Genomic DNA, 72,089 nt, shown 5'->3' with positions numbered 1-72,089 from the left:
TCCAGATTTCGAAGCTATTACAGGTCTTGAAAGTTGTGTAAATTAAGAAGCTGTGTGACTGACTGACCGTGAGAGAAAAATGAAAGAGAAACACAGAAAGGCCCAGCAGGAAAGAAACAACACGTAAATGTCAAATCCTTCCCCCTAGCTACTCCTGTGCTTCCTCTCAAAGCCAGCTTGTCCATCCACACATTTCAAACTTCAAACAACACAGTACTATACATATAATAAATTTGCTTATACATTAACAGTATGATTCTTATATATGTATAGAAACGGTCTCTTGTGCAGACATATTTTGTATGGATAATGCGCCAAAATATATGCTTTGCTATTAAAATACTATCTACCAACATTATCAATACTTTATTAATATCATGGAGACGCTGTGTAAAGAACAGACGTCTTGTGAAGTGAGAGAAACTACAAATGCATTTGAAATGTTTATAACAAAGGACAGGTGATATAACAAAAACGACCTGGACCTAGGGTTTTACTGTCTTCACTGCACTGCATAATCCACGTGCTTGTCACGTGGTGTCGGTATTTTTGGGTGTGACATACACTGACTGTGAGACTGTGTGACCCAGTGTATGACTGTGTGAAAGAGAAAAGGACCAAAGGTGGTGGTGGTTGAAAAGGAGGAAAAGGTTGAGAAAGCTTTTTGACAATTAAGTCAATTTGGTGTCTGGATCGATAAAATAAAAGGCTGGGAAAACATATGCACACACGTACTTTGTACTAATCATTCATATATTATTGATTAATCTATCTCTAAAGGGACTACAGATAATGTAAACTTTCATAGGGAATTACACAAGCCTTTCCTGGAGGTTATTGCAGTTGTAATATATATGCTACTGCATGCTCTTCAGCTTTTGAATTCCTTTGAATGTCAGTTCTTGAGTGTATTCACTCTCTCCTTTTTCATATATATATATTTATTTTTTTTTTGGAACTTTTAAAGGATAGCTAAAGCTCTCTGTGTGGACCATGATGGAGACTATAGAGAGTCAATACAAATTCATACTCCATTACTATAATTTAATTGTAATTTGGTGGCGAATTGAAACTCTAATTCTTGCAAAAGATGTATTTCAATCAGATACAAGCCTTTCTCAGTCAGTTGGGGTTTTGAGTGGCAAATGGTTTTTAAAACAATGTTAGGCCTGCCTTCGTGTTTCCCAATATCAAATTCAGGCCCAGCCTCAGAGTGGGCCTTTCAACCTTCAACTTGTGGATGTGAATTAGAGGCCAATTTGTTTTTTATACAACTGATATTTTAGAAGGGGCTCTACAACAAATAAACGTTTCAGCGACGAAATGAATCCTCAGTAGAAGTTCGTATTCGACACTTGAGGTGTTTGGCGAGGAAATCGCTTCGTCGCTACGATCATTACCGGATCTCAGCCAGTGAATGTATACATGAATTTCCTCGCTGAAGTTTGGCTTTAGCAAGAAAGAAACTTTGTCACTACTGTCATGGAATTTCTCGTGGTAGCTCAATTTCAGCAATGAATTTTTGAATCAAGTCACATGGGTTGGCTATAAATAATTAAAGTATCGACTTCTCTCCTTTTATGGAAACATTCAAACGATCAAAGAGGAATGAGTGTTCCTCTATTCCTACTACGCTTGATATTCTAGAACCCACTCGATGGACAACAATGGTTCAATATTTTAACAATCAGATCTCAAAATATCGAGCTATAAACCATAGTACTAGTGGTGACATGCCAACACTTTAAAAAAGGAGAAAGGATTAGTCTGAGCAATCTTCTTTAACCATTTTTTTAAGGTAATAAGAATTTATAAAGAAACCATCAAGAGGTCATGCATGTCGAACGTAACCAACAGGTCACACATGTCAAAAAAAAAAACCACACAAATTCACAGTTACAAACTCATCATGATACAATACATTTCTCCAACCACCAGGGAGACTCATATTTATCCAACAATAAAGATAACAATATTGCGAGTTGTAGAAGCACCGTAACAAACATCACGAGGAAAAGACTACACCACCTTTGATGATCTTGCAAGTATCAACAAAGAACTGTTGTGAGTCATCTCCAACAAATATTGAGCTTCCTCCTCATAGTTATCTCCAACAAATCTGAACAATAGACGATTCTTAAAGATTTGAATTTGAACCGTAAGCCATAACCATCAGTACATCCATCCTAATAAAATCAATTGATAACAAAAGGAAAAAACCTATGATTATTTAAAAAGTCATTCAAGGCTTCACCTCAAGACGTGAAATTCATATTCTCCACAATACATAACAAACTTAATTACATCTTAAAATCTCTCATCCAAATACACCTTCAGTCCGAAATCCTGCACATCTTTCTAACGACAAAAAGAAGAAATAGAGAACTCAAACTACTAGTAATCCACAATAAAAGATAGGACGAGTGCCGTTTGGACAACAAAACAAACTACAGGTTTTTCTTCTTGATACTAATTTTTCAAGTCACATCCAATATGCTTTTATCAATTTTCCCTAGTACAGATATCCGCTATCCTCTTTACGTTGGCTACGAATCAGACTTAGAGACTAATTAAAAAGGTCCTTTTCGGGACTTGAATGTAGTAGCACTTTGGAATTTAGGCAACGAAAACAATAGGTCATCCCCTTCTTAGGAGTTTGACATGCATTCACATGCAGTGGTGAAGCCAGGAATTCTTGGGAGGAGGGGCGAAATTTAAAAAATTTAGGGTCCCAAAAAAATGTGAACATTCATTTGAGGTCTAAGTCCAGAATTTGCAAGAAGATTATTTGAACTACCCGTAATATTCATAGGAGAATTTGCACTAACCGAAATATTCATAAGAGGATTTAGACTACTCAAAATAGTCGAAGGAGGGTTTGAACAATAATATTATTTGAAGGCTGATTTAGCACCATTTCCTGTTGTATTGTCCTATTACTTAACTGTATAATTATCAAAGTTTTAAAAGATGCTAAGCTCTAGTCAGATGATGGAGATGACTTTATACTTAGGCAAGGACCTAGGCAAATTTGAATAAATTTATTATATACCGTGTAAATAATTGTCTATTTATTAAATAGCTTATAATATCCAAAAAAAACATTGATTATAAAACATATAATATATAAAAATATTGACAAATTTTCTTCATTACTTTGTTGAATTTGATGGTAAGAGAAAAAAAAAACAAATAATTAAGAGTTTGTAATATTTTACAAATTATTTTTTGAAGCTCGTATAAATTTATAGTGAATTTTAATATAAATAACAATGTCAAACAAGTGGCTTAAAAAATACTGGAAGAGTGGTCAAATTAATTGGACATTAATTAAAAAATAAAACAAATTCCAATATAAATTAGTTGTGGCGCAAATTGATTGGCCAATATTTAAGAATAAAAAACAAATTGTAATTATAAAAGGTCACGTAGGGTGGGTTGGGAGAGAGAGAAATTTCTCTCTTCTTCTTTTCTCTTCTTCTTTGTTAGAACCAAACCAGAACTTCATTTCCAGTCTCCAGAAGCTGCAAAATGCAGATCTTCGCTCCTCCTTTCTTTGGCCTAGGTTTTTTTTTTCTTTTTTTTTTTTGAAAAAGAAAGAGAGCCTGTGTTGCCATAGAGCAAGGAAACCCAAAAGACTAGAAAACCAGACGGAATTTCATCACTTCCGACGAGACTGAAGGGGTGGAACTACCGCTCCTGGGCTTGACTTCTGGCAAGGGGAGGGGCGGCCGCCACTCCTTGCCCTCACGTAGCTTCGCCACGGTTCACATGCACTATTCCACCAACCTTCATGATGTATAAGTATAACCTTAATTCCTAAACGTGATAGGCACTATGACTTACTACAATTTGATCCCTTCCTGTGTTCCTAACTTTTGATATCCCAACATACACTAGTAAAATAAACCTGCTTCATCCAACAAGCTCCACCTTGTTCCGCTCGTTTTGCACCATGTTGCTAGTACTCATTGGTCGTTTGCATCCGAACGATATACATAATGCTAATCTAGCAAGAAGGAAATGTGACAAACAAATTTCGTTTCGTAAAACATGATCAGCTAATTATTAAGTCTTGGTCTGCTTTGCTACTCAAACAGTGTAGATTGATTCAATTCTTTTTTGCTGTCCAAACTTTACCCCATATGGAACGAATGAAAATGACGATGATAAGCCTGTCTATACAAATAAACTAGTGTCATCTTCAAACACTATCTTCATGGTCACTTACCATCTCTTTTTTTCGTTCTCTTTAATTTCTACATTGATGCTAATAAGGACTGCGATCAAAATACTAAAACAAACATGACTTCAGTTTAATAGTGGGTTGACCAAAGACTGGAACTAAAATAACCCTTAATTTAATTTAATTAATTCAACTTTTCATGGTCACGAGTCTATGTTTTAGCACACGCTTAAAGTTTTCATACTTTTTTTCTCTTGATACGATGTAAAGAGGAAGATCTTGTGTAGCAATTAGGTTCTAAAAGATGTTAGGTGCTAGTCGGGGGTGTGCTGGGGTCTAGCGCCTAGGAAGGGGCATAGACGAGTTAGGCAGATTTAAGTAAATTTTATTGTATATCATATAATTAAGTGCCTATTTAAACTTAAAAAAAAATACAAACTTGCATTGGGATACATAAATTATAAAATAAAACTATGTATAAATTATAAAGTATTAAAACATATTCAAAACATGGGGAACAAATATATAGTGAGTGTTTATTTGAGTATTGCACATGTTTCTTACATTTTATTGAAAAAATAAAATGTAAAGTGAAAGCTATCAATTTTGTGTATAAGTGAGAGTCGCAACTTAAGCTGGTGCCTAGGCGAGTCTAGGCAGGCTAGGTGAACACCTAAGCAGGTTTAGGTTCATTTCTTAATTTCCAAACACCTAAAGATTAATTGGCCTAAAGATTAATTGGGGCGATGGTCAGCCGTCTAGAACCCACAACCTAGGCGGTGCTGAGTGGAGATTTTAAAACAGTGCGTAGCTATGATGATATTGTAAATAAAATACCTCAGTAACCCAATCCCCATCGTCCAACTGTTGCCTACACACAGTAGTATAAGGGAAAAAAAAGGACAACAAACATTTTAAAAATTAAAAATTAAAAAATCAAAAGATAAACAACAACATAGAAGAAACGTGAGGACATTCCCTTACCCTACATTTGTGCCCCATATAGTATTTAAAGAATTTTTCCAACTCATACAATTTTGTGGGTTATTTAACAAGAAATAGTACAATAAACTTTACTAAAGTAATATACCATTATTCTAATATTCTATAAGTCCTTCAATATGATATTAGGAAACGATCGATTTGAAATGAACTTTTTAAACCGGCATCGACAGCATCCCAGATAGCTGTTAAGAAAATTAGTTTCATATCATTTTCTGAGCTAGAACTCTTTATAATTCTGCAAAAGGATTAAAAACAAACCAAGGTTCTTATACCAAGTAAAAAATGACAAAAAATCGTGGTTTTGAAGGGTTTACTATGATGTTGTGAAGATGTGAAGGCAACAGAAAAAAGGAAAAGGATTTACCATAAAGAAGGATTAAACGATCGGACTAAGATTTTATTTCCTCTTCTTTTTATTTCCTTCCATCTCCTCATCTTATACACTTTTTATTTTATCTTTCTCTTTTTATAAAAAATTAATATAAAATATTGATATGTCTTAATCGTGATCGTTCAAATAAAAAAATTAAAAAATAAGGAAAAAAAATAGAAAATAAAACAGAGAATCCTTCTCCTAAACGATCATCTCCTAAACGACCACGTCGCAAACAGACAACCTGGAAGACTTGTCCCCACATGCACGACTCAGAACAAACGTAAGGGCACGTGTCGGCTGTATTCCATAAGCTTTCTAACGTACAACCACCAGATAAATGCCACATCAACGAGCCAGCGATGGAAACCCTAAGAAAATGGGATACCAAGTTTTGACCGAGGGCAGGTGGCAAGGAGTGAATGGGTGACGTGTGACAGGTGACAGACTCTTGTCAGGATGCAACTAATTTTATTGGTTTAAAATAATATCCTTTGGTGAATTAGTTAATGTTTATCGATTTGAATAAGATTTAAAATTTAAGGTGTGGGGTTTATAAATTGATCGTTCGGAAGGAGAACCAAAGTTGGACACGTTCTGATAGGGACTTGATCAAAACCATTTTCATGGCTTCGAGTCGAAATTGGAAGTGGCTTACCTAAGTCTAAGCCCTATCCTTGAGAAGTTTTTAATCGTAAGTATGAAACTTGGTTTGTGACGGAGACCTATTACTCACCAAGTTTAGGTTCAATGTTAATAATATGTAAAATGTCCACGTGATAAACATGACAAAGTTTAGGTTCATTTTGCTTCCGAATTAAAAAATTCTTGGATTCACCACAATCACAATTTCTGTTATAGAAAATATGGTATATAGAAATTGAATCTGAATGTAAATTTAAACTACGATTATTTCAAAGATCCGGAATAAAAGACACCAAAACCTAAACATAAATTAGAAGAATATTTGTGACATCATAGATTCATATTATATATATATATATATATATATATATATATGTATATAGGTCTCACAAAATCAACAAAGGCGGAAGGTTCAATGTTGGAACGTGATTCACGTTGCCGACACTATATGGCTCACTAGGAGAAGACTTGGCTAGAGTTCTCTGTATTGTTCAGATTACGAAAATGACAAGGCATTTTAAAATCATATCCTAAACAATTTAAAAATCACTAAAAATGTGCCTGCATTAGTGCAAGATAATTAACAAAGACAGCTCGGCTGCAATGCTAGCTAGAGAGCTCTAAGTTAATGAAATGAAAAATCATATTTATTATATGGTATGGCCTATGAATAATTTATAGGAGAGATGTTTTGGTATATTTAGAATACCGTCATCTGTATTTTTTTAAAAAATTTAAAATCAAAACATGTCAACAATATTATCATTAATGTTTATAACACGTAAAATGTGATACTAGGTAACAATTGCCCTGAAAATACATAAAACTTCTCACAATTTAGAAAAGAGAATGGAAAAAAATCATCATGATGTTTATAACACGTAAATCATGTTGATTAATTCAGAGCCCATGGATTGTGGATATAAAGGAGAATCCCAAGTCACGAAGTCACAAAACCCAGTCAGACCAAAAAACCATGACATCAGACGCACATTGCTTAAGGCCTTAAAAACCACCGAATTCCATATCATGCATTTATCAGAAAAAGCACACACGCACACTCCCAAAACATTCTTTCTACAACCACCCACAAAACCCTATTAGGATTTTCTAGTTAAGCTACGAAGATCCTAACAAGATGCTCGATCCGATCGAATATTCGAGTCCCTCGGCAGAAGATCATGAGACTTTCAGCTGTATGAGCTCACCGAGAGCTGCTACTACAAGGAGGAAGAACAACAAGAACAAGAAGAGGTTTAGTGATGAGCAGATTAGGTCACTGGAGTCCATCTTTGAGTCTGAGTCGAGGCTTGAGCCGAGGAAGAAGATGCAGTTGGCCAAAGAGCTAGGGTTGCAACCGAGGCAGGTTTCTATTTGGTTTCAGAACAAGAGAGCCAGATGGAAGTCCAAGCAGCTTGAGAGAGAATACAGCATATTGAGAGCCAATTACAACAACTTGGCATCAAAGTTTGAAGCCATGAAGAAAGAAAAGCAGGCCTTGGTTGTTCAGGTAATTATTCATTCATTCTGGTTCTTTAAATATGCCTAATTGAAGAACACTGCTTGTCCTTACCTGTAAGAAGTCATTCTTTGTTAACCATAAGTTCAGACTAGCGCATGTAAAAGTAACTCATTAAAACCATAAAAAAGGAAAAGTGTAAGCACATGTCATATATAAGAAGTAATGAACCCTCACAAGTCCGGAACAAGACATTTTTCACTAATTTTAACATGTTAAGATAATCAATAACTGATAGATTATGTCTTATTTGTGACAGGTTCAGAAGCTGAATAATCTGATGATGCAAAGGGAGAATCGTGGGGAAGATGTAGCTATGAACAATGGCATTGATGGTGAGTCAGATAATGGAGATGCCATCATTTCTGAATCTGATCAGGTGAAGCTTGATTTTTCAGTGGAAAAATCAGAGCAAGGAGAACTTGGGGTGCTGTCAGATGATGATAGCAGCATAAAACCAGAGTACTTTGGACTGGAAGATGAATCGAACCTTGTTAACTTAGTGGAGTATGTAGATGGTTCCTTAACATCAGCTGAGGATTGGGGGAAATTGAATTCTAATGGTCTTTTTGATGAATCAACTGGTGATTATCAGTGGTGGGACTTCTGGTCTTGAAACCAGAAAATGTGTGTATATAATGAAGTGCTTCTTCTATTGGAGTGATCAAGAGAAAGGGGCTTATAAACTCATCAGAGTTACATTAGCTTTTGGAGATTGTTTGTTCTTCACCATGTCACTTGTTGACATTGTGTTACACTTAATCACTTTGATGTCCCGTTTAATTACGATGTTGCAATTCTGATATGTGGGTCTGTGTCTAATCTTGGAAAAGTAACATCATAAAGCCCAAAGACACACACATGTGTGCTTGACATCGGCTAGAATTTTGTAGGAGTTGGTATCTTGCTCAATACTCTGAACCTTGATGTAGCCTCTAACATATGTGAATTTGTTTTATTTTTGGTGTCAATGACCTTTTGCACGCACGCACACTCAGTTAGTTCTAACATATGTAATATGTTGCTCAACACATTCATTCTACTCGTTGACCAATCTCGGCGGCGAGTTGGCACGCTCGCATTCACTGGAAGAACATAATTAGCTATTTAGTTACTCGATATGCAGGTCACGTAGGCTAAGTAGTTTTTAAGGTCAACATGTTTGGAACGACTAGTGGGACAAAATGCTAAAAAACTACGAAGTTCATGACCATCGTGACCCGCTATGTGAAGAAGAAAACAACGATGGAAAAACCGCCAGGAAATCAGACATTTGCAAATCAGGCAATTGTGTATTCTAGCGTAGAACTGGCACATGATCCTCCTATTGCCGTCACATAAGAATATGTAACACACTGAGAGGTAGAAATTAATCTCAACTGCCAGAAACACAGTGCATTGGCAATCACAAAGACCACTAAGCTCGCTGATTTTGACCTTCTAGAAGGGATAGTTGAGGAATAACATGATGAGAACAATAAAACCTTAAATGTACTTCCTAAGATGTCCATTTGGTAAAGGCTTGAAGAGCACACTAGACATTTCGAGTTTACCCTTGAACAAGAAATTGGCCCTCTGAGTCTTAAACAAGACATAGCAAATTAATACCACAAGGGAATATAGCGAAGGCAAGAAAAGACAAATCGTTTGCTCACAACATGAGTTACTGAGGTTCGGCAGACTAGAACAAATTCTAGCGCCGAGAAACAACCACCAAATATAGCCCCATCGAAAAAGAAGATGATTCTCGACGAGATAAGCCATTGCCACCACAGTTCAAGGTATATTAAGCGGACATAGAGTTGATTTAGAGTCACTATATGGGCCATTATTGTTTTGCAATTTCGCTAGAACCGACAAAATGGGTGCCAACAATAAAGAAAGGGCTGGTGGTCTTGCAGTTTATTCATCCTTATCTTCCCTACGCCAAGAAATACAAATATCCTCGAGGGTTTAAGATTCTTGACTTTAGCATTTTTAATGGCGAATCAAGTCTCTCCTTGTTAGAACATATCGCTTGGTTTATTGCTCAGTGCGGTGATGCTAACCATGACTATCATAAGTTGTGACTGTACAACTTTTCATTAACTTTGGTTGCATTCTTGTGGTATATAAAACTGTCATCAACTCAATACAAACTCGAGATGACTTTGTTAGGAAGCTTCACAAGCAGTTTTAGTCTCAGTCTCCTCATTTGCGAGAATGGCTCAGGCACGTCAGGATATCTGGGAAGTAGATATTGGATTATCTTAGGAGTGAGATTACTTGCAATGCACGCTTATCGTTAGATTGTAAGGATTATTAGGAAACCTGTTGATTCCATACTAGATTAGGTTCCTGAATCTTGTGAAACAAGATGGTGACATCGCATATTCGTTAAGTCAGCTCTATAATGGAGGCTGTTGAGTCGATGATCGAACTTCTGAGGTAGGCGTAGTTCGATTTGTCTTTCTCCGGCCTTGAAAAATCATGGTTCCATAATTACCCTTAACTAGGCATTGAAAACGACTTGTTCTCCTTAAGGATGGGTAGTTACTTAGAGACCACGCCTTTAGGAGTCAGTCTGAATGCGTACTATTTTCTTTCTTTCAGACACGCGACGTATTAACTTTGTTGCTTGTGAATTTTTTACGTTCTAGATTCAGCTGTGTGATCTCAAATATTGAGAAAGAGGCATAATAATGATGAAAGATGCTAGGTTACTTATGCACATTAAACAAGGAATGGCTCTCTATATCACTGAGCAATTATGAAAGACGCCAGGTTACTTGTGCACATTAAACAAGGAACAACTCTCTATATCACCGAGCAATCTTCGTTCTTTGAACACACAAATCTCTTGGTGAAACTTTCTAGACTCAATGGTGAAATCTCTTGGCACTTTGCCTTTAAATAACTTTATTGCACTGGTGGTTTTTGCATAGCATAACAAATCTTGTAAAGCTTTTCACATCATGTTCCATAATATTCATTCCTTGCCCTCTTGTCTGCAATGTCCTCATTGTAGTCTTCACATACAGGTTCAACTTCAAAAGGGCTTTAAGATTCTTGAAAAAGTTCTTCTTCATTGTGGCTGTCTTCACGTCTTTTCATAGAAGTCTTCTAACGATGACTGAACTTCATCAGAGTTGATGATCTTCATCAAATCTACTTGATAATTTTCCCAGGGCATGCTAAGGATGAGGGCTTGTCTCCCCCTAAATAATTGTACCTTTTCTACCCTGTTCATGGGACTTTGATAATAAACATATACTTTATGTATTATAAACACTTCCCATTTCATCCAAGTCATTTATCCAGTTTGAATAAAATGTTGAAAATTTTTCATCCCTTGCCTCCACATCATGCAATAATTTAGTAATCCGACGAATGCCTTCAAAATAAGCTAACTTCAAAGTACAAAGTAGTAAAGTAGAGTACGAGCAAGCTTGCGGGCCCGTGACATAGCTCAAAACCTTTCTTGGTAACCTTGATTCGGAAAAACACTATGTCCCAAACTTGGCATTCATAATGATTCCCATTGCGACTATCGGAGAGTTACCTTACTCCAACACTAGGTCTAATACCCATGAAAATCCTTTACTCTATACTCATAATTTATTTGTCAAACTTAGGATAAAAAAAAATGACAAGTCTTACCCAGAATGACCTCCAAAGTTCATTTTTGAATAAGCGTTCCTACTTTGATATGATGTCTTGTTTGTTCACCTTATCCAATTTCAGGTATGAGGATTTTAGATGTTGCAACGCGTAATAGAGAAGAGGCTGGGTTCCTAATCTAGATTGCTGATCCATCCCTAGTGAGTCTTAAAACGAAAATTCGTTAGGGACTTGGCTGCCTGCATATGGGTCGGAAACACTTAATTGAATCCCATTGCTAGACCTCATACGTAGGACCTGAGCGTTTCTTGTCAGACACCACTGACCTGACTTGGCTCAGGAACTTTCGTGCACCAGAGGCTTATTGGAATAAAATTCAACTTGGGGATTTCCTAGTCTAGATACCTCTTTCAGACCTGCTTAACACATGGTGTTGCAGTATGTATTTGACTGGTCTAGGATAGAAGTGATCATACTCAGGGTCGGGATACAACGTATTTTCCCTACTCCTAGCCGCCAATCATTACAACATTTATTACTATTCGAGTCTCCCAAGTTGCTAACTGGACACTACAGAGTGGGCTAAATGAAACTCCTTTGAACACTATCACTTTGAGTTGTTTAGACTTGCAGCTAGAGCTAGGCATTTAATAAAATAAAAAATAAAAATAAAAACCTAGTGAAGCGCTCGAACCACACTTTTTGTTTTTATTTTTTAAATTTTTGGTGATTAAACTGAACCGCATCAATCTTAATCGATTTGGCAATCGGTTCCCAAAATTCTTAGGGTGCAATTAACCGAACTGACCTTCATATATTTAATTTTATTTTGTAATCATAATTAATACATGTAGTAATATAAACGGTTAGTTTTATGAGTTACCGTGTTTTCACCACATGAACACAAAACCTGATTAGCTTAAGAGTCCTTTTAGAGAAGAACATGAGGCACCATTTGGAGAAGGCAGCAGCTGCTGCTTTGGTGCTCTCATTGAGATGCTTCATTTGTGCTTTCGTTTAAGCAATCACTCATCTTGGCGCTATGTTCTTTAGTTTTAGAGAGAAATTTTCTATGTATTTTCATCTTTACACAAACCGATAACCGACCCAAACCAACCTGCCTCTATCAGCTAATCGACCTGATCGGTTCTAAGCCTGGTCGGTTTCGGTTTGCAATTTTGGCCCAACCGACTAGGTCGATTTGCTTTTGGTTTTAGTCCAAAACCAACCCAACCCAAACTAACCCATGCCCATGCCAACTTGGAGCTATGCGAAGTTTCAAAGTTTTGTATGATTTGGACTTTTAGTATTCTTATTACTGCAGAAACGAAAAAAAAAATTGAACAAGGACGTAGCATAACTCTAAGAATGTTACACCCTTGTTTGCTGGTCTCAATAAAGTACCTTGGTCTGGTGTCTTAGTAAAGTACCCTGGTCTGGTGGTCTCAACAGAGCATCCTAGTCAGATTGTCTTAGTATAGCACTATCCACTAGAGTATAGGCCATTAGATAACTGACCATTTGGAAGAGGTGGTCTATCACAGATCAAAGTGTCTCCTCCACCCAACAGTGATCTAGTCTATAATAAAAAAGTCTTCCCTCATAGTGATGACGTGGCAAGAGTGGACCGAGTCATTTAGGAGACTCGCGTTAACAATAACTAATCATGTGAAGCTTTGCTGTCCTTGATGATGCAAGTCAGCCGTCATAGTCCTGCCAACTAGTAGTTATGAAGGTCCTTGTTGGTAAGAACGCGGTCGCACCAGACACCTATGGGCAGACTCCAAAGAGTTGGTGCCCTGCCATCTTTAGATTGGGTATGGATCTATAGCATGACGTTTTATGGTCGGTCTGGAGAGCCCATGGGCCATTAGTTAAATGCCCATTAATATAGGGGATATTACATCTTATTTTCTTAAGTAATTTTTGGTCTACTCACGACGTTGAAAGTAAAACCGTTACATTAAACATATTGTTCATATGTCATTCTCCTTTTGAAAGTAGTTAATTTATATCTTCACTAGTTACACACGAATTTTATGAGAAGAACAAACCAAACTATAAGCTCGCACATTTTTGTTCAATCTGAGCACACTCACCGAACAAAAAACGAGCTAAATGCAAATTGCGTCGATCCGAATTACGGCCCCTTCAAACAACCACGCCATTCCAGCGTAGTCGTTTCACGTGAAAGTCCTAAATAGTCAAAGCACCACGCCTCAAGAAAACGGCGTGGTATGACCGCTGAGTGTCGAAATGGCATTGCGTTTTAGACACTTACCCAACAGTCTTCTCCTTCGTCCTCACTGATTCAGTAAAGGTGGGAGCTTAACCGAAGGAGCAACGGCATAACCGCCGACTCAAAAGCTCGGAGGAGTAATGAACGACCTCTCTAATGGCGTCCTGAGAGACCACGGTGGCAGAGCCTTGAAGCCCATTCCGTCTCTGGTTCTCTACATTCTCGTACCCATCTTTTTTCTGGGCCTCTCCGTCTCAATCTTCATCCTCATTGTCGTCCGCAACGCCCTCTTCTTCGTCTTCTTCCTCCTGCTCTCCGTCCTCGTCGCCGCCTTCGTCGTCTGGAATGTACGGCACTGGGCGACCAAAGCTGCCGTCTTTTGGTTCCTCGACTCGGTTCCGGAGTCCGACCTCCGCCTCGCCCAGCACGGACAGCTCGTCAAAATTACTGGGGTACTCATCCTCTCGCCCTTTTAGCTCGTTGTTATGGGTTTCTTGTAATTTTTTATTGGGTTTCTGTATTACTTTCAAAGGTAATAAAATTGTTTTGGGGGTTTTTGGAATGATTTGGTTTTGGGAAATTTAGGTTGGGAATATGTAGTTGGAGTGCAATGTAGAAGTATGTGATTGGTTGCTGAGAAATTGGAGGAAAACGAAAGGGGAAAATTGGGGTGTTTTGTTGATGTTATCTCTGTATGAATGTTTTTATTATGTGGGGCAGATTGTATGTTCCTGTGTTTGGTTTCTGACATTTTAAACCGGAATAGTTTGAAGTTCTGGAAAATTATTGTTCTTAGAAATCGAATGAAGCGCAGCTGAACTATTGGAGAATAACATTAAGTGGCGAAAAATCAGAAAATTTGTTTGGTATCATGGAACTAAATTAAGACTTTGGGAGCTTGGATGGTTCAATATTTGTTGCAATAATAGGTTTATGCAGCATTTTCACGTTCTAGTTTTATATGCATATGATACTATACGAACTCATTAGAAATATAGCATCATCTTGAAAGACTTTTCGCAGAAGTTTTTTTAATCATTTTTTTTAATGCATACTAGATTACTTATGAAGTAAGGATCTTTATATAACAAGTGGATTGTGCACCTCATATGTGCTGATCTGTAAACTTGTAAATATATGCATCACGGTTAACCTACCCTTTTTCTTGGTTATTTCCACCGGTTTCTCATCTGTCACTCAGTATGTGGTTTATTCAACATATGAGAGGACGAATGATAACATGTTGTTCCAATGATTTCAGATTGCATCATGTGGGAGTCTATCCCTTGAATCTTCATATGAAAAAGCTACCGGCTGTATCTATGCCTCTACTCTTTTATATGAATACAGGGGATTAACTCTACAGCCAGGGAATGTCAAGAGATCATGCTTCCAGTGGCATTTAGCATATTGTGAGGTATGAATACTCTTCTGTTGCCATGTGGATCAGCAAGCTGTTGCTTGTCCTAATTAGATCAAATAGGTTGATTGCGTTCATGAGATGGATCAATCATTTGTACTTGTTTCCATGTCCTTTCGTGCTTTGCGTCAATTTATGCGTTTAGTTAACTATCACGATTGGAATGCTTACTTGGCATTTGCAACGCAGAATGTTAAGTTTAGTCCCCACATCCTTCTGATCATCTTGCACCACGACTTTGGACTTCATTTGGCCGATGGAGTAAAAAACATGGTCCAAATAATTTATTGCTGCCCATTTAGCTCCTTATTTGCTCGTGGCTAAAAATTTTGGTGTATGTTTCTCATTGTTCTCAATTAGAACTTCATGTCTTCTATCCGGGAGCTTTGTCTGATTATGTCTTTTGCTATCTTTTGTCTCCTTTACATTGGCAAGCTTACATCAATTTCGCTCATTGTTTTTGTGATGCTCGGTCTTTTGTGCGATGAAGCTTTAGAGGTTTGAAGGCCTCAGGCCTTTCCCTTTTGTTGCCTTGGATGGCTTATCCTGCATTTTTTAAGCATCTACTGTTTCCTGTAATGGTCAAGGACCCAAGGTAATTGGAGGAAAGATGATGACGGTAAAAAAAGTTTGAAGATAATATGTGTGACTTGTAGTCTATATTTGGCTAGTGATTAGTTCCAATAGTTAATTTGTAATTAGTACAAATAATACACATTTGAAGTCTCTCGTTTGTTTCTATGCTTGGTATTCTTTAACATTTCAAGTTATTTGTGACTTTGCCAAATCGAAACTTCTCAAACGTACTGGTGTAATTAAACCAACCAAATGAATCTATTATTTTCTTTTTGTAGATAATAAGAAAATTTCTGCAGATCTTTTTGTCTAAAATTTTTATTTGCATTTCTATACTAGTATCTGAATCATGAAGAAAATATCTGTGTACATAGAATTATAATTGTTTTTTCTTCTTCTTCGGCTTTCCACCTGACAGAGATTCTCCACAGACTTTTACTTAACCGATCAAAAGTCTGGTCTTACAGCTATTGTCAAAGCTGGTTCTGGTTGCAAAATTATCCCACTAATTGTCGAGAGCAAACTTGTCAACACTAAAAGATGCAGAATCCTCTCTCCTCACTTGAGGAAATGGTTAACTGAGAGAAATCTCTCATCTGAATCCCGTCTACTACGTCTGGAGGAAGGGTAACCTAATTATACATTACAATCTCACTTGAATACCCTGCTGCATAAATGGTTTTGTTTACATTTTAACCTGAGCTTCCTAGGAGCTTATGTACTTCAGATTTGCACGAATTTTTGCAGGTATGTTCAAGAAGGCAGCTCAGTGACAGTATTCGGAATGTTGCATAGAAACAATGACATGACTACAATTGTTCAACCGCCAGAAGTAATCTCAACCGGGTGTCTCTGGCGAAAACTGCTTCTCCCAGTTGACGTAGATGGGATGATCCTAAGGGTCTATCAAACGGCCGCTGGGCATTCAGTCAACCAAGATTCAATACAACAGGCAGAAAGATGGTAGTAGGTAGGACAAGATTTTTGGATGATAACCCAATTCCCTTTCAATATGTACACCTTCAACTAATCACTAATCACCATGCAGACCTTCTACGACTGTACTAAGCTTGTAACATTATTTTGCTTTTGAAAATGAAAACGGCTCTTTTTCCGATTTTTTTCAATGCACTAAAGTATTTTTACTATGTGCAAATGTCTCTCTTCTTTCTTGGTGCAAGAAACCATTTGGCAATTGTTATCCATTCTCGTAATGGGCCAGAAAAACAAATGAAAAGCTCATTGTGTATTTAAACCCATTTACATTTCGATTAAAAAAAATAAAAATAAAAATTCTCATTGGCATAAAGGAAACATTATTGCTAAAACGTAAACGAGAAAACATTTTTGCTAAATACTTTAGCACTTGACTTTTTAAAAAGTTCGTTGTATTTGTAATAAAACCACTCTTAACAAAAGTGTTGTTGTTGTTTTTTTTTTTTTTTTTTTTAAAATTACAAAGCATCATTTTTTTTCATGGCAAAATAAATATGTTAAATCAAAAAGCCTCTAATACAACCAGTTCCAATACAGTCAAGGTTAAAAGCTTCTAAAGCTGAAGTGGGGAGGCAATGGTCCCAAAAATGAGGATTTGATACCACCACACCCACATCAGCCATCTTTGTCAGCCACAAAATTGGCTTCCCTAAAAATGTCTCTAGCAAATAGAATTAAAGCTAGCAGCCATCCATTTAATATCTTCGATGGGAGAGAGGAGATGCCAGGAGAGTTTCCATATTCTAGACACTAATTTAATGATCAACGGAGAGTCACCTTCTACCTCTAGTTGTTGAATATTCTTCATTATTGCAAAAATGAACCCCTCATTTAGGGCCAACACCTTCACCACTGAAATAGTAGCCCCATCCAAATTGCAAGCCCCAACACCCGCTGTCAAACCCTGGTAATTTCTTGACACAAAGCCCGCACCAGCCTTTCCTTGAGTCATCGATCCGTTAAAGTTTAATTTAACCCAACCCTGATCAGGGGGCCGCTAATGGATAAGCCCCTGATGTATCCGATTCTTAGACTCCACATTGTTGACATTTGAATGTGTTTGGGCCAAAAATAATATTATTGGGCCGAGCGTAGGTCTATGTTCGGCCCAAAGCTTTTTCAAATGTACTATGGGTTGTCTGGTGGTCCTAAGCCGCTCAGTTAAGGCGGTCGAGTTTTATTGCAAGAAGGAGTGATTTGGATAAGAGCAGATGGGCTGAAATCCTAGTACGATAAGGGGTCCTAATGCAATGAGGATTCTTAGCCGGAAATGAATACGGCCTGAAAAGGGGGGGGGGTGAGTTCAAAGTCCTAATAGGAGTAGGATTGGTCGAGATAAGGTCGGATCAGAATAAGAAGTCCTAATCCGAATATGGTTTCAACTTGATCTTAAGAAGGATTTGTTGTTATAAATAGAGAGCAGAGTGCATCATTCAAGGGCCTCTCCAATTCAACACACAACTGCCCTACACAAACCTTTCAAACATCTTAAGATTTTTTTTTTATTTTCTTTTTCTGCCAACACATCTTCAGTTTGGATAAACAGTACTGTGAAGGCAACCGGCGAACACCTTCAGTTTGGATAAACATCACTGTTGTTGTAGAATCAGTAGACCGAGGAGCACCTTCAGTTTGGATAAACAGCACTGTGTTCAGGCCGACTGGTTACCTATCCAAGTCTCGATCGAGAAGGGTTTCTGAATCTTTATCAGTGGAGATTATCTTATTAGCCTTCTCAGCGAAGTAAGGTGTTACAAGTTACTACATTCGGCACATCGAAAGCCGAGTGGTTTTATGATTGGATACTCACAAGTGAGTTTCAGAGTTCGACATTCTGACAGTCGAACCACATTTACCATCAAGACATACATCTCTTTTGAGTACTTATGTCCGTATAATTTGAAACCAGTTCGATGTGCTTATATTTTACGAATATAATCACCATGACCAAACTCGGCCCCAATGATTCGTGAACATCGTAGAACTAGCAGCCTTGTCTTCAGGCTCTAAGATCCGAAGGCCGAGACATGTTTCTTCCTCGACCGTAGTCGCAAGATCAAGAAGTCAGCAACGCGCTCAACACAACATCAACAAATTTTATTCCTCGGTCGAGCTCGACCGATGAGTTGGCAAGCCCCGTATCAACCGAAGGACATAGTTAGCTCATTAGTTACTCAGCCTGCGCGCCATGTAGGCTTTGTAATTTTTAGGGTCAACATTTTGGCATGCCCAGTGGGACCTAATGCTAAACCTTCGAAATTCATGACCATTGAGACACGGTCAGTAAAAAAGAAAATAGTCATGGGAAAGTCAACGACCAAGGCCTTGGACAAGATTTGTCACAGGTACAAAATCCCCTCATTACTGTGACACTTGAGGCTGTAAGTGGGACACACCGAGAAAAGGAAGTTTGTCTCAGTAGCCAGCCTTGCAACGTAGAAATTCCTAACAAAACCACATGCATTTTAATCGAAGGAATAATGGAAGACTACGACGAAGATAGTGGGGAAGGTTCTGATCCCCCGACTAGGTCGTTTCTTCGAAGACGACTTGATGAGCAATCTCGGCAGGTCGAACGGTCGGTCGACCAAAAAATGAACAATTTGCTCGAAGTAATACGAAGTAATGGTGATACACACACTAGATTGCTTGAACTATTGGTCAGTAAAGCTTTTGAAGATGGACACGTCAGTCAACCTCGACAACTTCCATTTATGAGTATTCTATTGCAAGCCGAGATAGGATCCGCTTGGCTCCAACCTATTGACTTGGAAAAAAGAAGAGGATCAAGTAATAGATCAGACGGACCTGACCAGGGAGTGGAAATAGCATCCGTCAATATGACCGAGGTCCAAAGGATGATCGACTTGGCCTTAAAAAAAAGGGCCGAACTTCCCAACATTTATCCATCTATACCCGGCTTATGTGGAGAAGTTTGAATATCCTAAAGGCTTCAAGATCCCAGATTTCAGCCTTTTCGCTGGAGAATCGTCCTTGTCTTCGTTAGAACATGTAGCTCGGTTCACTGCGCAATGTGGAGACGTTCATAGTGACTTCCATAACCCACGACTATTTAACTTCTCACTAACAGGTTCGGCATTTGCCTGGTACATCAACCTCCCACCTAACTCCGTCTAGAGTTAGAAGGAACTGGTTGAAAGTTTTCATGAACAATTCTAGCGACCGAGGATGGAAATGTCAGTTTCATCATTAGCTAAAATGGCTCAAGCATCAGACGAGTCACCAATAGAATACTTAACAAGGTTCAAGTCGGCCAGAAATTGGTGCTGAGTACCTTTCCCTGAAGTTGAATTCGTTAGAATCGCTCTAAACGGCCTGGATGTGGAATACAAAAAGAAATTCCTGGGGGCAAATATTCGAGATATGTACAAACTGGCCCAGCATGTTGAGCAATATGATTATTTGCTCCGAAAGGAAAAGATCTCAAAATCCTCATCCCAGGGAACGATATACAAGAATCCTATGGTTAGTTACGTATTGGTCGAAAACGAGGATTCCCAATATGCCAGTGTAGATGCAGCTGAGATAATAATTGATAAACCATACATTTGCAAGGAATTAGCTCAAATTAATTCCAAGGATGCCAAAATCCGCTCGGCCTCTGAAGAGACGATTAAAACATCGAAAGTATACACTTTCGATATCACAAAGGCCGATGCAATTTTCAACCAGTTTTTGTTAGCAAAGATCATAAAACTTCGGCTAGGACATAACATTCCTAAGGCCGAAGAGTTGAAAGGCAAAACATATTGCAAGTACCATAACTCGAACAAGTATACCACCAACAATTGCGTCGTGTTTCGTGATGCCATTCAAAGTTGGATTGATAAAGGCAAGCTAAAATTTCCTGAGAAACAAATAGCTGTCGACGTTAATCCCTTTCCCTCGACGACAATTGGCATGGTGGATGCTTATCTGCCTAAAAACAAAGGGAAAGGGAAGGCCGAGTTCATCCTAGTACAACATGTCCTTAAGCAAAACTCTCAGCCATGACTCAAGATTGATTTATTTTCAAATGAACCACCCATGAAGTTTTCGGGACCGGTCATAGTTGAATCTATGTCAGGCTCCAGTACCGAAGAAGCTGATGGACCGATGGTTTTGTGCGGCTGTTGTAAAACGCGCGTCGTCCTAACCGAACCTAAAGAGAAAACACCTCAGGTTCCAACTTTATAGCAACCGTCCATGGCTGCAGCGACACCTCTAAAAGAACTCGGTGTCGGCCAATGCTAAAAAGTGTTCGAGAGACTCGGCCCTCAGGAATGAACAAATGGTCCAACCTCAGCCAGACTGCGTCTTGACTTTGGCGTTCTGTTTTATAATGAGGATTATTACTCGCGTAACTCCAGCAGTTCGAGTTCATCGGTGAGTCAAAAAACCTTCAAGCCACCTAAGCCACTCAGCCAACATTGGTATAGTTACAATTCTCATGTTGGCATGTATACGACATTATCCGAATCTCAAAAATGTCCCCGCCAACGGATAGATTGCATGGCCCAATGGCAAGAAGCACAAGCTAATTCAACTACCAGGTGGTAGCGAAAAGAGGCAACAGGAAATGAAGATGACCGACTAACCCCGACCATTATGGCCGAATTACTTCAAGAGAAAAAGGCAGTTGATCGTGACTTTGAAACGATCATTGAAGAGTCCGAAAAACACAGCAAACTCCTTCTTTAGCCTAGGGAGATGAAAGTTCGTCTCTAGCATTTCAGACAAGAAGTCAAAAGCAAGCTTCCCCCATTACCCCCGCAAGAGCCATTAATAAAAGTTCTGCGGAATCTACACCCTTCATTCCTAGGTGAATCCTTGGAGTACATGTGAGAATTTCATAAGAAGCATTCCTCCAATGACTTATGTGGCCTGCCTAAGGCATGTTAAGAAGCTCTCGACTTGGCACTAACTTGTCCCGATGCTGAACAAATTATCCAGAAAACCACTGATCCAGCATTAAAAGCTAGGTTCCAGCATATATGTGAGGCTCGAGTCCTCGGTTTAGAGGTTAACCCATACACAGACATAGACATCGTCGAACTTCCTTTCTCCCTTGAAGATCTCAAGCATTTGCGTATCATTTTAAAGTCTTCTTGGTCGTATGCCTCTTCGGCCTTACGGCTGATAAGAAAGATGTGGCTCGTTTAGATGCATATCTAGACACAAAGAACGAACATTGCAGGGACAAAATCAAACCTCAGCATCGATAATGCTCGAAAACGACAACCATAATGAACCAGGTCCAGGTGTCATTCCACAAGTGCAAGCATCCGATGAGGCAGAAGATGACCATAACAAGAATGCTAAAAAACATGATACTGCTATCGATCACCCAGAGGAAGACGACTAGGATCCGATGGGTCCCTCAGTCCTTGAAAACATGGAAATCAGCATGGTCTATGTTTTACTCACTGAATTTCGACCAACCACACACAACCAAATTTATTGGATGGGGAGGTGGTTGCCGAGAAAGCAACATAAGTCGATTTCATTGCCACCGAAGAAGATGGGCAAGCGAGTAAGGATGACGAACTTAAAGTAGCCCTGGCCAAATTGTTTCCCCACTCATTTTTTGTTAATTTCCAACATCTAAAGCCGTTGTATGTTACGGCTCATATTGAAGGATACCTAATTTCTAAGGTGTTTGTCGATTGTGCAGCCACAGTCAACATCATGCATATATCTATCAAGAAGGCATTACGCCGCTCCAATGACAAATTCATACCATCAGGAGTAACAATAAACAGCTTCGTCAGAAATTCGGCTTAATGCTTATAACTTATTAGTGGCATAGAAAAAGATTGCCGAGCGAGCTTATAATCGGTGTGTCAGACAAAAAACGTTTGGCGAAGGAAAGTTGGTATGGCAAACCGTGCTACCAGTTGGAATTAAAAACCCTAGGTTCGGAAAATGGTCACCGAATTGGGAAGGATTGTTCATCATTCACAAAATTCTCGGCAATGGGGCATACCACCTCAAGGATTAGACTGGTTTAGTTCACAAGTTGCCAATCAACGGGAAATTTTTAAAGAAATACTACCCAGTCACTTGGGAGGTACGAGAATAAAAGATCATTTCATTAAATTTATAAAAGGACATACAAGTAAATTTATAAAAGATTCCTAAAATTCTAGAGGGTTGAAGGAGGAAAGGTTTCAAGAGCGACTATCAACTCTAGCCACCTTACTTCGCTCAGTATGATTTCGGCCTGCCTTGTCTTCTTGTTAAGTTGAAGTTGCTGGATCTACTTTATGTCAGCCGCCAAAATCAGTCAATCGAGCCTTATTCATCTCGAAATCCCTTTCGAGTTTTGAAGCAACAGCTGACCTTTGTTGTTGAAGCTTGGTAATTTGACATTGAAGCTCAGAAATTTGGCGATCAAAACTTACGCTTTCTTTGCTTTTATAGCCTCAACCTCCGACCGGCTAGCCTCATGAGCAATCTTTTCCGTCTTTAGGTCGTCCTTGGCCCGGAGAGCTTGTTCAAAAATGATAAAGTGCTGTCAAGTCCGCTCTAGAAGGTCAGACAAATAGACGACATTTTTGGTGCTCAATAAGCCGCCATCTGCAAGGTTGTTCAGGCACTCTCCTATAGAGTCAAGGCCTTTACATTAGAAGACCTAAGAGGCAGAGAGGGATATGATTTCTTTTAGCTTAGCAAAAGCATGGGATTCGGCCACGGTCTTCGAAAGCTTGGCCGATACAGCAGAAGAACCAGCTGCTCCAAAAATGCTCAAGAGTCTAGCGTCAGCTGCACAGGAAAAGATTTTAAGCAGAAGGAAAAATTATAAGGAACATAGCAAAGGGAATTTGTTTTAAACCTGCTGAGAGGAGACTTCAGCCATGTCCCCTGGTTCATTGCTCGAACCTAGAGAGCTTAATGGCCGCGCCCAGTGTTTAAGATTGCTTCTCAATTCACGCAGCTGATTGAGCTTATCCAAGTTCGACGACCACTGAAGTGGCCAAGAAATATAGATAACACTCTTTGGCGCATAGAATTATTGGTGAAATGAATAGTTAGGCACTTGACATTTAATATTTTCTCAGTTCAGATTTGTTATAGGAAAACTAACAAGAGAAAGGGATCGAGCATTACAAAAGCCGAAGTGACTTCTTAAGGAGGAACGCCAAGGTCTTGATCTTGCGGATGGACCAGCGTCTTCGCCCTCGCTTCAGGCTCGACGAAAGTCCTCTTCCCACGATCTGCTGCAAGAGGGTCGACTTGGTCGGTCGCCTCAACCACAGGAAAGGGATTAGTGGTAGGGGTTTTGGTTGGTCGAGGACGACTCGCCAACGGAATCTCGTCGCTTTCGTCATCCTAAAAGAAAAAGCTGTTAATACTTGTGAATTTGATGAGGTGAAAGGAGTTATCAACAACATAATTATACCTCTTCTAAGATGATCGTTGATTGTTTTTTGGGGAGATTTGTCCCGACAGATGGGGCCACCTCTTCCAAGACATGCGCAATGATCAGCCCTGGAGCTGCAGGTTCTTCAACCAGCGGAGCGGCAACTGGTTCAGCCACGACCCTAGGGACTGGTTGAATTTGGGCCGCTTGGCTAGTTGGTGTTGGCCGTTTCTCTGTCGAGGCTTGAATGATAGGGGCGAGAGGAGAGACACTGGGAACGGTTGCTCCCGTAGTTTGGTTGGAGATAACGTGAATCTTCCGTTCTCCTTTCTTTGCCAAATTTTTAATGCGTTTTGTGGGGTGAGGGGCTTCATCTACCTTCTCGGCTCCTTGACGAGGCTGTTTGCTAAGCAGGGCTTACGCGGCGGCTTTGGTTTTCTTGTAGGGGACCAATTTTTTCCTGACCGCAGCTACATCGATGACTTCCATTTTTTTCAACAGTCGACCGTCTGAGAAAGCGAGATCAAATTAGTAAAGTTTAGTAATAATAATAAAAAAGGGGAAATAAAGGTAGAGACAGCCGTATACCTCAGGTTGTCTCTTTGGATTAAGGAGTAGAAGTTTTTTCGGGTTGGTCAACAAAAATTTTGTTGACGACGTCTTTGACCGAAGCCTAAAAAAAGTCCTGAGTATACTCTTCTCACCAGTCGTTGAAGGTGTCAGTACCGAGAGATTCGGGAACAGTTGGTCGGAGGTAGAATGTTTTACACCGCTCCTGAACTTTTTCTCGGTATCTCTGCACTTCATTTCTGAAGAACCAGAAAGGCGTTTTCGGCTTAGGAGGGTGTGAGAAGTAACTAGAGGCCCTGGACAACCTTGGAGGTAGCTGAGTTATTGGGCAGTAAAGTGGGGGTGGTAGACCTCCCAGTTCACTCGGTGAGAGTCGCAACTGAGGGGAAGGTCGCGTGTTAACACGAATGTCCCCCAGTTTTGACGAAGATCAGCATCTTCACTTTCACTCCATGATGATGTCGGAAGCCCGATGAAAGAAAGGTACTTTTAGCAACGACATATTAAAAATTCATCGTCAGAAAGGACATCTAGGCCAAAGAAATTTTTGAAGACTTCTTCGGCCTGGTGAGTAGGCGCCGGTCAGGATGCCAATTGAAGGCCGAGCGATTTAGTGGACTAGAAATTAGGGATCTTTGGCCGAAGTGTGGCAAAATAGACCTGTAGCCAGAATTGGAAGACCCAGAAATGACTGTTCTGGTTTGGGTTGATTTTGTTAATGGTCGCATCGGCCAGGCAGCGAAGGAGATTTGCGAGAACGACCGAGCTGAGCGCCAAGGTGTGACCACCAGCCAAGGTTTCAGCCACCGACATATTTTTGACTAGGCATTTGTTTGACTTGGTATAAGAGATAAACTTGTTGTACCAGTAAAATTGGAAGGCTTTGTGTTCCCCTTTTCGTAAACTCGCTTCCTCTCAGCCAACAAAATGGAGGATGAGGGTGTTGTAGTTAAAAAAGTTCTAGTGCAACTTCTGAACTTCTTCTTTTGAAGGCTTTTGACCATCTTGATTTAGCTTCTCGACGGCTCGTTCGTCGAAAAGAGCCTTGAGGTCGAGATTTGACGCGCACCCAAAAAGTGCAACATCTATTGGGATGCCAAAGGGAGAAGATCTAAGACTAGCTGAGATGAAGAGGATGGTGGGGCTGATAGGGCCAAAAGGAAGGATCATGGTGTTGGTGGCTGAGCACCAGAGGCTTAGTGCTGCCATAAGAAGTTCTTTGTCTATGGCTAGCTCCATGGTCGAGAGTCTAATGGCATCATAGATGCCAAGAGCTTTCCATTCTTGACTGAAGAATTTTTCCATCTGGATGACCCAAGTTGCCCAGTTGGCGTTGGTCGTAGGCCAGACTCCTTGGGGCTTTGTTAGGTCCCATTTTGACCAATCAAATCTTTGCAGCAGAGATGTCAGGTATTGAGTCTTGAAGAGCGTGGTGATGGACGATGGTACTGCGTCCTTGAAGAGTGGCCCCAAGATTTGATGAGTGGTGCTCAGATCACTTTCGAAGCACAGAGTTTTGATGGCACTCCAGTCAATGAAGCCTTTGTATTTGGTACACTCATCAGAGAGCTGTGAGATGAAGGAAGCCATTGATGAAGATTGGAATTGTTTGGGTTTGAAGAAAGAATTGCTGGTTTAAGAGCATAAGATTTCTGGGATTTTGAAAGCAAAAATGGCAAAGGGATTTTCTGGAAGCGTAAAATGCAAATGGAAGAAGTTTATGTATTTATAGGCGTTCTGGGACAAGAGTTTAAACGTTTGGTTTTCAAAATTGAGGGCAGAATCGATTGGGAAATCGCTAATCATTATGGACATTTAGAGAGTCCGGGCGAAAAGATCGAGGTTTTCGCGATTTGAGGACGCACGATTATGTATGGCGATGGATTTAATGCAGAAGAGACGTTTTGACCGGCGCATGTTTTCGAGGGTCATGATTAAGGGTTGCTAGGTTAACTAAAGGATTGACACGCGGCAAGACGTGCAGGGGAATTCGGATCATGCGATCGTGCCTCATAAGTGCGCTCGATGGATGTGATGTTTGAGGCTTTTCATTATCCTATTGTTATCTTGTAGGGTTTAATTTCACTTCTTCCAGGTTGAAAATTAGCTAAGGAATTCTTGGCCAAAGACCTCAGAAGCGAGGGGGCAATGTTTGGGCCCAAAATAATATTATTGGGCCGAGCGTAGGTTTATGTTCGGCCCAAAGCTTTTTCAAATGTACTATGGGCTGTTTGGTGGTCTTAAGTCGCTCAGTTAGTGATGCGGGAATTTATGCGCACACAAATTAAACCCTATTTGTGACAATTGTAGTAATGATGTAAGTAGGGATCATTCTAACCGGGGATTAACTAGGGGTGCTAATCTATTTTGAATTGACTTGAAAACACAAAAACTAAATGTAAAGACTCTTAACAAGACTACTATGACTCAGAATAGCTTTGAAAAACTCACACTGCCTAAAACAATCAAATTGACTCAAACAGAGACTAGAACTTGATTTAGACGAATTTGAAAGTGTTTATGACTCCAAAAGCTTAAAGACACAAAAATAAAACAAATACGAATGATTAAGACTCAACGAAATATGGGGGAAATGTGTTTGGACGATATTAAATTAAATGGACAGAATATAATTAAAGGCAAAATGTAAATATGAATGTGATGAAAATATGGATGATGGAATAGCCAAGGGGTTCTTCTCCACACATGTTACACTTGCATACAAGATTGATGTTCAGTTGGTCTTTCGATAAGTTATGAAACTCAACACCCCGGGTTAATTAGGTCCGCTTAAATTAACCGTCAAGTTCTCCTTAAGTTAATGAATTGGATGGGTTAGCGCAACGCAATTCACCACATTCTCCAAAAGTCCTTTACGTGAAAAGCACAATAAAGATACAATCAAAGATCATTAAGCATTATGAAAACTATAAGTGTTGACGAGGCATTCGTTACTATGATGAGCATGAAACTCGTGCCAAGAAGTCATTTAACGCGATTGTTTATAAGCAACCTCCACTATTTGTGAATATAAGTTCATAACGATTAGGTGAAACTCACTTATATTCTAGCGTCATATTCATGCATGAAAATTAAGCGCGCATTCTCAATAAACATACATAAATAAGTTATCAATCAAACGGTTAAACAAATTGAATCAACAACTTATGAATTCCAACGAAAGTTAATCAATTCATATTGCAAACATAAACATAGTTTCGAATCACCCCCTAGCTAAAGGGGGGTTTAGTTCCTCATAACTTTGAAATCAAAGAAACACCTAAACATTCCAACAACTCAAACTTGAATTGTATGAACGTTTAGGCACTCTTCTCTTCCATCCTCATACGTACAAAACAAAGAGAATTGAATTTAAACATTGAAATCAAAGAAACACCTAAACATTCTAACAACTCAAACTTGAATTGTATGAACGTTTAGGCACTCTTCTCTTCCTCGTTGTTGTAGCACAAGGTCTAAGGAGATGTTTAGGGCTTTAGGTGTATGTGGAATGGAGTGGGGAGTGGTTGGAGATGGAAGCAATGGAGGAGAAAAACTGCAGAAAATGGAACTGGATGCACGGCATAGAATGGGCAGTTTTGTGTTGGTGTGTTGTGTATGAATTTATGTGGTGAATGGAATCAATGAATTGTGGCTGCAATGGGTGCTTATTTATAGGTAAATAAGAGGGAACATGACAGCTAGGAAGTGGGTGGAAATGTGGCTGCATGTTTGGTGAATGATTATGAGTGAATGCATGTGGATGTGGCTAGGTTGGAAAGCTGGAATTGTGATGGAGAGTGCACGACAAAGGGAGGAATATGTGGCTGCATGTTTGGGTTTGTTTAAAGGGTGCATGTGGGTGAATGTTAGGTTGAAATAATGATGGAAAAACATATAGGAAAAGAGGGAATGCATGTGGAAGTGTGGCTGCAAAGAGAAGGAGAAAAGCTGGAAAATGGAATGGGATGCTGGAATTGATGTGTGATGCACGACAATGAAGTTCTTTTGGGTGCATGTGGCTGAATTACATCATGGGCAAGCATGTGAGTGAATGATTAAAGATGCATGTGGATTAAAGAGGGAATATGTGGTGCAATGATGAAGTGGGAAGTGGAAGAATGTGGCTGAAATGGTTGAGGAAGGCACGGCAATGGATTGTTGTTTGTGTGAAGTGTGTGTGAAAGTTGGTTTTGCATGGCTTTGATGGATTGTTTGATTGGGCTAGAGGTTTTGCATGGCTCAAAGGATTGTTTGATTGAGCTAGGCCCTTTGTTTTATGTCCAAAGTGCATACAAGGCCTTCAAATTCGTCCAACACCTTGGCTCCAAGCATATGCTATCCATTCCAAGCCCAATTTTGCTCCAAAATGCTCCAAAATGCATCTTTTTGCTTCCTTAGCCATATGAACCTAAAAACACACGAAAATGGCTTAAACTACTAAAACAACTAGGAATTAACAATATAAATGCACAAAAACAAGCTAAGTAAGTCGCCTAAATATGCTCCTATCAGTTAGGGCGGTCAAGTCCTATTGCAAGAAAGAGTGATTTGGATAAGAGCGGATGGGCCGAAGTTCTAATATGGTAAGGGGTCATAATGCAATGAGGATTCTTGGTCAGAAATGAATACAGCGTGAAAAGGGGGTGAGTTCAAAGTCCTAATAGGAGTAAGATTGGTCGAGATAAGGTTGGATTAGAATAAGAAGTCCTAATCCGAATATGGTTTCAACTTGATCTTAAGGAGGATTTGTTGCTATAAATAGATAGCAGAGTGCATCATTTAAGGGCCCCTCCAATTCAACACACAACTGCCCTGCTCAAACCTCTTAAACATCTTGAGATTTTTTTTTATTTTCTTTTTCCGCCAACACATCTCCAGTTTGGATAAACAGCAATGTGAAGGCAACCGGCGAACACCTTCAGTTTGGATAAATAGCACTGTTGCCGTAGAATCAGGCGATCGAGGAGCACCTTTAGTTTGGATAAATAGCACTGCGTCGAGGCTGATTGGTTACCTATCCCAGTCTCGGTCGAGAAGGGTTTTCGAATCCTTATCAGTAAAAGTCATCTTATTAGCCTTCTCGGCGAAGTAAGGTGTTATAAGTTATTACATTCGGCGCATCGAACGTCGAGTGGTTTTATGATTGGATACTCACAAGTGAGTTTCAGAGTTTGGCATTCTGACAGCTGAACCACATTTACCATCACAACATACATCTTTTTTGAGTACTTGTGTATGTATAATTTGGAGCCGGTTCGACATGTTTATACTTTTACGAATATAATCACCGTGACCAAACCCGGTGCTGACAATTCGTGAACTTCACAGAACTAGCAACATTGTCTTCAGGCTCTAGGACCCGAAGGCTGAGACGTGTTCCTTCCTTAACCACAGTCGCAAGATCAAGAAGTCATCAACGCGCTCAACGCAACATCAACTAATTTTATTCCTCAGCCGAGCTCGGTCGACCAGTTGGCACGCCTCGCATCAACCGAAAGACATAGTTAGCTCATTAGTTACTCGGCTTGCGCGCCACGTAGGCTTTGTAATTTTTAGGGTCAATAGAATGATAATAATCCATCCCAGTTTCACAACAATTAAAACACATCTTGGCTGGAACGGCACCACACTTCCAAACACCTTATTATTCCTTTCGTTCCAAATTTGTCAGCAATTCAAAAGGGCTTTCCTAAGATCACTTAACCTATTTCTCTTCGAAGTGCGCAGAGTGATAAGCCATTCAATAATATTAATCCAATGGTTAGAATTATTTGACCAAGGACTTAACGAGGACAAAGTGCACACTTTTTTATTTTTATTTTTTTTTGGCAAAATCACACTTGAGGAATAAGTGTGTTTGATTTTCCTTCTCCTTACCACAAATAAGGCAAGACATATCTATAGTATGAATCAATCTGCCAAGTTTGTCCTTTGTATTTAGTTTTCCATTAGTAAGAAGCCAAGCAAAAATTTTAACTTTCGATGGAATCGTGAACTTCCAAATTTGCTTAAGCAAAATTTTCCAATTAACCTCTTGATTAGTATTACCTTGAACCCATGTAGCAAATTCAATTGAGAATTCACCCGTAGAAGAATAATTCCAAATAAAGTAATCCTAGGTGTCCCTTAATGGGATGATTAGAAGACAATTTTTTTTTTTTTAAACAATATCAACATCCAGTAAACAAAATAATTTATTGGTATCCCAACATTTATCTTGAATGAAGTCATTTACCTAGAAGAGAATCTCCTTGTCATTACCCACCACCCATCTCAATTACGTGTTGACTATAAAGAATGCCCTTCCAAGCCAAAGAGTGATTGTGCTTAATTTTGCAATTGAGGAAGTCACTTATTTTCAAGTATTTTCTTCTTAGTATTTGAGCCCACTAGTTATTATCATTTGTAAGCACTTTCCAACCCAATTTGGCCAAGCGAGCATTATTAAAATGATCCACTCGACAAATCCCAAGACCAACCTAATCTTTAAGCCTACAAATCTTATTCCAAGCTAACGGAACAAAATTTCCTCACTACCCCAGAAGAAATTTCTACATTCTTTATTTAAGCGTTTAGTCACCCTAGAAGAGCAGTTAAAGTAGGACATGAGATGATTTGGCATATCTGATAAGTTTGATTTGATAAGAATGAGCCTGCCAGCTTTAGATAAAGTCTTCGCTTTCCAACCTGTTCATTTACCGGATCCTTCCAAAACACAATATTATGTATTCCCAAATACTTGCCAATTGTAATTTTATGTTGAATTTGCAGGATATTAACAATTGAATTTCTCAACTGAGACGAAGTATTATTCGAGAAGTACAAAGAAGATTTATGAAAATTAGTTAGTTGTCCAGAAGCTTTTGCGAATAAATTTAACGCTTGGTCTAGCACCCTTTATGGTCGATTTAGCAAACAAAAGACAGTCATCAGCAAATACTAAATTAGAAACACAAAATCCTCCTGGGAGGATATGATTCCCAATGGTTTTTTGAGTTTATAGCTAACAAGTTAAGATGTCTGATAGAAGGCTCCATGCAAAGAATGAAGTATAGGGTGATAAAGGATCACCTAGTCTAATACCCCTAAAGGGGTAGAAATAACCATGAGAAGAACTATTGATTAGGATTGAAAATGAAGTGGACGTTAAGCATTCCATGACTAACCTAACCCACCTCTCATCAAAACCAAATTTTAGAAGCACATACCTGATATAGTCCCAGTTTAGCAGGTCATAAACCTTTTCAAGGTCAATCTTTATGCCCATGGAACTCATCCATCCTTTCTTACATTTAAACCTAGAGAACATTTCATGGGCAATTAGAATGTTATCATGGATTGAGCGACTCGAAAAAAAAGCCCATCGAGACTTAGAAACACAACGATCCAATAGCGGTCTAGCCTCTTGATAATAATTTTCATAATAATTTTGTAACTTACATTACATAGACTATTGGGTCTATAATTACCAACTGTTTCAGGGTTTTCCATTTTAGGAATAAGAGCAATATTTGTATGATTAATTAGCCTTAAACTTGAATTATCAAGAAAGAAATCTTTTATCATTGGACTTATTGAGTCTTTAACAATGTCCTAGCATTCATGGTAAAGACCTGCTCCAATCCCATCAGGTCTGGGTGCTTTGAGCGCTCCAATACTTTTGACTACTTCCTAGATTTCATTGTTCTCCACCGCTGAAGCAAAGCAGCATTGTCACAACCATTAATGTAGGGGAGGATTAGGTCCAAGTAATTGTTTAAATCCGAGGAAGAGGGAGAGGGTCTCGTAGAGAAACGTAGCATAAAATCCTGCACAAAAACCTGCTCTAAACCCTCCCCAGCATTCCACCAAAACCCATTGTGATCATTGACCTTCTTTGTTTCATTTCTTTTCCTCCTAATAGTGGCAACAGTTTGAAAAAATTTGGTATTTCTATCCCCAAGCTTCAACCAGTTAGCTTTAGCTTTTTGAGCTCATATGATTTCCTCATCTTAAAACTAGATTAAGATCATCACTAATTTTCTCTTCCAGTTTTATATAACTCGTTAGTTACTTTGAAGATTATTCATTATTTTCATTTAAACTTCAAAGAGGTCTTGCAGTAACTTGTCCTTACGAGCTTTAACATTACCAAAAGTACTCAAATTCCAATCTCTAACTAAGTACTTGAATGTGTTAGCACAAACACAAAAATTATGGCCAGGCCCAAGATCATCACCACATCTCCAAGCATCTTTCACAAAAGTCTTGAAATTAGGATTGAGTATCCACATAGCCTCAAATCTAAATGGATATGTTTTCCTTCTGCTAATATTATGATTTAAGGTTAGTAGGATAGGTCCATGGTCCGAGCCAAAGATAGGGTAGTTATGAAGATTAAAGTTAGGATTTTTAGTTAACCAGCTCTCATTTACAATGGCTCAGTGAAGTTTTTCATAGACCTTTATGTTGCGATCCTAATTATTACGCCAAGTGTAAGGAACCCCTGAGGCCTTAAGAGAAATAAGATTCACTTTATTAAGGAAGTCCACAAATCTATTTATGAACATAGTGGTTACTTGACAACCCCCCTTCTTCTTAGAAAGATCCAAAATATTATTGAAATCCCCTATTAAGTACCAAGGTTTATCCCCCGGATCTAGTTGAAGTAAATCTTCCCAAAGCTTAGGTTGAAGTTGTTTATGAGGGAAAACTGTGAACACGAAAAATTCCTGAAACAAGAGACAAGAATAACGCGTACAAAATATATTTTTTGTTTGTATTGATTTTGGGGTTACAATCTCTTTGTAATTTGATCCTCTGATTCTATCTTCGTAGGGTGTAGGTTTGTGGATGAGCTGTTGATCCAAAGGGTCGTCGGGGCTTGATCTAGGGATGAACAGTTGATGAACGGATCTTCGAGGGCTTTTGAGCTTGATCTTGAAGACTGGGTGTATGGATTTCTTCAAGGGGGCCGTCGGGGCTTGACCTTGAGGGTTGATGGATGAGCGGATCTTCAAGGGCTTTTGGGCCTAATCTTGAAGACTGGGTGTATGGATTTCTTCAAGAGGCCGTCGGGGCTTGATCTTGAGGGTTGATGGATGAGCGGGTCTTCAAGGGCTTTTGGGCCTAATCTTGAAGACTGATTGGATGTGTGGATTTGTTGAGGTTGTTGATCCAAAGGGCCGTTGGGGCTTGATCTTAGGATGAACGGATGATGAACGATGAACACTTTCCTCAAGGGCCGTCGGGGCTTGATCTTGAGTTGGTGGAAGTTCTTCAAGGGCCGTTGGGGCTTGATCTTGAAGGAGGATTTGACGAAGAACGAAGAATGTTTTCTTGATCCTTCGGGATTTGCTTGAGAGCTTTAGAGTTTCAAGGCTTCAAGGTTTTGGTGTGATGTAAATTCCCTTCTTTCTTTCTTCTTCCCTCCTTTCTTTCTTCCTCTCTTTCTTCCTTTCTTTCTTCCTTTCTTTCTTTCTCTTCTTCTTCCTTTCTCTCCCTCTTTTTTTTTTTGAAATGAATGCCTTGGCCTCCTATTTATAGAATTCCAAAACTTGATTTTTTGGATTTAAATAATCAGATGAAATAAATCATTTCTGCCAGATATTGACACGTGTCCTATTTGATGACCTTTCCAATTTATTTCGATTTTTCGTTGAGTCACACGCTACATGTAAAATTTATGTGACACGTGAGCGTTGAAATTTTAATTATTGGTTAACATTCATTTCACCGAAATTTCGATGTCTACAAATGCCCCCACTTCAAGGCGCGTCGTTGACATGTGCTTGTCACGTGTAGAAGATGCGTTTTGAAGTCCCTTAATGTAGATGTCAACCCAAGGGCCGTCGAGGCTTGATCTTGAATTGAGCTGGAAATTTCTTCAAGGGCCATCGAGGCTTGATCTTGAGTTCGACTGGAAGATTTTCTGGTTTCCTCCTATCGTTGATTTTCCACAAGCTTAATCTTGAACTGGGCTGGAAGATTCTTTTGGTCTCCTCCGAAGGTTTGAACGTACTCCTTTTATCAGGAGTTGAATTTGATTCAAGGGTGGTGAACACTTGATTTTGAATCGGACTTGTGATTTCTTCAAGGGCCATTGAGGCTTGATCTTGAGTTCGACTGGAAGATTTTCTGGTTTCCTCCCATCGTTGATTTTCCTTTGTGCTACTCTTGAACTGGGCAGCAGGATTTTTCTGGTCTCCTCCGCTCGTTGATTTTCCTTTGTGCTACTCTTGAACTGGGCAGCAGGATTCTTTTGGTCTCCCCCCGAAGATCTACGAGCGGTTTCAGGATATGGCAGGCAAGTACGAGGTGGAGGTGCTGACCTGTTTCTTTGTTCAATCTTTCCAATTTGTATTGAAGAGGGTTGGAAAGATTGAAGTTTCCTTGTCCCTTCTCTGGCAGTGTATCAACCGTTGAAGATGACTACTCGAGAGCAATACTAGGTAAGCAATCAGGAATAGATTCCAGGTAGTCGGTTCCAGATCGGAAGACTGACTCCAAGTGCCGCTGACTGCTCTCTTTCACTTTGCCATGCGAGTAATAACAGGGACTAAGGAAAAGACAGGGAAAAAGCATGATATGAGATACCTTTGCTTTCGAAGAAGCAGCGAATGAATCAGCACATATATTTGTTGTGCTTGTCTCCACATGCTTCGATGTATCATTTTCGCTTGCCTTACTTGCTCCCCTTTGCAGAAGTGGTATTTCCTTATGCAGGTTTAGCATCTTCTCTTGTAGTATTTGTCCTCCGATGCAGGAGTTGAATGCAACCTTTGCATTTAAATGGTGCTTCACTCCTTGGTGGCAACTGGTTTGAGTGGAGGTTCCGACATATTGCTTCCTCTGTCCTTGTCTTGGCAGGTGAGTACAAGGGCAAAGGAAAAGATAGGGAAAAAGCATGATATGAGATACCTATGCTTTCGCCCTTGATGATATGAGATACCTTTGCTTTTGAAGAAGCGGTGAATGAATCAGCACATGCTTCAATCTATCGTTTCCTCCTGGGTCATCTGTACTCCAGGCATCTGGTATCTTCAAAGGTTGAATAGGTTTTCTCAAAGGAAGAAGAAGAATTGTGTATTTCGAGAGGCTTTGCTGGGAGTGCGTCCTCAGAGGTGAGGAAGAGTTGGGCATTTTCTTCAGGTCTGCCTTGCCATAAGAGACGAAGGTCGACACATATAGGGATTTCTTAATAGCAAGTGGTGGTACCGTTCTTTTACCCTTGTCGACAAACGTCTCTTCGATATCTGAACGACGCCTCTTCGATTTCTGAACGACGCCTCTTCGATTTCTGAACGAGCGCCACTTTTGACAAAGTTGCACGCGTTTTCTAAAAAGCAGAGAAAGCGTCGCCGAACTTTGCGCTTGTCGGCTAAAGACGTGTAGTTACGATGATGGCCTCCACGTGTTCTCGACTTTGTCAGATATCTTTTGACAAAGTTGAACGCGTTTTCTGAAAAGCCGCGAACGCGTCGCCGAACTTCACGCAGGAAAATCCGGATTTTTGAATCGGTGGTCGCGTCGCTTGGCTTTTTACAGAGGTATCGATCACTCCAACATACACACTCTGAAAATTGCCCATTCTTGAAAATTGTCTCCGGCCTTTTGAGAATTATCTCCATCCACCCCTTCTCTCTGAACACCTTTGAAAAATGACTAACTCATCGAACCTTTGCTTAGATTTGAGTCTCAGCAGCGATCCGGTTGTGCCCCGTCAAGGTAATGTATGGCGCCCTTCTTTTTTATCTTCTAACGGTCCTCTTACAGGTGAAGACTCTGTGATGAAGGACGCAACAACAGCTACGATAGTAGCTAGGAACCTCCTCACTCCTGAAGATAGTCGGCTGCTTTCAGGACGGTCCGATGAGTTGGCCGTTCAAGAGTCCCTCGCTCTCAGTGTTCAGTGCACAGGCTCTGTGTCCAACATGGGCCAACGCCTACTTGCTCGCTCCCGCCAAGTTGAATCCTTGATGGCGGAGGTGGAAAGTCTCAAGCAAGAGATCAAGCAGCTGAAGTATGAGAATAGAAGTTTGCACGTGCTTGCAAACAACTATTCGACGGGCATGAAGAGGAAGCTTGATGAGCTGCAAGAGTCTGAAGGTCGGATTCAAAGTGACCGTCAAAGGTTTTCGTCTTTCCTCCAGAGACATCTTTTTCCTGGGTCTTCCAGCGTTTGGCCAAGTATTGAGGCCTGGAATGCTCTAGCTTCAATGTCTTCCGCTCCGATGACTTCTGCTCCAATGCCTCCCGCTCCGAGAGTTTTGCCAAGCAATGGGGCTTCACGTGAACATCCTTTGTGAAAGCTCCATTTTTTTTTTTTTTTTTTTTTTTTTTTTTTTGTACACTCTTGTAATTTCTTGAAGATTAATGGATATGCTTTATTTTATTCAGTGTATTGTGCTAAATACAGATAAAACATATACATCACCAAGATTTTTTTTTTTATTTTTTATGTTGGATAATGGCCAACTTGACTATGCTTTCAGCTAGACAACAACTTGCAAATGCTTTTGGCTATAAAAATTATAAAGGAAGAAAAGGAGAAACATCTTTCCTTGTTTTGGGAGGAAAAACAGGAAAATGTTTTTTTTTTTTTTTTTTTTTTTTTTTTTCAACACCCGTTGGTTCAAGTAAGTTAAATAGCCTTTTTTTTTTATTATATTTTTTTCTTTGCTTTCGGTGGTACTGATCCACCAAGATAGATCCCCCTTTTTTTTTTTTTAATAATATTTTTTTTATATAAATATTCCCTGCAGGGAGGAAATGCAGAGGAGCTTGGAGTAGTAGGAGGTAAGAGACGGAGAAAGTCTTTGGGTGTGAGTTGCCAAACTTTGATTTTGTCAATCATATTCAAAGGCAGCAGCAGAGGCAAGCAGATGTGAGTTGACAAACTTTGTTTTTGTTAATCACATTCACAGGCAGCAGCAGAGGCAAGCAGATGTGAGTTGACAAACTTTGTTTTTGTTATTCACAGGCAGCAGCAGAGGCAAGCAGATGTGAGTTGACAAACTTTGTTTTTGTTAATCACATTCACAGGCAGCAGCAGAGGCAAGCAGATGTGAGTTGACAAACTTTGTTTTTGTTAATCACATTCACAGGCAGCAGCCATGGCGGAAGTGCAGAAGCAGCCAGAGCTTGAAGCAGAGCGTAAGGCGTCGAGTTTGAAGACCGGCTAGTCGTTTGACAGCGGTCAATGAAGCTCTTCGTTGATTTTGATCATGGTGGCCAGAGTGAGGAGCTCGAGGTTTGTTGGCAGCGTGAGGAGACAGAGGGAAAAGCTCCACCATCACCATTGAGCACAGGCAAGGAGTACAGCCACTGAGCATGAGTACCGAGCACAACCACCAAGCACAGCCACTACACACCCATTGCACTGCCTGAGAAATTTCAAGAAGAAACTGTATAGTTCTTGGATCACGTATACAACCCTTCCTTATCCCCATATCAAGGATATGGATATTGACGATGCTTCGCGAATTTCCATACATCAGATCCAAGATTTTGAGAAAATGATTCATGGAAAATATGTCTTCTATGTCCTTGCAATATGAAAGAAGCTTCACCAAAATGGACTGCAAGGTTGCCAGGTCATCATCAGCAATACCTTTAGTGCATGCTCGTTTTGAAATGCCTTCTAAAATGGAGCTTAGATGTTCATCCATATGATTTTGTAGAACAATATCCACAAAAGCATCCACAACCTTCAAGTAGTCATCAAGTCCATCATATTCAATAATAACCTCAATGATTTTGTCCACTATAGCATTGACAGTGTCCATTTGAGATTTTTCACAGAGCCTAAATCCAAGTAACCTGTAATTCAAGTAACCTGTAATTCAAGCACTGATCAAGGGAATCATCCCTGCTGCACTCAATAAGATGAAGGATCTCTACTGCCCTTGAGCTAACTACTTCAGATGGAAGTTGCTTGAGTAGATGATGAAGAACGGTCGAGACACATGGGAACCTTCCAAGCAACTCCTTTTGATTCAACCCAACTCCAAGCTCAACGAGTACATCACCTACTTGTTTCTCAGACGCATTCCTAAATATGCATTTCATGATATACTCAATGGTTGGTTCCATCAGACTAACAACCAATCTTCTGTTTTCAGCTCCATGAGAGGTTTCCTGTGCTGACATGACCCTCATCGACACAATTTTCAAGTCATTTACACAGGTGAGCAGACATCCTGTATCATGTGAAGGCAACTTCCTCATGCAATGAGCCATATGCAGACGGCAATAGCGGTGGTTTTCGTTGGCGGCAAAGACGTCCTCTTCCGTGACAGAGTTGAAGCTGTGAATGGAGGATCGAATCGTCGGCGACGACCGCAGCAGCAACGACTGGATCCTCGTGAGCTTCGCGTGCTTCATCATCATTTGGGATCATTTCGCGGTTGGTTTGCAACCGCAAGTGCAATGCTCAAGATCATTATGAAGATCCTGGATTTGATGTTGAAGGCCTTTGATATGTTGCACGGCCACGCTTAGCACGGATTTTGCAAGGAACAGAATCTTCAGGAATGTGTAGTAGCTTTTCTACTGTTGCCATTTCTAAAGACGTCTGGGGAAGGCTAAACTGAGATTCTAAAGTATTGAGGCAGTCAAATATGTCAACATCCATATTTTTAGCTCGTTTACTTGGCGGAGTTGAGAGATTTGAGAAAGAGAATCTTGCCCAGTGAAGCTCAACTGAGACTTTATTCTTGTTACTCCGGGACCACCATTATTGCCCCCTTGTGATCTATAGCTTCCAGTTCCTCTTGTAACTGAGAATCCTCCATTGCTCTCAGGGGCGGTGAGATGGCTTAAGAAGCCAGCTGGAGAGCTTCGCTGGCGAACCAGAGCCGCCGACGATGTCGAAGAACAAGAAGAAGAGTTGGAAGATCCAATCTCATTTAGACCGTGCGATCGGAGCAGTGGCTTGGTGGTGCTGGTGTCCCTGTGGCTGCTGTTGGTGATGTATCCCAATATTCATTCTTTTCAATCTCCCACAACCGAGCAAACCAATCGAGAACATCAACCTCAAACTGCCTTGAATGGACACCGTAGTTGTTCTCGATAAACGGATCGCCCAAATTGTTGATGGAGAAATGCTGAAGCTGTATTAGAGGACCATAGTCGAAGTCCAAATTGTACAAATAACCCAGATGTCGTTCTGAGCTCCAAACGGCGTCGTCGGTGGTGAAGGCACCTGGGAAGACGGGCCCGTCGGGCTTCCGTTGCTGGACCAGCTCCCGATTCCGCTCAGAGTCGACTGGGGAGACCCGGACATGACCCACTCGGGCTTCTCTTTGGGAAAGGCGGCGGGGACGGATAGCTTCTGCGTCTGGTGAGCAGGCTGTGGCGATCTTTGCCGTCGGAGGCTCTGGAAACGCGGATGGTGGAACTCGACGGAGCAGAACTCGCACTGGCCGTCGCCGTCGCAGGCGTCGCAGTCACGTGAGAAGCGCATGCTCATGGCGCGGTCGGAGGTGAGGGGGATGAGACCAAGTCGGTGGAGGCCACCTTGCTCCGGGTGTGCGCACCCTGTGTAGCAGGTGGGGTTTGGCGGAGTGAGGTAGCAAAGCTGATGCTTCACTTCCATGGTAGTGGAGAGGTTGCTGGGCATGGGTGCGAGGAAAAAGAAGGACGCCATTGGGCTGATGCCAATAGGCTCACGGTTTTGGACTTTTATCCTCAACAATCCAGCCCACTCACGGTTTTGGGCTTTATCTTTAACAATCCAGCCCACGGTTTGGGCTTTTATTCTCAACAATCCAGCCCAATCATGGTTTTGGGCTTTATCCTCAACAATCCAGCCCACCGCCATTATTATTATTTGTAATACATTATAACATATGTATATATATATATTTTTTCTAATACATAGTAACATATGTATTATTTTTTTTCTTTTCTTTTGTAATAAAATTGACTTTCTTTAATGAAACATTTATTTATTTATTTTGATGTGACTGTACTTGAAGTTTTGAAGTTTCAAGTTGCCTACGTACTCTTCCAAAGAAGAGATCAAGTCATAACGTAGTTCAAATGAGTGATGATTTTGGTGATGATTTTGGTGATGATTTTGCCGTACACAGTTTATGCTCTTGCGGGCCAGGAGCATTTGGTGCCGTTTGCAGTTTCAGCTCATGCAAACAAGGAGCTTTTGGCGTCGTTTGCAGTTTCAACTCGTGCAGACAAGGAGCTTTTGGTGTCACCTTTTAGGCTCGTGCGAACGAGGAGCTTTTGGTGCCGTTTGCAGTTTCAGCTCATGCAGACAAGGAGCTTTTGATGTCGCCTTTTATGCTCGTGCAGACCAGGAGCATTTGGAATTTGTCAAACGATCTTAGAAAGGCATTCCTTGCAATCTTCATAGCAAAGAGTCTTAACTGAGTGATTGAAGAAGTCTTTGGGGAAGAAATCGCGCATCGTGATGGCAACAGACGATCTTTGTGTCATAACTTCATCATCCTCAACACTTTCATGTAGCTTTGAAGGTTGACGGTAGCTGCTTTGCCCCCTTTCCGATTGGTGAACTTGTGGAGGAGACCTATGTTTCTTGTGCATTTTCTTTGGAGTGACATAAGTCCATCCTTCAACTTCACTTGACTTGACTGACATGGTTTTGGAGCATGCCCCCAGCGGTTGAGGTGAAGACTTTGAGTTCAAAGAGCCAGAAGTGACGGAGGTATAGTTTGATTTCACCACATCATTAAGATCTAGCTCGATGATCCCTTTCTGAGCCAACTTCATGATGAGATCTTTTAGCACAAAGCACTTTTCCGTCGGATGACCAATGAAGCGGTGGAATTTACAGTACCTTGGACTGTCAGTACGGTTCATCTCTTCCGGCCGTTTACACTCAGGTAGGTTGATCACCTTTTTTTCCAGCAAGTCATCTAACATGGCAACCACGTCAGAGTCGGGGAATGGATAAGTCTTCTCCTCAAGCTCCTTCAAAGTGCGTCTACGTATCTCTTGATCACGAAAAGCTTCGGTTTGAATCGCCTTGCCTCGTGTATGGGTTTTGACTGGAGTTGTGTTGACTGTCATTGCTTCCTTGGTGGGTTTCCACGCAGCCTTATCCACCTTGGGCCCCAAAACTTTGTCATTCTTGTAGTCGGCGATCTGTTCTTTCTTCCCGTGACGGGTGATGCTTAACTCCATATCATGGGCGCGGGTGGCTAACTCCTCAAATGTTCGTGGTTTGATGCCTTGAAGGATGTAGTGTAGTCCCCACTGCATGCCTTGAACGCACATCTCGATGGCGGAGGTTTCAGAAAGCCGATCTTTGCAATCCAGGCTTAATGAACGCCATCTATTTATGTAGTTGATGACAGGTTCATCTCTCCACTGTTTCGTACTGGTCAGCTCTAGCATGCTTACAGTACGACGAGTGCTGTAGAAACGGTTGAGGAATTCCCTTTCTAGCTGGTCCCAACTGTTGATAGACTCGGGTTCGAGGTCGGTGTACCAGTCAAAAGCGTTACTTTTCAGCGAACGCACGAACTGTTTGACGAGGTAGTCCCCCTCTGTCCCAGCATTGTTGCAAGTTTCAATGAAATGGGCGACATGTTGCCTTTTCCATCGAACTGCATGAATTTTGGGGGCTGATAACCCCTTGGCATCTTCAAAGCATCAATCCTCTTGGAGTAAGGCTTTGAGTACAGTACGGAGTCGTGCGAGCTTCCTTCGTACTGTGTCTTGATAGTGCTTGCAATCATCTCCTGTAGCTGCTGGATAGAGAGAGATCCCATGGATGTCATTGCTTGGTCTGGCTTCGGCTTCTCTTCAGCTTTCTCCACTGGTGGCTCCTCTTCTTCGTCACCTTCTTTCTTTAATAGGCCAATATTTGGGTCGACTTTTACGTCGGGCAGTGCATCTAGTTGGTTGACAAGTGCGGCAATCTGCAAGTCCTTCTCTTCCACAGTCTGTGTGAGCTTTGCGATTGCTTCATTCATCTGAGCTAGCTGTTCTTCAACAGAGGTGACGCCGATGGTCATGACTTGTGCAACCAATAGGCATGACTTTCCTTCAGACATCCAGGGTGCTGATGAAGAAACCCATTGGCCATTTTGGGATGTCATCTTATGCGCCTTAGCAGCATGCTTTGGTGCCCCCAGCAAGGTTAGGTTGATGATAGACTCGCGCCTTTGATGTTCCCTTTGCTCGCTTAGCGGTACCAATTTTGAAGCGGCATGTTGATGAGTGGTTGTGGTGCCAATGGATGCTCCATTCGTGGCGGAAGTGCTTATGCTTCTTCCCTTGGTGGTTGCAAGAACGGCTTGTCCCTTGCTTGATGCCATTGATTTTGGAGGTGTGCTTTGGTTGTTGTCAACTCCGTAACCATGCTCCTTCAACTTCTTTTGAGTTTTGGTGAGGTCGCGATCTTTGTCGTTGACGGTGTTTGAAACCTTCTTTCCAAGATTTGAAGAGGAAGCAAAGTCATGCCTAGCCTTTGACATGAGTTCGTAGGCATTTGGGTTGAAGCCTTCTTCGGTCCTCTTAGTTGGAAGAGAGCTTGGTTTCACTATGACACCATGTTGCGCCTCCAGACGGTTGATGAGTCCGGCGGTTTGCAAGTTTTTTTCCTCTGCAGTCTTTATCAGCCTTGCAATTGTTTCCTTCATCTGAACCAGCTGTTTTTCAATGGAGGTAGTGCCGATAGTCGTGACTTGTTCTTTGTTTGAAGCCATGGACTGTGCTTGAATATCTTTAACGGAGACAGAGATGAGAGGTAGAGATAGTCCCACTGGGCGTGCCAAATTTGTGAACACGAAAAATTCCTGAAACAAGAGACAAGAATAACGCGTACAAAATATATTTTTTGTTTGTATTGATTTTGGGGTTACAATCTCTTTGTAATTTGATCCTCTGATTCTATCTTCGTAGGGTGTAGGTTTGTGGATGAGCTGTTGATCCAAAGGGTCGTCGGGGCTTGATCTAGGGATGAACAGTTGATGAACGGATCTTCGAGGGCTTTTGAGCTTGATCTTGAAGACTGGGTGTATGGATTTCTTCAAGGGGGCCGTCGGGGCTTGACCTTGAGGGTTGATGGATGAGCGGATCTTCAAGGGCTTTTGGGCCTAATCTTGAAGACTGGGTGTATGGATTTCTTCAAGAGGCCGTCGGGGCTTGATCTTGAGGGTTGATGGATGAGCGGGTCTTCAAGGGCTTTTGGGCCTAATCTTGAAGACTGATTGGATGTGTGGATTTGTTGAGGTTGTTGATCCAAAGGGCCGTTGGGGCTTGATCTTAGGATGAACGGATGATGAACGATGAACACTTTCCTCAAGGGCCGTCGGGGCTTGATCTTGAGTTGGTGGAAGTTCTTCAAGGGCCGTTGGGGCTTGATCTTGAAGGAGGATTTGACGAAGAACGAAGAATGTTTTCTTGATCCTTCGGGATTTGCTTGAGAGCTTTAGAGTTTCAAGGCTTCAAGGTTTTGGTGTGATGTAAATTCCCTTCTTTCTTTCTTCTTCCCTCCTTTCTTTCTTCCTCTCTTTCTTCCTTTCTTTCTTCCTTTCTTTCTTTCTCTTCTTCTTCCTTTCTCTCCCTCTTTTTTTGTTTTGAAATGAATGCCTTGGCCTCCTATTTATAGAATTCCAAAACTTGATTTTTTGGATTTAAATAATCAGATGAAATAAATCATTTCTGCCAGATATTGACACGTGTCCTATTTGATGACCTTTCCAATTTATTTCGATTTTTCGTTGAGTCACACGCTACATGTAAAATTTATGTGACACGTGAGCGTTGAAATTTTAATTATTGGTTAACATTCATTTCACCGAAATTTCGATGTCTACAAAAACATAAACAAAGGTAACAAGAGATTCAAAGTTTGAGGCCCTATCAGTCACAAGACAATGAATAAAATGAGAAGATCTTGAAATCACATTAATAACAACTTTGGAAGAATTCCAAAACATAATTAAACTCCAACCTTGCCAGTGGGTTCACAGCTAACAAGCTGATTAAAATAACTATCATAGAAGTTCTCTTAGACCTTATCCACATTCATTTTAGTCTCCATTAAACAAAAAAGGTCCATTCTAAAACTAGTACACAACAAATTAAAATTACTTTTAAAATCCGGCTTCCCTGGGCTCCTACATTTCTAAGTCATACACTTCATCAGTTGATTTCTTCAAGCTGGCTCTTGTAACTTGCCTCTATTTTTGCAAACTCCTTGCGGATTCTCTTCCTTGGACTTATCCGACCTACAGTTAGTCTAGTTAGAGCCTAAGTGGCCTCCACAGCCATGCTAACCACCATAGCATCTCTGACACTTCTACTACTTTCCCCCAAAACCTTACTATCCCCTTGCACAATAACATCCTAAACACAAACACAACAATCAACCACTAGCAAACTAGAAACATCATTAAGGTAAAACACATGCCTATAAGTTTAACATAAGACAAGAACTTCCATAAATGAATTTCAATCAAATTAAACCAAAGGTTTTTAACATAAGTTTAACAGATACTTTTAATAATTATCCTACTAGTTAAACAATCAGCTTTAATTACCTTACCTCAAAGTAGATATTTAATTCTTATAATTACCTCATTTAGCTAGTCCATGCTCTTGTCAGTTTTCCTCCAATCCTGCATAAGATCCGCATGAACCACCCATTTGTACTTAGGACCCTTGCTACTTTCTTTGGGAGCAGTGTCTTCCTAAATCTTCTTAGAAGCCCGTTGCTTATTAGCCATTCAGCGTCATTTTAGGATCACCATTGTCCACCCCTCTTCATCAGGACCTTCACCTTTATTTTTTTGAACTCGATCATCTGTTGCATCCAAATTCACCTTTTTCTGTGCCACAGCCATAGGGAAACAAAGTAGCACATCGCTTTATAGAGTGTCCTTAATGTCCTTTTTCACTTTAATATCCTCCGGGATTGGGCTCATCATCGAACACCCTCTCAATCATAAAACATCCATCATCAATCTCCTCATCAAGACAAGAGTGATTGCCACCCTTCCGCCTACCTCAATAGAAACATACTTAAAAGATTTTTTCATAACTCACCAAAATTGGGTTTTCATCATCCTCATTTACAACGAGGACCTTTTTAGCGGAAACCGTAAGTCCACTTCAACTAAAACCTTGACAAATAAACCATTAAGATTAAGAGTTACCTTATCCACCCTTCAAATGTCCCCTAAGGTTTGTGCAATGATCTTGATAATCTTGTCCTCTTTGTACTGCACATGGAGTCTTGGCAGCCTAGCCTAGATAACAAGCTTGCTAATAGCACCCATGTCACTAAAATGAGTCGGCCATCTCTCCAAATGGAACACTTGTCCTCAAATATACCAAGGTCTATTATTGAATACGAAGTCAAAGTTATCCGCATATAAGAATTCCAGTGTGAACCATCCATTCTCATAGTGATCAAGATAAAAATTATTCTTTACACTATTCTTCCAAAGAAACCCCAGCTTCCAAGATTTTATGAGCTCTACATTGAGGTCAGGTCAAAGAGTTGTGCTAACCCTGGTAACCCCACGCTCCATGGTAAAAGTTCCAAAGGATTTCTCCACCACCACATGTTCTTCCCTAAGTTAGGGAAGGGAAAAATGGTTCGCCCACCTTGGCACGTAATGGTCAGAACAAATCCTAGGTCTCTTAGGGTTAGAAGAAGAAGATGCAAAGAACTTAGAGTTGGCCATAGAAGCGGGATTAAGCAACCAAAGTGAGAGAATAGGAAGAGCAGAAAATGTGCTCATCCTCCATGCCCAACCCTCACTTAAATACCAAACACTTGGGGGAATCCAACCATTAAAGAAAATGATGCACTCCCAACGCAACGTAAGGCACTCCCCTTCATGACATAAGAGTAGCCTTATGAAGAAAAAACTCAGTAGATAATTGGTTGTAATAGTTGGCACAAACCAAGTTAACAAGTAAGAATGGCATAATCCAGACCTCATTAAACAAGTAGCATAAACCAAAGCCATACAAAAGCTCAAACGACGCAAAGACAAAACCAAAAACAAGATTAAAGGTGCAAAGACCAAGCAACAAGCATGGCAAAAGCAATAATTATCACAACATAAAACCCTACTCACACAATGCAAAGTAGAGAACCAGCTAATCATAAAAGGTCAGAATACCAAGCGTCTAAAAACTCAAATGAAGATCCTCTAAGCCTACAAGACCTACACTCGCAGACTCTAATTACCCAAAACCCTAGCCCTAATAATTTAAGACCCTTCCACATCAATCCAGTCTAATCCTAGCCAAGGAAGAGCCACGCAAGAAACCAAGGCTTAATGCAGCAAAGGCACAAACTCCCAACCATAACCCTAGAACTCCAATTAACAACCAAAATTTTCCTCAGTAGGCAATTTACCCAATTATCAATTCGAATTATCTTCTCCAAAATACCTTTAACACCTTTTCCAATTAGCACAACTGATAAGATTAACATTAGCACGATTAATTTTAATACGAATTTACAACAAAATACCTCCCATGGCTACGAGATCTCATCATAGCCCCACAGAGGAAGCTGGCGGCCCCCTTTTCCCCAACTAAACCCTAGAGAACCCTTTTTTTTTTTTTTTTTTTTTAATTTTTTAATTTTTTACAAAGCATCATATTTAGATGGGCCCTTAGCCAACTTTGGTTTAAAGTTCGTTGACAAAAAAAGAAAAAGAAACATAAAATCTTGGTTTAAAATTCAAACCAAAAAAGAAAATCTTTTGTGTAAGTATTAGTTTTATTTTATTATTATTTTTAATTAAAAATCTTTGTATAAGTTGAGTTGCCTAGATTTGTGTCCCTCTCAGAAGTTGAAAATGAAAAGAAAAATCAATTTGGATCAAATTCATGATATTCAATTTGAAATTCTTAAAGGATTTGCCTATTTTTAATATATATATATATATGTACTTTTTTTTTTTTTCAAAAACTACTACAAAGCCAAAATGATCATGAAATTGTCATAACTCCTCATTTTGATCCCTAAGATTGTCCACCATCAATAATTTTTTGTCATTTTGTGAAAAATCTTTGTTAAATTAAAGAAACCACCATTTCAAGTGGAGGAGTTGACAAAAATTGCTCTCTTTTAACGGAGATTTCTCACAGAAAGACAAAAATGATTGATGGTAGATGATTTCAGGGACCATTTTTTTCGATTTCAAATCTCAACAACCAAAGTAAAAAGTTTAACCAATGGGAAATTTTATTTCAACCCATGTAACCTCTTTCTACACCCAACTTAAATTTAAAATTTTAATTGTCTATTTTACCCTATTGCATAATTACTATTAAGTACAAAATGAAATAATAGAACTCAAATTTATCAATAAACCCATTAAACCCTACCATCACTTATTGTTTATTCTACGTTCATTCTGGCTAAAACCATAGTAGGTCTTGTAGGGAAAAACAAGTTTTTTTAGTGATGAATGATGATTTTAAAGTTTTGAATCCTTTAGCTGAGGTATGACTCAATTTATGAATATTTTGTTCGTTTAATTTCAATTTTTTTTAAATTTTAGAAGATGAGTATTTGGGTTTCATTTTTTTCATCATTCCCAAATTGTCTGTTAAACTTTCAACAATTAGAAAATTCTAAGGAAAAACTTCTTAACAATTGTTCTTAGATTATAAACTTCCTCGCTTGTTGATAAATATAAGGGGATGAATTGTTTGATTTATTGCTTATGCACATCAGTAGAAAGAAAAAAGGCAAATGTTTGGGTATGGTAGTAGAAAGAAAAAAAAAGAAAAGAAGAAGAAAGTAGTCATGGAAATGCTAGTGGGAAGACGGGGTGGGGGTAAGGATGCCTCTTTAGATAAAATAAAATAAAAAATAAAATAAATAAATAATTCAATTATAGATGTTATTTTATAAAGGGAATGAGTGTAAAGATAACTTAACATTTTGAATTGGATTTGAGAGGGTAGTTTAAGTAATAAATTTGGGTTTAAAGAGAGATTTATTCTTTAATAAAAAAACAAAATGGGTGAAGAGAGTAAGTTGGGTGTGAAAAGAGGTTACATGGGTTCAAATAAAATTTTCCTTAACTAATTTCAAAGATTATTTTGGATAAAAAACCTTTTACAACCTTGCAGTATTTTTGAAGGGATATGGTGGACAAATGGAATACAATAAAAAATTTAAATCACTCGTACTTTATTTTATTTTATTGTTTTTGTAATTTGAAAAGGTTTTCTTTGGAAGTGATTTACCACATGCAAGGTCAAGGATTGACAAATTGAAAATTATACAGGATATGCTTTCATCATTTAATTCATTTTTTCATTTGAAAACTGTCAGTCGCTAGCCTAATTGCAGATTAGTTATAACTAATGGTGTGTCTGGCAATTCCAGGACTTTCATATGGATTTCACTTTCGCTCTTTTTCTTATATATATGGTGCGTCTGGTATAGTGTAGAAGATGTGTCTGCCCTGTTATGGTGTTAGGCATTTACCTACCATGTAGACTTGAAAATGTTTAACAAACTTCCACCACAATTAAGCTCAAATGACATTCAATGTTGACCTTCTTTGTTTGATTTGAATTTGATTTCTTAGTCAGCTTTACTTAGAATGGGATAATTATGAATATGAGAGAGATGAAATGGGTATTGGCTCAATTAGTCCTTTTCTTTGTAGTCAAAATTCATGATTTCCGGGGTGTTAGATAACATAATTTGATATTATAAAACCTACATAGTTCTTGATTTGTATGTGCTAGTAAACGCATAAAAGTAAACAATTGGAATTAGTTTGTACTTCTTGATTCATGCACACTCATGTTTATTTTTTTATCAAATAAAAAAAACAAAAGATAAAAAATAAACAAGAATGTATAAAAAAGAAAAAAAAAGTGCAGAATGTTGTAAACATTCCTAGTTTAAGTGTGATTGTGTAAATCCTAGATTAGATTTGATTCTAGTTATCCTTTCCTATTACAACTTGTATTACTTGGGGAAGAAGGAATATCTTCTCTCCTTTTACTACTATAAATAAAGGCATCATGTAGGATGGATAACAACACACATTCCTCTACAATTCTACAAACACATATCTCTCAATCTCTCTCCCTCTACCGCCGGCCCCCTTTAACCTTGTCAGATAAAATAGGCTACAACACGTTATCAACACGCTCCTACCACTGCGCTTAGGAATCTGATGTTGAAGAATTTTTCTGCATCAAACCAGTCCATCCATATCATCACACAATCAGGTTCTTTCAAAACAATGATTTTTACCTCGATATTTTTGCAGCCCTGATAGCATGAATGTCACATCCCGGCTTGGGCCCCCACCACATCTCGAGCTCAACTCCGCCGCAGCACGATATTGTCCACTTTGGGCCCCGACCACGCCCTCACGGGATGACGTAGCTAGCACGCCTTGATTTAGGTCGGGGTGTGTCAATGACCATTCACCATAATGCATGACCCAACTTTACGTTTTTCAAATTTTAGATTCTACATAAATTGTGTATGCATTATACTCATAATTATTGAATTATGTGAATTTGATATTTGCCATGAATTGCATTAAATATATGTATATGCATTAAAATTATTGAATGGCATATTCATCAAATTGAATTATATATGAATTGAATTGAATTGAATTGTTTTTTTTTTTTTTTTTTTTTTTAATTTTATTTTTGTGATTAGGAACCTAGGGTTCTTTGAACCCCTGACATCACCTAGGCCTACAACCTGAGGACTGATGTTGCGCCAAGCCAAGAACCACAGAGCCAGAAGCTTTGAGCTTCATAACCTAGAAAACCTGACACCATTGATGGTGTCTCTGTCTATGATCACCACAGGTATGGCCTGCAGCCATCACCCTGACCTTTTTGGTTATCAACATCGACGACTCGAGGTCGTCCCCAATGAAATTAGGATTAAGATTCGAATAAATCTCATAGGAATTTTTTTCAAAAATCTGATTTAAATTTTCTAGGGTTTGGTTGTTATAACGTTGAGATTACATCATCTTCGTTCACCACCACGGTCGTCAATGACTACCATGACTCAACTCGAGTCCTAACAAACCCCAAATTGCTGTTATAAGCGACAGGTCTGGCGTTCTTCTCTGGCGCACCCAACACACAATGGGGTGTTTGGTTCCATAACCTGAGCCTTTCTTAAGCTTGGCCCATTCTTAGTGATAGCTCCAGCTCGTTGGGCTTTGGAGTTTCCCTCAACCTAACTATTTTCCCTGGCCTGCTAAGAAAAAAAAGAAATTTTTTTTTTTTTAAGGCCCGCCTAATGCGGCCTATTTTGTTTTCCTCTCCCCGTGGGCTTGCAGTCCTACCCCGAGACCAAACCCAGCCCACCCTAGGGCCCAGGATCCACGGCACCATTTTTTTTAAGCCAGCCGTGGTTTTTGGCCTATATTTTTGGGCCCCAAGTTTTATTTGCCTAATTATTTTAGTCCCAATGGGTGTTATATTTTTTCACCCACACTTTAATTTGGCCTAAAGTCCAAATAATTAATTCAATTATAATTATAGACCTAAAAGTTCTATTTTTTGCATATTCTTGTTGCATATTTATGTATATGTATTTGTGTTTGCCTGCATGAATTTATGAACCTGAAGTTCATAATTATTTTGAAAGTTGAAGTTTCTTATAAACATGCCTTATTTGAAAACCTGAAGTTTTCATTTAAAAACATCACCCATGAAAACCCGAAGTTTTTTCATGCAAAATTAAACCAATACATGTCTTTTAGAACATGTATATTCTACTCTTATGTGAATAGATTGCTTTTTTCTCCATTACACTAACCACATCTTGTCCATCTATTTTGTGATAGGAACATGTCGAACTTGAACAAACTCGACTTCACCGCTTTAGAGGTCTCTAGAAGAAACTACCTCAAGTGGGTCCAAGGTATGAAGCTCCACCTCACTGCAAAGAACTTGCATCCCGCTATTAAAGAAGAGATAGACAACCCTATTGGCGAAGTTGAAAAAGCCACCGTTATGATCTTCATCCGAAGACATATCCATGATGCTCTGCAAACTGAATATCTTGCTGAGGAGGATCCACGTGCACTATGGGTTGCTTTGGCTGATTGTTTTGATCACCAAAATGACATATTCTTGCCTGATGCAAGACATGACTGGCAACATTTGCGCTTCTACGACTTTAAGTCTGTGAATGAATATAATTCTGAAGTTTGTCGAATCCGATCATTTCTTAAGTTTTGTAACAAAACTTTAACTAAAGAGGATCTCCTGGAGAAGACTTATTCGACTTTCTCTGCTTCTAATATTGTCATGCAGTAATAATATACAGCTCAGAAGTTCACTAAGTTCTTGGATTTGATCTCTATTTTACTTCTTGCTGAAAAGCAGAACTAGCTGTTGATGAAGAATCATCAAGCTTGACCTACTAGGGCTACTGTTGTGCCTGAAACATATTATGAAACAAACCAATGCCCAAAACGCCAAAAAGGCATGGTAGGGGTGGCCAGAAGCCATCCCACCAAGGCTAGCAGAGTCAATGCCCATCCAAGGGAAGAAACAAAGCCCAAAAGCGCTCAAACCTCACTCCCAAGGCCTCGAACTTCAAGAATAAAGGCAAAGCACTTGAAACCATGGATCAGACATATGCTATCGTTATGGTTCAAAGGACCATTGGTCCCATGTTTGCCGAGCTCCCAAGAAGGTTTGTAGATGAATATCGTTCTCGTCGTAAGAAGTTTGAATCAAACTTCGTGCAAGTGGATGAACCGAAGACTAGAAAGATGGAGGTTTCTGACTTTCAGGAAGATACCACAACTATGGAAGAATATAATCTTAGACATAAACAATTTTAATTAGTTAAAATTGCACATTGGGGCTGAATTTTACCTAGTGGCCGAACCAACCAACGTTTTTTTTTGTTGATTTTTGAACAATTTTCCTTTATGTTTGGATTATTTGTTGGTGATTTGTTTTATTTTATTTTTATTTTTGGATATTAAGTCTTAATTAATTACCATCCTTGAATAAATGAAATTATTTTGAATTCGTATTTTTTTTAGAAATTTTATGCATGTGACCGATTCAAATTAATTTTTCATTCTAGGTATGACTAGTGGGAAAGTTAGTTGTCTAGCAAATAGTGCAACCATGCACATAGTTTTGCATGAATGCATCTATTTCACTAACTTTATACCTAAGAATGCAAACTCTCTCAGGTCCATCCAACCTGATAGAACAATACGGTAAGGCACGTATAATGTTGTCCAATGGTACAATCTTGACCATTTTTGAGACACTCTATTCTCCACGTTTCGAAAGAACGTTGTTAAGTTTCAAGGACATTAGAGATAACAATTACCATGTTGAAACCACGTAGAAAATGGAGTTGAATTTCTGTGCATAACTTCCTACGAATATGGCCAAAAGCGTATTCTAGAGAAGATGGAGCGTATCCCGAGTGGTTTGTATACTACAACCATACGCCCCATAGAATGCCACTATGTGGCCGGCACTACCACTAGGACCGTGCACAAAATTACACTTTGGCATGATCGTTTTGGACATCCTGGATGAATAGCAATGCGCCGTATCCTAAAATCTTCACACGGGCATCCACTAACCCGAAGTTTAGGTTCGATTCAAGGAATCACATGTTAAACATGTTCAATGGGAAAACTTATTACTAAGCCTTCTTATGACAAGATTCGCTGGTCACATGTGTGCTTGTTGTCCACAAGAAATGCTGCATTCTCTAAACTGTTGGGTCATGTTATCAAGCTCAGGGCTCACCACCCTGATTATACGATCAAATCAATTCGATTGGATAATGATGGAGAATTCACATATAAAACTTTTGATGACTATTGCATGTCGGTTGGGGTTGAAGTTGAACATTATGTACCCCATGTTCACATCCAGAACGGCTTGGCAGAGGTTTTCATTAAGCGCTTACAAATGATTACTCGATCGTTGGTCATACATACCAAGTTCTCGATCGCTGCTTGGGACCATGCAATATTGCACGTAGCAAAGTTGGTCCGCCTGAGCCCTGTTGTGACACAACCACTTGGTTACCAGATACAAACCCTACATATTGTATCTGTGTGTATTTGGTTGTGCGGTATATGTGCCAATCTTGCCACCCCTACTTACAAAAATGGGGCCTCAGCGAAGGATGGGAATTTATATTGGATATGATTCTCTTTCGATTAGAACCTTTGACAGGTGATTTGTTTACCGCTCGTTTCGCGAATTATCACTTCTATGAGACAGTTTTCCCATCGTTAGAGGGAGATAAGAATGTCAACGTTCCTGAAGAACAATGCGAATTATTGTGGACAACTCCCACTTTGTCTCATTTAGATCCCCGCACCACTCAGTCTGAAACTGAAGTGCAGCGCACATTAGATTTCCAGAGCATAGTTCAGAGCATGTCAAATGCTTTCACCTATCTGGCATGTGTGACAAGATCGCATATTCTAGCTGCGAATACGCCTGCAAAGATGGATGTCCTAAATGCATAGCGGACTTCCCTCCTGGAGGCTAGGGACGCCAATATCGGTGATCCACTTACATTAGCGGTTAGCCAATCATTTGCCCCTACACAAAAGCGTGGCACACCCCTTGGTTCAAATGATTAACACCCTCGAAAGAGGAAACCCACGACACAAGGTCTTGAAGAACCTACCATGAATCTGACTATCTCTCACTCATTTTATCTAACTCATAAGGAAATTCTAGATTACGGAAACATCTTTGAAAAGACGAATCATCATTATGAGAATCATGAGATTTTGGTCTATTATGCTAGCTTAGATAATGTGTGGTGTAGAAATGAGATGATTGTCAATGATGCATTAGCATATGCAGTAGCTACTAAGATCATGTTGAGCGATGACATTGAATCGAGTTCCGTTGATGAATGTCAACGTATAACTGATTGGTTAAACTGAAAATAAGCAATCTAAGTAGAACTCGATTTACTTGTGAAACGTAAGGTGTTTGGACATGTAGCTCCTACTCCTCCATATGTGAAGTCCGTTGGCTACAAGTGGGTTTTCGTTTGGAAGCGTAATGAGAAGAATGAAATTGTTCATTACAAAGCTCGTCTTGTTGCGCAAGGCTTCTCACAACGCCCTAAGATTGACTATGATGAAACTTATTCACCCGTTATGGATGTGATTACTTTTCGCTACCTTATCAATTGTGTAATTTCCAAAAAACTGGATATGCAGCTGATGGACGTAGTAACCGCGTATCTATATGGGGATCTTGATACGAAAATCTATATGAAAGTTCTCGAAGGACTTACATTGACTGGTTTAAATATTTCCAAACAATAGAACATGTTCTTAATTCGATTGAGGCGTTCACTCTACGGTTTGAAGCAATCTAGAAGAATGTGGTATAACCGTCTGAGTGAGTATTTGACTAGTCAAGGATATGTGAACAACGAACTATGCCCTTTTATGTTCATTAAGAAGCACAATCTAGATTTGTGATTGTTGCAGCATATGTCGATGACATGAACTTTATTGAAACTCTTGAAGAGCTCGCGAGAACTGCCGCGCACCTGAAGTTTGGAATTTAAGATGAAAGATCTAGGTGAGACTCGATATTGTCTCGATCTCGAGATAGAGTATTGTTCAGATGGAATCCTAGTACATCAATCGAACTACACCTAGAAGGTGTTGCGCTGCTTTAATAAGGATAAAGCGAAGCCTTCAAGTACTCCTATGGTCATTAGTTTGCTAGATGCAAAATGAGATCCCTTCCATCCAAAGAAGGATGATGAAAAGATTTTGGAGCCTGAAATTCCTTATCTAAGTGTGATAGGCACTTTATTGTACTTAACTCAATGCATTAGACTCGACATCTTCTTCGCTGTTAATCTTTTGGCATGATACAGTAATGCACCAACACGCAGACATTGGATTGGCATGAAAGACATATTTCGTTATCTAAAAGGTACTATGGATTTGGGCTTGTTTTATCCCTAAGGATCCTTCAGTGATGCAGCACCCTTTGCTATCGAGTCGATTCTTGTCATGTTGGTTATGTCGACGCAAGATACTTATCTGATCCACACAAGGCGCATTCCCAAACGGGTTATGTCTTTACCATTGGAGGCACCGCAATCTCTTGAAGGTCAACTAAACAGACCTTAGTTGCCACTTCGTCTAACCATGCTGAAATTCTTGCCTTACATGAAACAACTCAGGAATACTTTTGGTTGAAAGCAGTAGTAGGCCATATTCAAAGCTTTTGCGATCTTTATCTCGCCGTTGATGTCCTGATGACGATCTTTGAAGACAACACAGCATGCATCGAACAGCTCAAGAATGGTTACATCAAATGAGACAACACCAAGCATATTACGCCGAAGTTCTTCTTTTCACATCAACAACAAGAGCATTAGAAGATTGAAGTCACGTAAATCCGTTCACAAGACAATCTGGCCGACCTCTTCACAAAATCACTTCCAAAGACGACGTTTCAAAAGCTTGTTTATGGAATTGGTATGCGTAAAGTTTATGAGTTGTAACTTTGTTATTTCTCTTTGGAACTATGTTAAACTCAAGGGGAATATCCTAAAGATACTTGCTTGATCTTAATGTACTCTTTTTCCCTACGATTAGGAGCATTTTTCCCATTGGGTTTTTGCTACCTAACTAGGTTTTAATGAGGCACCCACCCTGGGCTAGTCATATCCTTAATGACGTCTCGTAGATGTTTCTTTTGACTTTGCATTTCTCACGCATTTTTTCTTAGACTATGGATTTTGTCCTTCCTCAGGTTTTTGCCATAGCCTTAGGGTTTTTTAGTGAGACTCATTTACTTATGCAAGTTCCTACCTTATTGAGAATAAGTGTTGTTCCTTAGAATTAGTGCTGACGAGTCGCCTTCCTCAACTTCTGCATGATACTGAATTTACCTTGAGTATTTACACACTCAAGGGTGAGTATTGTAAACATTCCTAGTTTAAGTGTGATTGTGTAAATCCTAGATTAGATTTGATTTTAGCTATCCTTTCCTATTACAACTTGTATTACTTGGGGAAGAAGGAATATCTTCTCTCATTTTACTACTATAAATAAAGGTACCATGTAGGAAGGATACCAACACATATTCCCCTACAATTCTACAAACACATTTCTCTCAATCTCTCTCCCTCTACTGCTGGCACCCTTTAACCTTGTCAGATAAAATAGGCTACAACACATAATTCTTTTTTCGTTATATTCATTCTACTAAAATAAGCATGTCATTGGATGTGTCTAGTTAATAACATTCAAATTTAGTCAATTAGAGTATTTTTAACAGCCCCCACAAATGTAACTCTTGAAATACAAATTTATAGACCTACGTGGCAATTTGAACACAAAAATTTGTTACTTTGCAATTTTACATTGAATAATGCTAGGTAGAACAACTTTTTAACCAAATTTGTAAACTATGTGATGTGTCACCTATAAGAAATAAACACGTTGATTAACACTTAAGTAATGTGAGATAAGTTGGTCCCAGGTTTTTATATATTTGATTATTTTTTATTTAATGTGGGATAAGTTGGTCCAGAGTTTTATTTTGCTGATGAAGGTGAGAGATGGACAAAACACATTATTATCGATAGCGAATTCCAAATACAAGGAGTGAAGCAAACATCCTAAATTTGATGAGTGAGTTTATCCACTATGTTGGACTTAATAATCCTACGTAACACTTCAACTTTAGAGAAACACAACGTCTACACTCTTGGAGATGTCTAATTCAATAGTTATACACTTTTTGTTGTGTTTGGGATGAAGTGACTTGTGTGGTGACTTCAAACAAACTGAAAACAACTGTTTAATCTTCAACCCTTAGTGTTAACATTCATGCTTCAACATCAATAAGAGTCTGGGATGTTGCCATGAAAGGGTGGCCCAAAATGATGGGTGTTGTCAAATCTTCATCCATGTCCAACACCATAAAATATGCTGGTAAATAGAAATTGTCAACCTTAACAATAACATCTTCAACGACCCCTCTAGGATAGGTAATTGGACGGTCAGCCAATTGAATAATGTTGAAGGTTGGTTTCAGCTTGCCTTCTCCTAAATGTTTAAAAACAGAATAAGGCATTAAATTCATACTAGCACCTAAATCAATTAAAGCACTTTTAAAATCAGAATTGCCAATAATGCAAGAGATAGTAAAACTCCCTAGATCTTTCTTCTTTGGAGGCAATTTGTGCAGTAGAACTGCATTGCATTGTTCTGTGAAAGGAATTTTCTCTGTTTCCATGAGCTTTTTCTTCTTGGTGCAAACATCTTTCAAAAATTTGGCATAGGAAGGAATCTATTTAATGGCTTCCAACAATGGTAAATTAATTTGAACTTTAGCCAATGTCTGTATGAAGTCTTTTAACTGCTGATCCTTAGCCTTTGGTATTAAACGTTCAGGATATGGTAATGGTGGGTCATAAACACGCTCAAAAACCTCTTTTGGGATAACTCTTGCACTGGCCAGATTTTGTTTTGCTGCAGAATGGGCAAGTTCTGTTGCTGTTTCTACATAATTTTGCACTGTTGGCAGATTCTCTTCAGTGAAATTTTCACGATTGTCAAAACTTTTACTACACCATAAAGTTCGTATTGCACAACAATCCTCTGTACCTCTTGGATTAGGCACCGTTTGACTAGGAAACCTTCCCTTTTCTCTGTCTGAAATCTGGGTAGCCAGCTATCTAAATTTTTAATTGATGCTTCAATATTCTGAAACCTTTGATTGCTGCCATCCATGAATGTTTGTGTTGTTACTGCCAGTTTAACCAATTGATCCTCCAATGATGGTTTAGGTAGCACAAAAGGTTCTTGTGCTTGTTGGAATGGTCTTGTATTATCTCGATTGTCATCCCATTTGAAATTAAGGTGATCTCTCCATCCTGGATTGTATTGATTTGCATATGCATCATTCCTTGGCCTTTGATAGCTGTTCATCATATTAACATGTTGCTCAACAAGTTCCGGGTAAGATTCCTTATGCGGGCAACCCATTATGTCATGCATGGCTATGTTGCAGATGGTGCAAACTGTTGCTGCAGCTGGTTGTTGTTGTGTAAAATTTGCTATCTGTTATAAAATAATATCAAACTTTGCATCAATTTTCTTTTCCATTTTTTCCATTTGTGTAGACATTTTAGGAGAACCCACTGATAACTCAAAAATGCCCATTTTTTGTGAATGTTCTGTTGCCCACTGTTAAGATTCTGTTGCCATCATATCAAACAGTTCAAATGCCTCTCTTACAGATTTATTGGATAACGATCCTCCAGCTAAGGTATTAACATGGATTTTAGATGCAGGATTAAGCCCATCAAAGAAAATATTCATTTGTGTATCTAAATCAATATTTGCATATGGACACTTTATGTACATCTCTGTATATCTCTCCCATGCTTCATGAAACTCTTCGTTCAGCTTTTGTGTGAATGTCATAATCTCCTGCTTGTAATTCAATGTCTTGGATGCTGGATAATATTTGTTCAGAAATTTTGTATGTAATTGTTGCTAAGTAGTAATGCTATTAACCGATAGAATGAATAACCAACTTTTTCCTTATCCTTCAAAGTAAAAGGAAAAAGACATAACTTAATAGCCTCAACTGAAAATCCCCTGATCAAAATATTTTTGTTGCCCATAATAAATTTTGCAATATGTATGTTCGCATTCTTGTTAGGCAACCCACAAAACATTGGTAAAATTTCAAGCATGTGGTGCTTGATCTCAAAGGCATCACCATCTTCCTAGTCAAGATAGACAATACAATTAGGAATATCATTGGCACAGGCTGCTAATGGCTTTCTGATTGGCCTGTCTTCTACAGGCAATTGCAACGCCAATGTAATTTTTCTATCCGCAAAACCAGCAAACAATTCCTGCAAAAAACGTGCCTTGTAGTGAACAGTCCCACGCTGAATGAATTAATTGTTGCTGCATGTGCAGTGTTCATTCCGATTCTGGACCAAACTATGCAATCTGGGCAATTCCTAATGTGGTATGGACCATGTATTGTCCAGATTCTACTGTCAAAACAAAAATAGTAAAATAAATTGAATGAAAATAATATTTTTTTATTATTTTTTAACGAAAAATAAGAAATTAGGAAAAGTCTAAACAAAAATTATCTAAAATAATCCCGGGCTGCGGCACCAATTTCTTGATAGAATTTTTACCACATACAAAAGTAGGGATAAAAACACATGAAATACTTGCAAAAATACAAGGATATTGTAGTATAGATGTTCATGTAAGGTCGTTCTCTTCAAGGACTATTTTAATAATTCATGTAGAAACAATTCCTAATTAAATACTTAGAATTAAAAATTGAGAAAAGAGATTTTGAAATTGGATAATATTAAAAACGAATTTTAATTAAAAATTAATATGACAAAAGAAAAGAGTTTTAAATACCAATTTATAAAAGCACTAGGGTTTCACCATCACCTAGCAATCCTATGTATTTTTACCAATTACTTATGATCTACACATGCCACTTTGAAGGTTAGGTTTTCCTAATTTATATTCTACTTGGAACCTCCAACATAGAACGTATATCTAACAAGCAACCCATTCGGATCAAATCTGAATATGAAAGACCCATTATGCTTTATGAAAACCCTTTGAAAAACCATGCAACCCTTAAGAAGTGGTGTTCATCTTAAGTGAAATTACAATTATTAATCACAAGAAACCAGTATCAATTTCAGGAAACCTTCCGACCAAAATTTCATCAAATTACTTTTCTAAAGATCCTAATGATGATCAGGCATTAAGACAATTAGATAGTTTTAATCACGGTGATCAATAATTCAAAGTATGCATGCAATCAATCATAAGCAATTAAATAAAAATCACATATTCATGCTAAGGCTCAAGGCTTCACCCTAGCAAAACGAATTAGTTACGCATATTCATAATTGAAATCATAGAAACTATTATTAAGAATAAAAGGAATGAAAACACCTTAGAGTAGAAAATCTCCAAGAACCCTAGCAATTACTCTCTGTCTCCAAGGTTGCATAAAAGAAAGTGTAGTCCTCAAACTAAGAACGGCAAAGCAATATATGTGCTAAGCCATCGTACAAACCCTAAAAACCAGGTCCTTTATTCCAACTAGGAATGTGACGACCCGTCCCGAATAAAAATATATTTTCTCCCCGAATGTATGTAAAATAACGATTATGCCCACGTTGGCTTAGTGACGTGGATGTACGTATATAGTTTAAATTATTTTTCTCACTGGCGTAATTAAATGTTAGGGCCGAATCGGGTTCGTGACGAAAATGTTACGAGTGATTAGGTGAGTTGGGTTGGTTTATTTTTAGTTGGATCCAATTGCATGGACCTTAGACATTATCCCCCAATCAGGGCTTGATTTTTTAAGTGGCTAATCCCGTAAGCCACACACACATATACACACACGTGCAACTCTCCCTTATCTTCTCTGTCTTTCTCGAAAATTCATTTCATCCGTACAACCGAGAACACTTACCTTCAAACTAACCAAAATTCTACGAATCGAGCTCGATGTTTCCAGATTCCTACTCCTTTCGAACTCTAGACTCTGGTGATACCTTTTGTTTGGTGATTTGACTTTGAAAACCCGAGACTCCATAAACTCCGGCGAGGAGCTAAACTACTTTGACGTGGTCGTGGCATTTACCTAAGGATTTAAGACTTGTGGTAGTCCCTATACAACTTCCTTAGCATTGTGGAACAATTTTGGAGTGTTTTGGACGTCGAGACATTCAGGTTTATCAAGTTGCAGACTTAGCCGGAATATCGAAGGATTTTCCAACCATTTTCCATCAATTTTAGGACCTCAAAGAGGTATGGTTATGTTCTCCTAGTTGAGAGCTTTAATTCTATATAAAAATTTGTGAATTTTGGCGTTGAAATGAACTAGAAACTAAGGTTATAAGAATTTCCAGAAACCGGCGACATTGACGGCGGCCGGGGGTGGATTCCGACGAAGCCACCGAAGAATAAGGAGAATATTACGTCAACGGCGTCAGGTAACACCGTTAGTTTTTAGACAGAATATTCCCTAACGCCATTAGGGATTTCGTCAGTGTGTCAGGCGCATGCCTGCGTGTGGCCAATGCGTGAGGGCATGTGGAACGTCGAAAAATTATTCTAAAAATATGGGATGCTCGTAGTGTTTAGTAGGCCACGATGGTATATTCAAACATCCCGATTCAACAACGTATGAGAAGTTATTACACGGTTTTGGTTTTGTGCTTAAAATTAACGTTAAAATAGTTGTTTCACAAATAGATGAGATGTTTCCGAATGGCGAGCGCGGCCAGCGAGACTCAGGGGTTACGACCCTGCTACATACCAGTGAGTGGGCTTTTGGTTTATATATATATATAAATTATTTTTAAATGGAATTTCATTTAAAATGCCATGTCATGTTTGCTTTACATTTTGGCATATGCATTAGTATAACTTTGCATAATATTACATGATGCTGCAGAGGCCTAGGTAAGTTCAAGTGATTACATATTGATGGTATAGTTGCATGGTAGTTGGTAATGAGTTGATGCACATAAAGCTCATTCTCCTGCACCCTGGTGTTAGTGCTTCGCTCGTGGCCAGGGCATAGCCTTCACGTGATCGTTCACCTCCAGCACCGAATGCTCACCTTGGATCCAAGGTAGGTGCCAACCTATGATACATACCACATTAGATGGTTCTAACTCATAGGTGACCTGCGATTTGTCACACAACCTTCACTTGATCGTAGCACTTGAGCATACATATTTACACCCAGCCTATCGTACAAACCATATTAGGTAGTCCCAACTCGTGTGCAGGTTTAGTGTCGTGCAAGTCACATTAGGTGACTCCAGCTGGCATATCACTTTTACATTGATTTATATCACCTGGCTTACATATTTACTGCTGAGATAATGACATGGCATATACTTGGTTTTCGTTACTCTCGAGCCTGATTTCTATAAATACATATGTATTACTATTTTCTGGGAAATTATACGGGTTTTACGGTGATGGGTTATTACTTTTGGAAAAACAAATGGTTTTGAAAAGCTTTGTTTTTGCTCACTCACACTTTCTGTTTTGCGCCCCTTCAGGTTCTAGGTAGAAGTTCGTGTTGGTGGCTTACGAGCATTCTACAATGGTTTTGATAGACTTCAAATAATGTAAGGATTTCTTTCATGTCTTGTATAATTAATACTTAGCCTGCTTGACTGCACTTGGGTTACCTACGCTCTGAGCACTTGCATTACTATTTTAAACACCTTCACTCGTACTTATAGACTTACCTAGTGTAAAGTAGCTAGTTTGATTTTTATTTACCCACATATTCGTATCACTATCACTATTGCACTGCGCACATTGCTACGTCACCCTCATGTGACGACCAGCATGCCTCGATTTAGGTTGGGGTGTGTCAGTTTAGTATCAGAGCCTAGGTTTAGCAGCTCTGCATATTTTGTGAGTATTCTAAACATTTTGACATCTTATGTCAAAGCCATGCCCCCTCGTAAAGAGCCACGTACCTCTTCTGAGTCTAATTTTCCCGATATTGCCCAACTTGGTGAAGCCATTGCTAATGCCATTCAGTATTCACCTTGTCCTCCCTAGAGAACTTCCTTGGAGACTTATATAACTTAAAGTTGAATAATTTCGTGGGTAATGAAGGGCCCGAGGGAGCCGAGCAATGGCTTAACCGTGTCGAGAAAACCTATCGAGTGATGCAGCGACATGGGAATTTCCCTGAGGATAGATGGGTCAAGATGACCACTTGATTTTTGGGTAAGGAGGCTGCATCCTGGTGGAGGCAATAATCTTTTCAGTTGTCAACGAAAGAAGCTGCATATTGGGAGGTTTTTAAGCGATTATTCCAGAAGAGATTTGTACCCCTAGAGTATTTGGATCGTAGGAGGCAAGAATTCTTGCAATTAAAGCAGGGGAAAAGGTCAGCTAATGGGTATTATAGAAATTTTACTGATTTGTCCCAGTATTGTTCGGAGATTGTTGAAAATCCTGCCGAAATGCTTCAACAATTTAAATGGGGTACTAAAAAAAAGTGGTGTTCCATGGCGACTACTACTCCATGTTCGACATATCAGGAGTTTTATGAAGTCCTACATTGGGTTGACGATTCTAAAAATCCTCCAGATGATAGTGAGGAAGAAAAAGAAAAAGCTAATTATCAGAAGAAAATAGTAATAAAGATAAAGGTCAGTTATCGCAAGGTCCTCGCAAGACACTGAGTTTTAAGAGAAGTGGTACTAGTTCTGGTTCTTCTAGTGGGAGCTCAAGTTCCACTGCGTCGCGTAAGGCTGGACGTTCAAGCGGTTTCGCTTTCAAAGACAGAGAGATTTTGGTGGTTTTAGTGATCTGTTTTGTCGTAGATGTAATAGTCAACATTTTGGGGATTGTACACAAGGCAACAGAGGTGGATGTTTTGTTTGTGGTCAAATGGGACATCGGGCTATCCAGTGCCCACAAAGCCAGCAAAAACCCTAGTCGTCTGCCTTGCCACCATCAATTTCTATTCAGCAAATTCCAAGACCTAGTGGTTATACTCAGACGGGTTATGGTGGAGCATATCATTATCAGGGTGATATAGCTCTATATTCTGGAGGATAGTATTAGTACCCATATGATCCGTATTAGCAGAGTGGTTACGCTCAGTATCCAAGAGGTTATGCGCCATATCCGACATATTCAGCCGGTGGATCACAGTGGTATCCCGGAGGACAATCCCAGAATGTTAAGGTTGCTTCTAACAGTACAGGATCATTGAGGTAGCCTAATCAGCCTGGTCAGAGATGCAATACACAAAGACATGGGAATCAAGGTAACAGGGGTTGTGGAGGACGGCAATAGCCATAGGGCCATGTTCACCATATCACCTTGTAAGATGCTCAGAACAATCCTGATCTGATTATGGGTACATTAAATATTCTTGGCCATTTTGCTAGAGTATTGATTGATTCTGGAGCCACACATTTTGTTATTTCTCATACGTTTGTTCAGACGACGCAACCCTACCTCACACCTCTCGGTTATGAGTTAGAGTTTTCGATGCCTAGAGGTGAGACATGCTATGTTAGCTGGGTATATCAAGGATGTCCTGTTCTGGTGGAAAACATCGTTATGCCAGCTAATCTGGTTCCATTAGATATTGTTGACCTCGATGTTATTTTAGGCATGGATTAGTTACACTTCAATCGTGCTAAGATGGATTGTTATGAAAAGACAATCATTTTTCATCACTCGGACCTGCATGTGGTTACATCTGCAGTGAGGGCCAAACGGTTATTGAGGAAAGGTTGCCAGGGTTATTTGGCTCACGTGGTATTAAATGATGATACTCCTATCCGTGTGGAGGGTGTTCGAGTAGTTAGGCATTTCCCTGATGTTTTCCTGACGATTTACCTGGATTACCACCAGATAGAGAAGTAGAGTTTACTATTGATTTACTTCCAGTTACAAATCTTATCTCCTTAACTCCTCATCGAATGGCTTCTCCAGAGTTAAGGGAATTGAAAACTTAATTATAGGAATTGGTTGATAAGGGTTTCATTTAGCCTAGTACTTCACCTTGGGGAGCTCTAGTTTTGTTTGTATGGAAGAAAGACGGGACTTTCAGGATGTGTATTGACTATCGATAGCTGAATCGGGTAACGATTAAAAACCGTTATCCGTTACCGCCATTAGATGATTTATTTGACCAGCTTCGAGGTGCTTGCATGTTCCTCAAGATTGATTTAAGATCTGGGTATTATCAATTAAAGACCAGAAGTGAACATATACTTGAGACGACTTTTAGGACTCGATACGGTCATTACGAATTCATCGTGATGCCATTCAGGTTAACGAATGCACTTGCAACTTTTATGGACCTGATGAATTGCGTATTCAAGCCGTAACTTGACAGGTTCATTATTGTCTTTGTTGACAATATTTTGGTGTATTCTAAGTCTAAGGCAGAGCATACTCAACATCTTACTCTGGTTTTGAAGAAATTGAGGGAACACTAATTATATGCTAAGTTCAGTAAATACCAATTTTGGTTAGATCAAGTGGCATTTTTAGGGCCGTAATATCAGCTCAGGGTATTTAGGTGGACCCACAGAACGTAGCTGCAGTTAAAAATTGGGAGCAGCCACAAATCGTCACAGAGGTACGGAGTTTTCTTGGTTTAATAGGTTATTATCGACGGTTTGTTAAAGCTTTTTCCACCATAGCCTTACCACTGATGAGGTTAACTAGAAAAGATGTTAGATTTAACAACAGAAATGTTTAGTAAACAGAAATGCCACATGGCACTATTTCAGCAGTGGAGTTTATTAGTATAGTTAGAATGGTATTATTGTAATTAGGATATATGGATATATAAGGGATTGTATAACTATTATTTCATCAAGTTCAGTTGTATACATTTTATCTAATCAATCAATACAATCTCTCTTGTTTCTCTGTACCAATTTTTTCTCTTTCTCTGTACCAATTCTTCATCTTTTGCAATGTAGTTAATATGATATCAGAGCCACCAAGCTCACGCCATGGATCTTGGTGGTCGATTTCTCTTTTATCTTTCTTCATTACTTTCTTTCGTTTCCACGTATTTGATCGTTTATGCTTCCGTATTCATAGTTCTTATTTTTTGGTCTCTAGATTTTTCTTTCGAAGGTTTTGTGTTTAGTTTTGGGATTTTTTGGCTGTGAAAAGATCCAAGCATTTCCATGGAGAACAGGAATCAAGAACCTCAAATTTTCATCTGGGTTTCACCGCAAATTTTGACTGGGGCTTTGAGCTTGAGCAAATTGGGCTGCTGGAGAAAGATTTCCCTGGAAGCGACACAGAGTTGCTTGATCTCTGACTCCAAGAGCTAAACCTGTTTCCCTGACTTGGCCAGTTGGACCTCCGTGAGCCGCTTGATTATGTCGTCGAGCATGGCAGCGTCCATCGCTCCCTGCCCTTGCGATGCCATTCGATTGGGTTCTCAGATCCTCCCTCGAACGGCTCGGATTTCTCCTCAAAGGAAACCCTAGAAATCCCAATTGCGAAAAAGGGTTGGTTTAAGCTGCTATGGAGGGTCTCTTCGAATCAACCACTACTGGATCTCGAAGCATCATGTTATGGCAGCTTCACCGATTCCAATCCTATATGCAATTGTATGCTGATGACCACTTTCATTGGCAAGATTGCAGATTTTGGTATGGTTCTCTGTTTCTTCCTTTCATAATGTTTCACTGAATTTGCACTGGATTTGGGTATGGTTCTTGAAGTTCTTCGATTGGTGGTTGCTGTTCTTTGATTGGTGATGTAATATTTTCTCGCTGTTGGAATCAGGTTGTTGCACATAAGGTGTCTATATTTTTGGGTCAATGAATTTTATGTAGTGTTAGTGTGTTTCAGGGTTTTGAGTATATGATTAAGGCTAATTGCAAGAAATGTTGGAAGTTAAAGAAATTTATAAAGATAAAGTGGGAATGTTGGTGATTCTTTCTGATGTTCGTCTGGAAATTTATGGAGCTGCGAATTTCTGCGATTCTGTATCTATGATCTGGGGGGGTTTGGTGATTGAAGAATGAGTTGTTTTTAGGTGTGTTGTTTCTGGGTCTCAGGAGTGTCAATCTCCTTGGTTAATTTTGGTGTTAGTATTTGGGAAGATTTAGGAAGTTATCAGGAATGTCAATCTCATTGGTTGATTTGGTTTGTTGGACTGTCATTCTCCTTAGTTGATTTGGTTTCTTGGAGTGTCATTCTCCTTAGTTGATTTGGTGCCAATCTCTATAAAGTTTTTTTTTTAGTTAGTTTAAGATATTTTTTGCTCCAACTCCTCTGTAGATGACAAAGACTTCAACAGATTAGGATTAGAAACTGTATTGTGTAGAGCATTTTGAGCAGCAACATAAATTTCAGCAAGCCTCATGGATTGATCAATTGAGCTCTCAGAAATTCCTAGTGAAGAGTTAGGATTTTATAAGGGTGTGGAGAGAAGAAGAGATTTCTTGTGGGGCAATTTTCGAAGGGAGAGGCAGTTAGTAGCACCTGGTAGGATTCATTTGTTTGGGGTTTTCTACAGTGTTCCTGAAGCATTGCAGCCATCTTGGTCTTGCAGTTCCAGAACAATTTCAGAGCTCTAGCTACTTCAAACTTCACTTGGCTACACCAAGTTTAGTTTGAGGGGGGGAGTAATAACAGAAATGTTTAGTAATAACAAAAATGCCACATGGCGCTATTTTAGTAGTGGAGTTTATTAGTATAGTTAGAAGGGTATTATTTCATCAAGATATATGGATATATAAGGGATTGTATAGCTATTATTTCATCAAGTTCAGTTGTATACATTTTGTCTAATCAATCAATACAATCTCTCTTGTTTCTCTGTACCAATTCTTTCTCTTTCTTTGTAACAATTCTTCATCTTTTGCCATGTAATTAATCATATTCGAGTGGGACGATGATTGTGAGCGGAGTTTCCAGCAGCTAAAGTATTGTCTCACTCACGCACATGTTTTAGCACTTCCAGACGACGGTGGTAATTTTGAGATTTACAGTGATGCTTCCTTAAATGGCTTAGGATGTGTGTTAATGCAACATGGTAGGGTGACTGCATATGCCTCGTGACAGTTGAAGCTTCATGAGCTGAATTACCCTACCCATGATCTCGAGTTAGCAGCCATTATTTTCGCCCTGAAGATTTGGAGGCATTATTTGTATGGAGAAAAGTGCTGAATTTTCACAGATCATAAAAGCCTCAAGGACCTTTTCACCCACAAAAATCTTAACCTTCGACAGCGGAGGTGGATAGAACTGCTTAGTGATTATGATTGCACGATTGAGTACCACCTTGGTTGTGCAAACTTGGTGGCTGACGCGCTTAGCAGAAAATCACATGGCTTAATGTTTTATATGCTTGCTATATCCCTTTCCTCATGGAATTGAGATCTACTGGAGTTGATTTGGGAGTGATAGATCGGGAATAAGCTTTACTTGCCAGTTTCCAGGTCAGACCAATTTTAATTGATCGTGTACTCGAGGCTCAAATGAATGATAAGGAATCTCAGGAATTAATTTAGGCAGTGTCAGAAGGGAAGAAAAAAGATCTCAGAATTCGGGAATTTGATGGCATGCTTATGCAGGGAAAACGGATGTATGTGCCGAATATTACAGAACTAAAGAAATATATACTCGATGAAGTACATATATCAGCATATGCGATGCATCCTGGGAATACCAAGATGTATCACACTATTTGACCTTTCTACTACTGTCCTAGCATAAAAAGAGAAATTGCTGAATATGTGAGTCGATGTGCAATTTGTCAACAAGTCAAAGCTGAGAGGAAGAAGCCTTTTGGATTAATGCAGCCACTTCCCGTTCCCCAGTGGAAATGGGAAAATATTACCATGGATTTCGTGTACAGCTTCCTTGTACACGAAATGGTTATGATGGCATCTAGGTAATAATGGATCGGCTTACTAAATGAGCACACTTTATACCAGTTCGAGATAACTATTCTTTAAGCCGATTAACTGAGTTATTTATATCAAGGATTGTTAAATACCACGGGTTCCGGTTGTATTATTTCTTATCGAGATCCTAGGTTCACTTCTAAGTTTTAGGTGGCTTTCTAGGAAGCTTTTGGTACGAGATTGCTCTATAATACGATGTATCACTGCGTATCATCCACAGATAGACGGGCAATCTGAGAGAACTATCCAAACACTAGAATATATGTTGAGATCTTCGGTACTGCAGTTTGGTAATGCTTGGCATAAGTGTTTGGATTTGATTGAGTTTGCCTACAATAATAGTTACCATTCTAGTTTCGGTATGTCACCTTTCAAGGCACTCTATGGTAAATCCTGTCGTACTCCTCTGTGTTGGTAAGAAGTTGGTGAAAGGATGTTAGTGGGCCCAGAGATTGTTGATGAGACTACCCAGAATATTCAAGGTGTATAAAGTTGGAGATTGGGTATTTCTGAAGCTATCTCCATGGAAGGGCGTTGTACAGTTCAGTAAGAAAGGTAAGTTAAGTATTCGCTACATTGGACCGTACCAGATCACCGAGCGAGTCGGTGAAGTTGCCTATAGGCTAAAGTTACCCCCAGAGTTTTCAAGAGTGCACGATGTTTTTCACATCTCTATGCTTCATCATTATGTTTTTGATCCATCACACGTGATACCTCCTCAGCCATTAGAAATTAATCCAGAATTAACATATGACAAGGAACCAATGATGATCTTGGACCGGAAGGATAAGGTTCTTAGGAACAAGACTGTGCGCATAGTGAAAGTTTTGTGGATGAACCATTCAGTATAGAGGCTACTTGGGAGACGGAGGATCGTATGCAAGATTTATATCCACATCTATTTTATGGATATTAATGTGTTGTATGCTATTGTGCAGAAATTTCGGGGATAAAATTTTCTTAAGGGGAGTAGGTTCTGAATAACATATTTTCTCCCCGAATGTATGTAAAATGACGATTGTACCCTCATTGGCTTAGTGACGTGGATGTACGTATATAGTTTAAATTATTTTTCTCACTGACGTAATTAAATCATACGCATCATCATGAGTGTGTTGACATGAGTTAGGGCCGAATCGGGTTCAGGATGAAAATGTTACGAGTGATTAGGTGAGTTGGGTTGGTTTCTTTTTAGTTGGATCCAATTGCATAGACCTTAGACATTGTAGCCCAATCAGGGGTTGAGTTTTGAAGTGGCCAATCCCCATAAGCCACACACACATATACATGCATGTGCAACTCTCCCTCATCCTCTCCGTCTTTCTCGAAAATTCCTTTCGTCCGTACAATCGAGAACACTTACCTTCAAACTAAACCAAAATTCTACAGATCGAGCTCGATGTTTCTAGATTCTTACTCCTATCGAGCTCTAGACTCTAGTGATACCTTTTGTTTGGTGATTTGACTTCGAAAACCCAAGACTCCATAAACGACTTCGAAAACCCGAGACTCCATAAACTCCGACAAGGAGCTAAACTACTTTGACATGATTGTGGGATTTACCTAAGGATTTAAGACATATGGTAGTCCCTATACAACGCCCTTAGCATCGTGGAACAATTTTGGAGTGTTTTGGATGTTGGAACACTCGGGTATATCGAGTTTCAGACTTAGCCGAAATATCAAAGGATTTCCAACCAGTTTCCGTCGATTTTAGGACCTCAAAGATGTATGGTTATGTTCTTCTAGTTGAGAGCTTCAATTCTATATAAAAATTTGTGAATTTTGGTGTTGAAACAAAGTAGAAACAAAGTTTATAAGAATTTTCAAAAACCAGCGACACAGACGGCGGCCGGTGGCAGATTTCGATGAAGCCACCGGAGAAGGAAGAGAATCTTCTGTCAACTTTGACGGAATATACTGACGGTGTCAGGTAACACAGTTAGTTTTTAGATGGAATATTCCCTTACGCTGTTAGGGATTCCGTCAATGTGCCAAGCACGTTCTTGTGCGTGGTCGGCATATAGAATGTTGGAAAATTATTCTAAAAATATGGGGATGCTCGTGGTGTTGAGTAGGCCACGATGGTATGAGAAGTTATTACACGGTTTGGCTTATGTGCTTAAAATTAACGTTAAAATAGTTGTTTCACATATAGGTGAGACGTTTCTGGAGGATGAGTGCAGCCAAGTAAGACTCGGGGGTTACGACCCTGCTACATACTAGTGAGTGGGCTTTTGGTTTATATATATATATATATATATATATATATATATATATATAATATTCTTTTCCCATAAACTGTTTTTAAACGGAAGTTCATTTAAAATGCCATGTCATGTTTGCTGAACATTTTAGCATATGCATTAGTATAGCTTTGCATATTATTGCATGATGTTGCGGAGGCCTAGGTAAGTTCAGGTGAGTACATATTGATGGTATGGTTGCATGGCAGTTGGTTATGAGTTGATGCAGGTAGAGCTCATTGTCCTGCACCCCGGTGTTAGTGCTCCGCCAGAGGCTAGGGCCTAGCCTTCATGTGATCGCTCAACTCTCGCACCGCACGCTCACGTTGGATCCAAGAAAGGTACCAGTCTGTCGTACAGACCACATTAGATGGTTCCGACTCGTAGGTGACCTGTGATTCGTCGCACAGCCTTCACGTGATCGTAGCACTTGAGTATACATATTTACACCCAGCTTGTCGTACAGACCACATTAGGTGGTTCTGACTCATATGCAGGTTTAGTGTCATACAGGTCACATTAGGTGACTCTGGCTGGATTGATGAGCAATAGGTTCAGCCGTACATGTCACATTAGGTGACTCCGGCTGGCATATCACTTGTACATTGATTTATATCACCTGGCTTACATATATATTGTTGAGATAGTGACATGGCATATACTTGGTTTTCGTTACTCTCGAGCTTGATTTCTATAAATACATATGTAATACTATTTTCTGGGAAATTATACGGGCTTCACGGTGAGGGGTTATTACTTTTGGAAAGAGAAATGGTTTTGAAAAGCTTTGTTTTTGCCCACTCACACTTTCTGTTTTGCACCCCTCCAGATTCTAGGTAGAAGTTCGTGTTGGTGGCTTACGAGGATTCTACGGCGGTTCTGACAGACTTCAAATA

The 72,089-nt window shown here is 39.5% G+C and overlaps 3 protein-coding genes and 1 long non-coding RNA gene across 5 annotated transcripts; 3 read left to right on the top strand and 1 right to left on the bottom strand.

Moving 5' to 3' along the window:
• Positions 1-7,158: 7,158 nt before the first annotated feature.
• On the top strand, positions 7,159-8,699 carry LOC137734097 (homeobox-leucine zipper protein ATHB-12). Its single transcript, XM_068473376.2, has 2 exons — positions 7,159-7,719; positions 7,988-8,699. The coding sequence occupies exons 1-2, from the start codon at positions 7,348-7,350 to the stop codon at positions 8,342-8,344; spliced, it is 729 nt and encodes a 242-aa protein (XP_068329477.1). The 5' UTR covers positions 7,159-7,347; the 3' UTR covers positions 8,345-8,699.
• Positions 8,700-13,417: 4,718 nt separating this feature from the next.
• Positions 13,418-16,680, top strand: LOC137735735 (protein SHOU4-like). 2 transcript variants are annotated; one of them, XM_068475176.2, is made up of 4 exons: positions 13,418-14,019; positions 14,829-14,984; positions 15,982-16,190; positions 16,311-16,680. In XM_068475176.2, the coding sequence occupies exons 1-4, from the start codon at positions 13,708-13,710 to the stop codon at positions 16,528-16,530; spliced, it is 897 nt and encodes a 298-aa protein (XP_068331277.1). In that variant the 5' UTR covers positions 13,418-13,707; the 3' UTR covers positions 16,531-16,680. The 2 variants fall into 2 exon arrangements, with proteins under 2 accessions (XP_068331277.1, XP_088552635.1); XM_088696509.1 differs by lacking the exon at positions 14,829-14,984 and having other exon boundaries at positions 13,558-14,019.
• Positions 16,681-44,349: 27,669 nt separating this feature from the next.
• Positions 44,350-45,738, bottom strand: LOC148695876 (uncharacterized). Its single transcript, XR_015964917.1, has 2 exons — positions 45,042-45,738; positions 44,350-44,811 (listed from the first exon to the last, which is right to left on the bottom strand). It is a non-coding gene; the product is annotated as an uncharacterized LOC148695876 (long non-coding RNA).
• A 3,840-nt stretch (positions 45,739-49,578) lies between these two features.
• Positions 49,579-51,759, top strand: LOC137734363 (uncharacterized). The gene has a single exon (XM_068473641.2). The coding sequence runs from the start codon at positions 51,289-51,291 to the stop codon at positions 51,757-51,759; it is 471 nt and encodes a 156-aa protein (XP_068329742.1). The 5' UTR covers positions 49,579-51,288.
• Positions 51,760-72,089: the final 20,330 nt, after the last annotated feature.

Source organism: Pyrus communis, chromosome 7, assembly GCF_041283825.1.
Source record: "Pyrus communis isolate YQ-2024b chromosome 7, ASM4128382v1, whole genome shotgun sequence".
Taxonomy (NCBI): Eukaryota; Viridiplantae; Streptophyta; class Magnoliopsida; order Rosales; family Rosaceae; genus Pyrus; species Pyrus communis.
The sequence above is the reverse complement of the archived record's forward strand: the minus strand, read 5'-3'. Positions and strand labels throughout refer to the sequence as shown.

Bases quoted from the DNA above. Each gene is read 5' to 3' on its own strand.
- LOC137734097 (XM_068473376.2), top strand. From the start codon at position 7,348: ATGCTCGATCCGATCGAATATTCGAGTCCCTCGGCAGAAGATCATGAG. The intron at 7,720-7,987 runs GTAATTATTCAT...TATTTGTGACAG, and splicing joins AGCAGGCCTTGGTTGTTCAG to GTTCAGAAGCTGAATAATCT.
- LOC137735735 (XM_068475176.2), top strand. From the start codon at position 13,708: ATGAACGACCTCTCTAATGGCGTCCTGAGAGACCACGGTGGCAGAGCC. The intron at 14,020-14,828 runs GTACTCATCCTC...CAATGATTTCAG, and splicing joins AGCTCGTCAAAATTACTGGG to ATTGCATCATGTGGGAGTCT. The intron at 14,985-15,981 runs GTATGAATACTC...TCCACCTGACAG, and splicing joins GGCATTTAGCATATTGTGAG to AGATTCTCCACAGACTTTTA.
- LOC137734363 (XM_068473641.2), top strand. From the start codon at position 51,289: ATGTCGAACTTGAACAAACTCGACTTCACCGCTTTAGAGGTCTCTAGA.